This window comes from Sorghum bicolor, chromosome 10 (assembly GCF_000003195.3).
Source record: "Sorghum bicolor cultivar BTx623 chromosome 10, Sorghum_bicolor_NCBIv3, whole genome shotgun sequence".
Taxonomy (NCBI): domain Eukaryota; kingdom Viridiplantae; phylum Streptophyta; class Magnoliopsida; order Poales; family Poaceae; genus Sorghum; species Sorghum bicolor.
Window position 1 is genome coordinate 3363418 of NC_012879.2, and position 68453 is coordinate 3431870.

At 43.3% G+C, this 68453-nt stretch overlaps 11 protein-coding genes across 13 annotated transcripts in view; 8 read left to right on the forward strand and 3 right to left on the reverse strand.

Annotated features, from left to right (window-relative positions):
- On the forward strand, positions 10493-14652 carry LOC8071338. Of its 2 annotated transcripts, XM_021450115.1 has the most exons (9): positions 10493-11269; positions 11414-11465; positions 11558-11603; positions 11769-11850; positions 11947-12103; positions 12186-12279; positions 13321-13387; positions 13753-14319; positions 14404-14649. In XM_021450115.1, exons 1-8 carry the CDS (start codon positions 11069-11071, stop codon positions 14308-14310), a joined length of 1257 nt encoding a protein of 418 aa, XP_021305790.1. In that variant the 5' UTR covers positions 10493-11068; the 3' UTR covers positions 14311-14319; positions 14404-14649. The 2 variants fall into 2 exon arrangements, with proteins under 2 accessions (XP_021305790.1, XP_002436503.1); XM_002436458.2 differs by having other exon boundaries at positions 13753-14652.
- On the reverse strand, positions 18070-18746 carry LOC8071339 (RING-H2 finger protein ATL66). Its single transcript, XM_002437811.2, has one exon. It carries the CDS (start codon positions 18616-18618, stop codon positions 18082-18084), a length of 537 nt encoding a protein of 178 aa, XP_002437856.1. The 5' UTR covers positions 18619-18746; the 3' UTR covers positions 18070-18081.
- LOC110431032 (protein IQ-DOMAIN 1-like) lies at positions 29757-33669 on the forward strand. 2 transcript variants are annotated; one of them, XM_021449544.1, is made up of 7 exons: positions 29757-29959; positions 30045-30140; positions 30618-30747; positions 31876-32019; positions 32135-32362; positions 32505-32618; positions 32835-33669. In XM_021449544.1, the coding sequence occupies exons 3-7, from the start codon at positions 30673-30675 to the stop codon at positions 33273-33275; spliced, it is 1002 nt and encodes a 333-aa protein (XP_021305219.1). In that variant the 5' UTR covers positions 29757-29959; positions 30045-30140; positions 30618-30672; the 3' UTR covers positions 33276-33669. The 2 variants fall into 2 exon arrangements, with proteins under 2 accessions (XP_021305219.1, XP_021305218.1); XM_021449543.1 differs by lacking the exon at positions 30045-30140.
- Positions 33603-36244, reverse strand: LOC8069169 (3'-N-debenzoyl-2'-deoxytaxol N-benzoyltransferase). The gene is made up of 2 exons (XM_002437812.2): positions 34322-36244; positions 33603-34244 (listed from the first exon to the last, which is right to left on the reverse strand). Exons 1-2 carry the CDS (start codon positions 35146-35148, stop codon positions 33701-33703), a joined length of 1371 nt encoding a protein of 456 aa, XP_002437857.1. The 5' UTR covers positions 35149-36244; the 3' UTR covers positions 33603-33700.
- Positions 36724-41087, forward strand: LOC8069170 (uncharacterized protein ycf45). The gene is made up of 9 exons (XM_002436459.2): positions 36724-37173; positions 37245-37459; positions 37616-37766; positions 37990-38181; positions 38873-39035; positions 39166-39398; positions 40082-40258; positions 40351-40473; positions 40575-41087. The coding sequence occupies exons 1-9, from the start codon at positions 36754-36756 to the stop codon at positions 40872-40874; spliced, it is 1974 nt and encodes a 657-aa protein (XP_002436504.1). The 5' UTR covers positions 36724-36753; the 3' UTR covers positions 40875-41087.
- Positions 53142-54518, forward strand: LOC110430969. The gene is made up of 4 exons (XM_021449289.1): positions 53142-53386; positions 53465-53853; positions 53950-54023; positions 54129-54518. The coding sequence occupies exons 1-4, from the start codon at positions 53142-53144 to the stop codon at positions 54516-54518; spliced, it is 1098 nt and encodes a 365-aa protein (XP_021304964.1).
- LOC8071340 lies at positions 54619-55643 on the reverse strand. Its single transcript, XM_002437813.2, has 3 exons — positions 55452-55643; positions 55233-55274; positions 54619-55152 (listed from the first exon to the last, which is right to left on the reverse strand). Exons 1-3 carry the CDS (start codon positions 55641-55643, stop codon positions 54619-54621), a joined length of 768 nt encoding a protein of 255 aa, XP_002437858.2.
- LOC8069171 (glycolipid transfer protein 1) lies at positions 57774-60497 on the forward strand. Its single transcript, XM_002436460.2, has 7 exons — positions 57774-57966; positions 58168-58293; positions 58745-58800; positions 59060-59190; positions 59286-59421; positions 59928-60059; positions 60141-60497. Exons 2-7 carry the CDS (start codon positions 58176-58178, stop codon positions 60174-60176), a joined length of 609 nt encoding a protein of 202 aa, XP_002436505.1. The 5' UTR covers positions 57774-57966; positions 58168-58175; the 3' UTR covers positions 60177-60497.
- LOC110430798 overlaps positions 61217-68453 on the forward strand; it is a 10247-nt gene continuing 3010 nt past the window's right edge. The window contains exon 1 of the mRNA XM_021448789.1: positions 61217-61682. The gene's annotated coding sequence lies outside the window, so the exon portion shown is untranslated. The remainder of the gene's footprint in view (positions 61683-68453) is intronic.
- Positions 63605-64257, forward strand: LOC110430970. Its single transcript, XM_021449290.1, has 2 exons — positions 63605-64132; positions 64239-64257. Exons 1-2 carry the CDS (start codon positions 63666-63668, stop codon positions 64255-64257), a joined length of 486 nt encoding a protein of 161 aa, XP_021304965.1. The 5' UTR covers positions 63605-63665.
- On the forward strand, positions 64269-64940 carry LOC110430799. The gene is made up of 2 exons (XM_021448790.1): positions 64269-64542; positions 64650-64940. The coding sequence occupies exons 1-2, from the start codon at positions 64272-64274 to the stop codon at positions 64694-64696; spliced, it is 318 nt and encodes a 105-aa protein (XP_021304465.1). The 5' UTR covers positions 64269-64271; the 3' UTR covers positions 64697-64940.

A 68453-nucleotide genomic window follows, 5' to 3' on the forward strand; every position in this document is an offset into this window, starting at 1 on the left:
ACTATAACCACTTTTGAAATACTAAAATGATAGATTTTAGAATTCACGAGTCATCACATGCACCATGTTATCGACAAAGCAGTCACCTACCATAGATATAAATATTTTAAAAATACTAAGCCGGTAAATTTTAAATTCATTAATCATCATATGTGCTCCAATGTTGATAGACATAGTCATCTATCAAAGAAAAAATAGCGAACATATGAAGATCATCATATCTATACCTATCTATAAAGAGCCAAAATTTCAATCTGCCTCCAATATTTTCTTCCGTCTCCTGTCGCCGTTCGGGTTGCCGAATCGGTCGCCTCCTCCGTTGTAGAAGAGCAAAAAGAAAATAAACAACTTTCTAGGGTTTCCAATGCAAAATTTCCTATTACTTTTCTACCGCTCCCGTCGATCGCCTCTGCCGCCGTCGGTCGGCCCAATTAGCCCGGAATCAGTATGATGGAAGAAAAAAAAAGAATAAAATTTTTTCCTAAGGTTCCTAATGTAAAATCTCCAATTTACTTTTCTTTTATTCTTTAAATCGGCTAAAAATTGATAAATGCGTAGTAAATCATAGAAAATTCTAAAAATTCTAAAATAAATTTTATTCAGCTCCACATATGTAGATCCATACATTAAACAAAAAATATCACAAATTTTAGTATACTTTTTTTTGTTGGAAATGTTTGCCTATGCTTTTTAGTGTAAAATTAAAATTGTAGTTATCTTGCTCCAACTATTATAAAAATTTTATGGTAGCCTATTTAATGTGATGCTTAATTCATATTTCATAGCAATCCTAATCTAAATAAAAAAATTGGCTGAAAATTGATAAATGCGTAGTAATTCATAGAAAAATCTAAAAATTATAAAACAAATTTCGTTCAGCTCCACATATGTAGATCCATGCAGTAAACAAAAAATATCACAAATTTTAGTACACTTTTTTTTGTTGGAAATGTTTGCCTATGATTTTTAGTGTAAAATTAAAATTGTAGTTATCTTGCTCCAATTATTATAAAATTTTATGGTAGCCTATTTAATGTGATGCTTGATTCATATTTCATAGCAATCCTAATCTAAATGCTTGCCTATGTTTTTTAGTGTAAAATTAGAATTATAGTTATCTTGCTCCAATTATTATAAAAATTTTATGGTAGCCTATTTAATATGATGCTTGATTCATATTTCATAGCAATCCTAATCTAAATAAAAAAATCGGCTGAAAATTGATAAATGCGTAGTAATTCATAGAAAAATCTAAAAATTATAAAACAAATTTTGTTCAGCTCCACATATGTAGATCCATGCAGTAAACAAAAAATATCACAAATTTTAGTATACTTTTTTTTGTTGGAAATGTTTGCCTATGTTTTTTAGTGTAAAATTAAAATTGTAGTTATCTTGCTCCAATTATTATAAAAATTTTATGGTAGCCTATTTAATGTGATGCTTGATTCATATTTCATAGCAATCCTAATCTAAATAAAAAAAAAATAATGCTAGCATCAAACTTCTCATGTTTTATATAATACTGAGGTATATTAAGAGGTAATATTAGAGTGAGATAAAGATTTAACTAATTTCTATTTTTATTATTAAATAAATATGTCTTCAAGCTACATATTATTGTAAATATTAACTATCTAATACCATAGATGTTATTGTTATCAATAAAATAAATTATGGACTTTAAATTTTATAAAAAGGATAAATATAAATAGATATGTAACATTATGTCATCACTTTCTAGGGTCATTTGATGTTTTCTTCCGTTGCAACGCACGGGCATTTGCTAGTACTAGAATAAATTTAGAAAAATATAACTTAAATTTGTAAAAAAATCTAATCAATTAAGGTACACTAGATTATTATATGTTGGAACTCTTTGACCGACCTTCTTTATGTCTAATTCCTGGCTCCCCAGGCAGGCAGCGCGAGAAGTGGAGCTTCAGGGACGCCTAGCAGTTCAGGTGGAGCCCTGGAGGGAGGCGACGAGCAGCCGGAGCCTGACGCCCAGGCGCCACCGAGTGAGCCGCCCATGGTGGCTGCCGCGCGTCCGGCGCTTCCTGCGGCGGAGGCACACGAGTCAGAGTCAGACTACTTTTCAGCCACATGAGCAGTGATCGAGTGCTCGACTGGTGTTGGTTGTGCGTGTGTGGCGTTTTTTTTTGACTGTAACTGGAGGGGTCTGCACCCTACAGGAATTTTATTAAAAACTTTAAAAACCAGGCTCACTTACAGAGAGTGAATAAGGCTACAGAAAAAACAGAGAAAAAGAACAGAAAAAAGCAGAGAGACAGGTAAGAGGGACAGGGAACTGGGAGTACACTCTAAGGAACAAAGAATACAACAAAGAAAAGGAAGATCAAGACTGCTAAGAACCAAGCTAAGATAGATTTGCAATCCATTGTTCAATCTTCGGGAAGTAACTCCTTTTAGCCCTTAGCAGCAGCAATTGGCACTCTGCATTGAAATTCTGCTTTGCTATCGTCAGGTTGGGAACTATCTGTCTGAAGATTAGATCATTCCTGGACTTCCAGATTGTCCAGGCCATTAGGACTATAACTTCCATGAAAAAAAGGCTCACTGAGCTGATCTTTAAAGCTTTGAAGGTTCTGGAAGGGGTCCAAGTGTTGTTGCACCTGTAAATTAATGCTGCCCCAACACTGCATTGCAAATGGGCATTGAAGAAACAAATGTGTCTGGGACTCTTCAATTGCACCATTACACAGAACACAGGTGTAATCTTGCAGGACCATGTTCTTCCTTTTTAGTAGCTCTCTTGTGCTTACTCTATCGATCAGAACAAGCCAAAAGAACACTTTATGTTTATTTTGACAAGAGCACTTCCACAACCACCTGAAAGCTTGGTGTGTCACCTGGTGTCCCCTCAGATGTTTGTAAGTCTTTTTAACCGAGAATCTATCGGAGTCCCATATATATGACCATTTGTCATTGTCTTCGTTAACGACTACCTCATCCACCATGTTCTGAAGCATGGATAGCTGCGCATGGGCATGCTGCGATAGTAGTAGATGAAATAGGTTGTGTAAGTGATCCTGTGCAAAACAATCTGCTGAGACCAAAAGCTTGTCCTTCGCAAAAGAAAATAATTCCGGGAATTTTTGCCTCAAGATTTCCTGTTCCCACAAATCTTCCCATAGGAAACAAGATTTTCCATTTCCAATCTGCACTTTTGCCATACCTTTGAACTTATCCAATAGTTTCAGGATGTTCCTCCACCAGAAGAACCCTTTTGGAGCTTCCAGGTAGCTTTCCTGAGCTGTAGTACTTTTCCCACACCAGTGACACCCTAGTTTAGTTCATATTTATGTCCATTCATGTCATAAGTGAAGAGTATTGAAGAGTGGAAAACGCTGATGGTATATGGGGCAGGTTGTATTTCATGTTGATGTTCACGCATGTATTGAGTTTCCGGATTGTACATGTATTGAGTAGGCTCTTATCTAGTACTAGGGTAATACCTATATGCGGCTATATGCGTTCACCGGATTAATTAACGATTAACATTTAGATATAAAATAAGAGTATTTTTTTGGTACCGAAGAATCTAAAATACTACGAATGAACATGTATTTTTTTATACATGTTTTTCTGTTTATTTTCCTTCCTACCCAATAGCTCAATATAAGGCCGTTGAACCGACCTCTATCAAGGCATCACAATCGGAAACAGTTCCCGTCACTTTCGCCGAACACTCCCTGGCTAAGCGCGTGGTGGCGTCTGCGGAACGCCGGTCTCTAGTCTCCGGCGCAGTGGTCGGAGAGAGAATGAATATAATTGTATAAAAAATTATTGTATAGAAACTATTTATTGGATCATGGTTTCTATACATAGTGTATATAAAAATTAATATCTATAGAAACTACATGTGATTTCTAGCATTGGAGTGCTCCCAATGCAGAAACCATTGTGGTTTCTATAGATATTAATTGTAGTGTCACCTAATCATTTTGCTGACGTGACAAGAGAGTTATCGAAGAGAGAGAGCAAAAATCATAGAAACTGGTCATGAGACTATATATAAATGCATGGAATACGGGCCAATTCTGTATTATTACGTTACGTGTTATCCGTATCTTCCAATGCAGGTGCAATCTAGCCATTCCTATTTTATATGCAGGTGCACGTTGGCGATAAATATTCAATTCCTATTTTATATTGCAGGTGCACGTTGGCGATAAATATTCAATTCCTATTTTATATTGCAGGTGCACGTTGGGAAATATTCAATTCCTATTTTATACTATCTCAAAGTCGTGTGAACGCCATTGCTTATATGGTAATGAAGGCTGATTTTGTTGTGACTATCCATAAATACCATGAATATACCTAAATCGTGCAATCTAGCCATGACTATATAAATGCATGGAATAAGGGCCAATTCTGTATGCGTGTTGTGGCCCTAGTTAGTGCTTTGCAAAATCCAATTTAGAGAGTCAGTTACGCCAAGCAAGCGATCGAAGATGAGAGGGACGTGGGGCATATGCTAAACGTGGTGGCGATATTGCTGTTTCTTCTGGTACTATCACCTGCAAATTGTAAGTGTTGGTTTACATCGTCTTATCTTGTCATGAAATTTAAGATGTATATGCACATGTGGTGTTGATAAAACTCAACATTAATTTTTACAGGTCGTCCATATCAGCTACTACTTGAAGCTAAATCTAGGATTAGCAACACAAGTGCCAATAATGCTACAATGATCCCCTCCACCGCAGACGGGAATACTGCAGATTGTGACCTTGTATTTTGCGGCGAACATCGTGGATGTACAGATGGCCAAGGTAACTGGGTGGAGCCGGATCAGTGCTACTGTTGTGAGCCTAATCCAGATCGCTATAATTCATGCTATAGCACGAGGAGTGAATGTAGGGCCCACTGCCCATTCTGCAAGACGACCTAGGATGGGGCCGCCATCACCAAATACGGAGTAATATAAGCAATGGTACAATAATGCAAGAGTATTGCTCTGCATATGTAATAATTGATTATAGCTTATTGCATAAATAAAGGTTCTGGTTTATGTTTACAATCGCTACAATCATGATATAACAAATCAAAGATATGATTCCGTATGCATGCATAAGTCGTCATTTGAATTAATGTTATATCTATATAATTTCCACGAACAGCATCTGTGTTATATATCTTCGATTGCATAGGCTTTGGAATGTGTTAAACTTTCAGCTGTGTACCACTATTATCTCCGGATGAAAGAGGGCTGGAACCTAGCTAGTTCCATTATTTAAAAAAATTATCATGGCTTGTATCATTGTTTATTTTTAATTTGGACTTTGCTACGATACTCTCAAATATCTGTGGACTGTTGATCTGGATGTCAATTATCATATTACCTCCTAGAAAGCAATATAGGAGAAATATAGAAAAAAATATCTTCTATTAGATCTAATATGCATGCATTATCTTAACTTTCCTATATGATGCAACGCGATGAGATCTAAAGTTTTGATGTAACGTGTATAATGCTACACACCATGCAATAATTGGACACACTGCACACATGTAGAGACATGTTTCATATGACGTGTGATAGTTGTCTTTAGAACTAATAAACTAATACAAAGATATTTGTATTTATCTTTTCATATTTAGGACACAAACTTTTTGGAACACAATATACCTATTTATTTTGGGTGTATAATATAAGAGTTGCATTATAAATTTTATATGCATGTAACATCTTTAATGATACATGGTAGGTCCAATTTATTTCTTTAAGTAATTAATTAATGTAACATGTTTTCTATGAACATAACCTGTTCTTTTTATAAAAAAGGAGCCAACTGGATTGCGTGTGTTAACGTGTTATTGACACAAAACAATCATGTGATCTAAAAATAAATATACAACACACATTGATAAATAAAAACTTATAAAAAGGAAGGATATCATCATTAGCCATAATCCATGCTAAATACAGAAAAGGAAGGATGTAACCGTGTGCGCATGAACATGGAAGGACATGCATGCGTCCACTTATGCTTGCCGTGATGATGGGGATTTCAGAATAATTGATTTCTTTTCCTAGATTAATTAATTAAAAACTAAAAAAATCAATGTCTCAAATTTATCTAAGGTATTATTTCCTAGCAAGTAAAAGGAGTACCGTAGTATTGCCCTTTCAATTTTCCTGCAAACCGCCAAACCGTGTTTATGTGCTATATCTTCGCTTGCGTTACGGCTTTGCATTATTTTTAGTTTCAATTTGTATTTAGCACGTACCTAAATATCAGGCATCTTCTTTCCGTCGTCACTTTCTTTCCGTCGTCGAGGTGACGACTACTAGAATTACAGGCAATCTAGTTATCTTTTTTACGTGACCGTATCTAAATACTTTATCTGTCCATGAAAGCTTTAACTTCTAAAATCTATGTTAGTTTTAAATTTAATCAATTTTATAGAAAAAATATCAATATATATGATATAAAATAAGTATCTTATGAAAATACTACGATAAATCTAATTAATGATATTAATTTAGTATTATAAATCTTACTATTTTTTTAAAAAAATTTGATTAAATTTTTTTTAAAAATAATTTAAAATAACTCTAGAGGTTGAAGTTTTCAGGAGCATGGTCATCAATCCCGTGGTTACCCACCTCCTACGGCTTCCGAAGGCACCAACAGGCAACAGCAGTGGTGGAGCTTCAGCCTACATACAGGAGGGGCCAAAGAACGTGCAGTCAGGAAAATTAGCTGTGTAATTGATTAATTAAGCTATGTTGATTATTACTGTTATATTTAAAGGAAGCTTCCAAAGCAGGGTGGCGATGGCCCACTTGGCCCTCACTGTCCTCCGCCACTGGGCCACCAGCAGGGAGAAATGAGCTCGCTCGGAATTGTGGCTTGCTCAGAGCGGCCGCCCTGTACTAGATGGGGAAAGAGAACTCTGGGTACTTACGCCTTAGCCTTAGCTTGTCCATTGGGCTTAGCTATTCTGGTCCTAGGGGTAAAAGTGATGTGGATAATTCTCTGATTCAATTTGAATTCGAATTTTAAGAATATGAAGAATAATTTTTAATATCCGTGTGGATATGGATAATTCAAACCTGATTGTCTGTGGATACGGGGTAGAATAAAATAGGTAAAATCTGATGGATATGGATTATATGTGAATTCAATATGGATTATTTGATGTTCAAAATAGGTTATCCAAAAGTTTCTCTCGCTAGACTAAAGAATTCATGATTTTAAAAAGTTTGTTTGTTGAGAACACTTATTTTTGTGATGTCGCTGTTTGATGTTCTAATTTTTAAATTAAGAAGTTTGCTAGATTCTATTATTTATGGGCTAATAACTTATTATTTTTAGTCAAGATATCATGTTAAGTGATAGTTATAATTGTGAAAGCCGCAACATAGAATGCAATACAAGATTATTATCTATTGCCTATTCTTGTTCCCTACTAAATCAATTCTTGATAAGCATATAATTCTCTTTGTATGCACATGTTACTCGACTATTAAAATTTGTCTCCGATTCGGTTCCGCCCCATATCCATACCAATTTCGACTACTGAAAAATCTGTATCTACATCCTCATCCGTGTATTATACGCTCCACACCGAATCCAATAAAGAAAAATGGATTAGGATATGAAAAAGGCACTATTCACACCGATCCGATATGTTTTCATCCTTATCTGGTCTAGACGTTATGAACTCGTGCGAGGAGCGAAGGATACGGCCTTCGTGCTGCCGCGCACGTGTATATGTGTCATGTGTGTGCATGTGTGCGGATAGCCATGGCGGCTCCATTCACTTGTCTTAGGCTGTCTTTAATAGCATAACTATTTAGGAATCCAAATCCAAAATGGGTCTCAAAAATGTTGAGAGGGAGTAGTTGTTTCTCGGGCTGTGATGGGCTTCGGCATTCGTTCATTTTATACTAGGCTCTTGAAAATGTTAAGCCACTAAATGTAATTATTATTGGCAAGTCGTTGGTGGGCTGCGAGCTGGGCTACACTGTTTTTAATGTTGGAGTGGTGGCGTTGAAAGGAATAGACAGCGGAGCGAAGGAGACTAAAGTCACGGTGGGCCACGTTAGGTCCATGTATGAGAAGGACGTGGCCACATTAGGTCCAGGTAGGCTTAGGGATTAGATTAAGGTTTAATATTTTATTTAAATGAGTTTTGTAAATACTTTAGGTAAAATAATTTGAAATGAATTCGAATTTAGTTCCAACTACATGACACAATTAATAATTGAACAACCCCATAAATTAAAGTTTTGTACAACTTTATATTATTACTATTTGTAATAAATTTGTAAATAAATGTTTGAATTATAGAATTAGGACTAACAAATATGTATCCATTTTGCGAACAATGTGTATTCAATTTTCATAAAACATTTTGAGATTTTTATGTAAATATTACGCTGATTTAAAAACTTTTGAGCCAGGTATTATTTTTTTTCATTAAAGACATAAATTCAAGTTTGAATTGCCGCGAACAAATATTTGAACCTTTTGTCTATTTTTACATATGAGTTAAAACAGAACACATGTCTAATAAATATATTTTTTGTATTTTTCTAAACATTTTTTGAGATGCATGGTTTTTAAATGGAGTTACTTTCAATATACATGCATGCATTTTGAGATCATACATAGATTTGGAAAAGAAAAAAGAAATAACTTTTTTTTGCATACATTGGGATCTTGTATTCTTAGTTACTCAAAAAAAATATTTAAATTTTAACATGATACACAACCGGATATTTTGCAAAAAAAAAAAGAAATTGAACCAAGAACCTAGCATCCTGACATGATGTGGTCTGCATCTTCTTCGTGGAGGTTGGCAGGTTGCTGCAGATTTTGCACTAAGCATCTTCAGTTACATTCTTCTTCATTAGATTTGTACTGGCGTTTAATTTCTGCCGCAAGTGGGAATACATCATTGTTTTTCTGAATTTTCAAAATCCTACAATTTTTTTTTATCATCAGTGAAACATTTCCTATACTGGTGGTTGCGCTCCGCCCTTGCCCAATTAATTGATCAAATGGTGACATGAACCATAAATCAAAACTTACTAGCCCCTGAGACTGCGATCACGGATTGAAAAGACCAATCAGGCGATCACATCAGGAGAGGCAAAGGGCGAGAACATGGTGATTGCAGTCGTCGGCCAAAGCACCAAGCACAAAAGCACGACTGCTTGAGAGGCAACATAATTAATGAAAATAAAGATGGACCCAAAAGGAAAGGAAAGGAGATACCACAATCAGAGATTTAGATTGTAATTACTACGTAGCAATTTTGTGAATGAAATATCTTTCACAGGCGTGTAGGGTAATCAAATTTTAAATTTTACTTTGTCGTCTACGTTACCAGCGGTTTGCTGCCCCCCACCCCCCCACCCCCACCACACCTACACCTAATCAGCGTACGCTAACTTTATATAGTTCTGTATAAACACGTAATCGTACCGATGTAGATGGTCTCACTAGTCAACGATGACCATTTCCATGCTACTCGTATGTAGACTTGTTTCGTTCCGAAAAGTTTTTGGATTTTGATACTATAACACTTTTAATTTTATTTGATAAATATTGTCCAATCATAGAGTAACTAGGTTTAAAAAATTTGTCTTGATTTATAGGTAAACTATGCAATTAATTTTTGTTTTTATCTGTATTTAATGCTTCATGTATGTGTCACAAGATTTGATGTGACAGAAAATTTTGAAAAGTTTTTAGTTTTTGGAGTAAATTAAACAAGGCCATAGAATCCAGGAACGTATATTATACAAGAAATAGGAATAAAACAAAAGCAATTTAAGGAGAAAGGTACGTGTTGGAGACAATCAGGCAAAGCCTTCGGTGGCACGCAATCCGTTTCCCATCGTAGTAACCTCCTGCAGCGAAATTTGAGGTAAAAGACGTAAAGTAATCAACCATTCAACCGTGAAAAACAAAAAAAAATCAAGAGTTGAAACCACAAACAAACCACCGCTCTCAGGAACGAGTCCAACCCATTGCTTGTTAACCTCTTCCCCTCGTCGCTTGCACGCAGCCACAAAACGGAAACCAACAGTTGCTGGTACCTAGCGATAAAAACAGATCGAATACGAACGGATATTACTGATATATTTCTAGTCGGATTCAAATACGGATAATTTCAACCATATCGGATAACATACGTTTGGACATCGACATTATAAATATATAATTTAAGTCTTCGGATATGGATACGGTATCAGATGGTAAATATTCGAACTCGGACACCGACAGATTTAAACGATTTCGGTGTCAAATACGGTCCGTATCATTTTCATCCTTACCCCTGCTACACCGCGAACACCACCACCTTCCCGTTCCGTTCCGCTACATCAGCATCACACGCTCCCAGTCGGACACGCCGTCTCCGGCCGGCCCCACCTGGCGGAGGCACGGTCGCACGGACAAGAAGCGGGGCTTAGCAGACAAGCAGACAGCGAGGCGCAGGCACTGGGCGAGACAGTGAGAGAGATTACGGTTGGAGAAGTGAGCGGGCGTAATCCCGTGCTGCGGACGAGGAGGGACAGGAGGACCGTAGCGGCGGCGCACGGGGGGAGCGTGGAAGAATCTGCTTTTGGCCGCGTGCATATGCGTGCGCCGCTGCGGTCTGCTTCTGACACTTGCAGAGCAGAGGCGTTCGAGCCGTCGGGGGGCAACGCGAGAGAGAGAGAAGCACGAGGAGAGAAGTACCCTTTTTCCCTTTCCATTTCCCGGCTCGTTGTTGCCGGAGGAGGAAAGAGAGAGGGCCAGAGGGTGAGGGAGAGCCGGAGAGGAAATCTTCCACTGACTTCTCCCGTGTCGTGTTGCCTGCGTCCGCCGCTGCCTCGCTGCGACGCGTCGGCCTCTCCTCTCCTCTCCTCTCCTCACCCCGCGCGGGAGGGAGCGGGCGGGGTGGTTGCGGTTGCGGTTGCGGTTGCGGTGGTGGTTGAGGTTTAGTAGAGGGACCCGGGGCCGGCCTCGGCCAGCGGTTGGGGCCGAGTCGAGGCGAGGCGAGGCGAGGCGAGGGAGGGTGAGGCCGTGGGGAGGGGATGGGGAACCAGGTCGGGGGGCGGCGGCGGAGGCGGCCGGCGGTGGACGAGCGCTACACGCAGCCGCAGGGGCTGTACCCGCACCCGGACATCGACCTCAGGAAGCTCCGCCGCCTCATCCTCGAGGCCAAGCTCGCGCCCTGCCACCCGGGCGCCGACGACGCGCGCGCCGACCTCGACGAGTGCCCCATCTGCTTCCTGGTAAACCAAACCATCCCTCCTCCGCCCGTCTGTTTTTTTTTTTCGTCGTGGATGCGCGGAGCGACTATTTTTCTCGTTTGGTGCTGTGTCTGTGCGTGTTTTATCTGCTACTGATTGATGATGATAACTTGCTGCTGCTTGCAGTTCTACCCCAGCCTCAACCGCTCCAAGTGCTGCGCCAAGGGGATTTGCACGGGTGAGTACTTGAACAGTCTGTTTGTGCTCTTGCCGCCGTCGTCGGCTTTGATTTCTGTTTTTGACCCGTCAATTGTGCTCCTGCGCGCGCAGAGTGCTTCCTCCAGATGAAGTCGCCCACCTCGTGCAGGCCGACGCAGTATCCTGACCAAATTCACTTCAATTCTAATCCAGTCCAGTCTGATGCTCTTGTTGAGTGTGTGTGTTTCTTATTTGGGGTTCTCTGGTGTTACTAAATTGTGCCGGTTATTGCTCACTTCATCAGTTGCAACTGCAAAACCCCCTTAACTTACCTTGTAACAAGGTGTCCGTATTGCAAGACGCTGAATTATGCAGTGGAGTACCGTGGTGTGAAGACCAAGGAGGAGAAGGGCATAGAGCAGCTTGTGAGTGCCCATACAAACCGTGTTCTGTTTCTGAGTTGGCTGCTTTGGTTTATTTGATCGCCAACTGGTTGGAATTGGGAAAATTTTTTTGGATAGGAGGAGCAGAGGGTGATCGAGGCGCAGATCAGGATGCGGCAGAAGGAGCTACAGGACGATGCGGAGCGGATGAAGAACAAGCAGACTGCGACGTTGGGTGACATAGTAGCATCCGCACAAGTTGATTCTTGCAATACTGATGGTGCATCGACAGGAGGTGTGTACAACTGTAGATTTTACGTGTGTCATTCTGTTGTTTGATGTTGCTCAATTGCTGACCCTGTTTGCTCCGTTGATAGCCGCAAGCAGTCCGCAAGGCAGCGATGCTATCTCGTCTGAAGTGCAGCATTCGGAGTTGATATTGAGGAATTCTGAAGCCTTCAAACAGATGCGGTTTGTACTGATTAACTTACTTGTTCATTCTAGATGTACTAGTGCTTGTGGTGTGGTTACTGTTGCATTAATGCATTGAAGTATTGGGGATCATAAGTTCTGTGGGTAAAATAACTAATCCTATCTTGCCCCTACTGGGAAATACCCATTTGACAACTTATAATGTACTTTCTAGTAGTTCATAGTTGGTCGCGTATTGTCCCCTGCTGTCAGGCATGGGGTATGGCATTGGACAACCATGTCAAATGATTAGCTAGGCGTTGTCATGTTGATTCACATATCCCTGCTGTGGCTGTGTACCATGCTGTGATGCTGAATATATTAATTCAAGATTTTTGTTTGCCTTTTGTTTGTCTGTTAACCAACCATGTTGGAGATTCCCTTGAAACCTTGGTGTTGCTGCTCTAACTTAAAGATAAAATAGTTGTTGAATGATCAATTTGATACTTTCCTGTTAAGCTGCATTAAGATAGCGCAGGAGTTGCAGCCATTTACTATGTATTATTAACTCCATTATTATGCAATTAATAAATTGGCATTCCGAATAAGAATCTGATAATTGGCTAAGTTTATAAAGGGAAGTTTTATATTGGCGTGGAGACTTTTACAGTGAAGGTATTTCCAATATGAATGCAGTTGTTTAAGGGTTCTAGAATATAGATATAGCTTGAAAAGAAGAATTATTCATCTGTTCACCTATTTCATCAAACCTATTAGACAAAGGTGTTTGACTAGTAAACGTGTACAGTTAGAATTTCTGGCCCCAGCAAAGACTTATAATATTAAGTCAGTTGTTGGGTAGGAAAGATTGTATGTTTGACCATTTCTGCAGTCTACATCATATCTGTGACATTTGGAGTAGAGTAGGAGGCATAATCGCCTATTGCACCAGAACCACATCGTAAGAAAAGACGAATTAGTCTAAACAAACCTGTCATCATCCTCTTTTTCCTCACATAGTAACTGGGTTTTTTTTACTATGAAAATGGATACATCATGATGTTGGGATTAATTATTTGCTGGCATATTCCTTTAATGCAGGGGCAATAATTTTGATGTGGATCTTGAAGAAGTAATGCTTATGGAGGCAATTTGGCTCTCTATACAAGTACGTCAAAACAAAAAAAATGCTCATCAATTGTAATTTAGTGTGCTCTGAAAGGATGTTTACCATGTCACAGTAATGTGCTTTTCTGATGGTGATAGTTTTACAACCTTCATTTGAATGATATGCCTTTTTTATTTTTTTTATCTGTATGGACTCTTCATGCTATATTCATAATCAAATGATGCAACATCCTTTTGAGGCCTGTTCTGTGCGACTTCAGTTAGAATTTGGTTTCTCACTTAGACCTGCATTGGTACCTATTTTCATGTTGGATACACTTCCATTTATGTAATGGGTAAAAGCAGGATTAATCACCTTGTCAAAATTATGACTCCACTTGCCGTGATCTTTATTTCTTTCAACAGGATCAGGAAGCTTTGGGAAATTCAGGATGTGTTAGCACTACGCCGTCATCAATCCCTTCAAGGCCTTTTGATGGTGCTATGACAACGACACCTGAAGCAGCTTCTTCCGGTGGATTTGCTTTTGCAGTTGCAGCTTTAGCTGAGCAGCAGCATATGCATGGAGAGTCTTCTAGCGCATCAGCTTGCCAAACACCAAGGTTTGATATCCTTAGCAGATCAGACAGATCCTCTACAGAGGATCTGAGTGTAGTTGGGAGCAGCTCTTCAGATTCCAGAGTTGAGGAACCATCAAGCAGCAGTACACACCGAACAATAGAGGGTTCAGAGTATTCTAATTCTAATGGCCGGTGGTCCGAGGTTGCTGAGGCTGGAACCAGTATTGCTGAAGCTGATGTTATAGTGGAGGCTGGTGTTGGCAATTCGTCAACTTCAGTTGGGTCCAACATTGGTTCTAGCAGTGTTCCCGATAGCTTTGAGGAGCAGATGATGCTTGCCATGGCTCTTTCTTTGGTGGATGCCCGTTCTAGAGCAGGTTCTCCAGGGTTAGCTTGGCGATAGCATTTGGTGGTAGGCCCTTTCACTCCCTTTATTTATTCTTTTCGGGTTTTCTGCGTTTTGTTCTTAGAGTTCCTATTACCACATAAAACACAGGATTAGGTGGGGAACAGGCTCAAACTTGAAGAACTGGTCGTGCTAGTTGTGAATAGTGGGGGTAAATCTGTACATTTGAAGCCAGTGATTGGCTAATTTTACCTCTTTTCTTCTTCCGTTTCATAGAGGGAGAAATTTTATTGTTTCAGTCTCAGGCAGACTTCTGCCAACACAGTTCATAAACTGTGCCTGATGTTGCAAACATTTGTGTAAATACAGAATCTCACTCACGTTTTTCATGTTCCAGTTGTTTTTTCCTGCTATGTCGAACACCTTGCATATAGTGAAATGAGATGAGATATTATAGTTTCTAAATTTGGAACATAAATTGTACTTTTGTATAGGTACGCATTTTTCAGGATGCTCTCATGCCCCATATTCTTGTTCGTTTGTTCCCTCACCATTTACTGTAGACTCCCCATCTCCCGGCCAACCAACTCTGAAAGTGCTCCAGTCCTGACTCAGGTTCCACTGAGGCCTTGTTTAGTTCCCTCTAAAAACCAAAAAGTTTTCAAGATTTTCCGTCACATCGAATTTTGTGGCACATGCATGAAACATTAAATATAGACGAAAACAAAAACTAATGACACAGTTTAGCTATAAATCACGAGACGAATCTTTTGATCCTAGTTAGTCCATGATTGAATAATATTTGTCACAAACAAACGAAAGTGCTACAGTACCGAAATTTTTTCACTTTTGGAAACTAAACAATGCCTGATTTACTTCTGCAAAGTCACGCAGCATAGGTTACCCTCAACAGTCAACGTCCAGTTTCGACCAAGAAGGCTCCCAGCGAATTCAGTCCAATGACTAGTCTTTTTCTAGATGTTTCTGTTAAAATGTGTTGGGTTGTCCACAGTAAAAAAATGAATCAGAAGACTTATTAGTTTATAATTTCACAAGCTGCATGCACTCTTAGCATTTTTGCCATTTCTTTTGGCAAATTTAGTGCAGTGAATTGTCAAAAGTGTTCTTTTTTTGAAGGAACAGAAGGAGTTTGAGGCCCCAACTGAATATTAAAAGAGCAGAAAAACAGTACAAAGAAAACAAAGTATAAAACAGACCAACAGAGCAAGCTGAAGCACTGTGAGGGGTGCCAGGCAAAGAGCGAAGACAAAGTTTTGTCTAATTAAGAATATTTACTTATTTTACACATTTTTTCTACTCTTAAATTCAAACGGCTAACTTATATTAGTTTTTTGAGATCTTAAATCGAAGTGGTGAATTGATGGTGATTATTTTGTGTTACACAACCGTTTTATGACTTTGGTTAATGAATTATTTATCATCATAAAAAATAACACGTAAGCACATATTATCCAACTTTAAAAAGTCCGCTTCGCTCCGATACCGGTCCGAATCTGTACAAATGTGTGAAATAAGTAAATATTCCTAATTAGCGATTTTCACTTATTTTCCTTTTTAAATGCAACAGGTTAAAAATGAGTTGCATTTAAGTTGAGCTTTGCCCACAAAAGCTTTTGTTTTTTAAGATATTTTCATTTATATTATTTTTTGTAGAAACAAAATTTCTTCGGAAATCCTACCTGCCAAACAGTCTCATAAGTGATTTGATTCATTTAAGTTTCTAGAGAAAATCAGAGTACAAAAAGTTTCTACGAGTAATATGGGATTCCTCTTTCGCCCCCTTCTAGTCTAGAACACGATCGCTAGATGCGGTACATGTCCTTTGCCTATTGTTCCACAGCACGTCTTTGATTGGTCCAGAGGTCCCATGTTGGAGCAAATAAACCGCTATTCCAGAAGCACGCGCGGTATTTCATAAACGCCATACGAGCCGTTTGCAGTCTGCAATTGTTTTTTTTTTCCTTAAGGAAACAGTCTGCGCACCTTATTCGCTTAAGCTTATCAGCCGAATCTATCAATTATTCAGAGTACTTTCACTAAACCGTCAAAATTAATCCTCATCTAGTCAGTCATCTTGCACGGGCAAAATCCTAAGGTGCGTGTTGAAGATCCGGATGGCCGAGATGGGCGGCGATGGCATGGGAGCCGCCGTTGTCGCTGCGCTCGCCGCGGTGCTTGTCCCGCCGTGGCTGTGCAGTGCACGGCGGGTACGTCTGGCGTGGCGTGGCGACCATACGCGCTCTGGCGCGGGCGTTCACGCTGCAGGGTGTCCGAGGGCCGCAGTACCGGTTAAGGTTTCCACAAACTAAGGACAAAATCAGTTCCAGTATCCTATTCACACACACACATAGAGAAAAAGACCAGTGTCCTTCTTTGTTCAATACTAGCATGCTCGGAGATCCACCCATGGCCTTGTAGGTTGCGCACGAGGTCCTATTCCCTGTTGTCTCCGCTAACACATCATCCTCCAGAGTGCTCATGCAGGATGTGCTTGGGGCCCCGGCGCCGCCGCCGCCGCCACGGAAGTCCAGCAAGTGCTTGTCTTGTTTGGATGTTTGGCGCAGGAATGGGCGATTGAGCATACGGGATAGAGCGCGTAGAAGAGGCTACTGCCGCGAGATTAGCGAGCGAGGCCTGCTCGCTTTCCATGGCGAGCGAAAAAGGAGTAATAGCTCGTGTCTATTTTTAGAGAGCATGACGGAGAGTCTATTTGGAGGTTAATTTTACACATAACTCTCTTTAAATTAGAATACAAAACATAAAATAGAGAGTCTCTTGGAGATGCTTAATTGGATTTTATACCGTTGCTAGACATGCATTGTTCTAAAAACACTGTAGAAGTACAAATAAAAAAGGCATATATATTATACTAAAGAATCTTTCCTCTTTAGTATTATAAGTAGGTATAAAGATATAGAGATTGCACCACAAGATTTTCACAAACTAAGCACAATCATGTCCAATCGCTCCGTCCCTAAAATCGATTTCTGGAAATAGTTAATAACATGGCTTGTCTGTAAAAAACAACAAAAAATCCTTAGAAAAGCACCCTAGGGTTTGAACTCAAGAATGCACCTCGAGGTCATTGGTGATCAAACATTGGATTTTATCCTTTAGTATTAGCTTTCTTAGATCTTATTTGGATATTTCGACCACTAAACAAATTTAAATGACAGAAATTATAAATTGTAGAGTGTTAGATCACATTGAGCTCTACAACTTTGGTTTAGTGTCTCTCTCCATTTGATGTCGTTCAAAAAAATTGAATTTTAAAGTCGGTAAGTTTAAAACATATTTTTCGATCCCAAATGGTTTCAAATGTTTTTTTTTGTCTTTAAAGACTTCACATAAAAAATATAAACTTTTTACGGTGTAGCTATTTGTAACGGTGAGCCATATTTCCAATCGCTTCTATAAAGTAGACAGTATCTCACCGTCTTTAGAAAACAATTTTCGGCGCATGTGGAAATTGTTTATGTAGGAGTGAAACAGAGATACGCCTCTACGTGTCTCGCGGACCAATAATTAGCGGGCATTCAGGATTGCGCCGCCCCCAATTTACCATGCACACATTTCACACATCATAAGTTCAATCTCAGATCATTATCTAAAAAAAAAAAGCTCAGTCTCGGATTATAAAATATAAAATCGCTAGGCATGAAAATCGGTTCATGCCGTCATGCACGATCATGAGCTCATTATCACAAAAATCCTGATAAAAATAAACTCAGCCCTAACGAAGAGGATTGGTATAAAGAATTAGACTTTCTATGATCTGACTGAGTTAGTGCCATACCACCGCCGCCGCTAGACGGGCAACTCCGGCACGGCGGCGCCGACGGCAGCGCGGCACATCGGGCACGTGGCGTGCGCGCGCAGCCACTGGTCGATGCAGGCGGCGTGGAACAGGTGGCCGCACGTCGGCAGCCGCCGCACGGCGTCGCCGATCGCCACCAGGCCCAGGCATATCGCGCACTGCGCCCACCCCGTCGCGGCGGCGTCCTCCCGCTTGTACCGGAACGCCGCCGGGAGCGCCGAGGTCGCCACCGCGTCCATCCCTGGTTCGCCGTCGGGGAGCGAGCGGGTGGAGAGGTGCAGGAAGGGGAAGCTGCGGGAGATCCTGACGCGATGCGCGGCGAGAGCGAAGACGAGGAAGAGGACCACGACGGCGGTGGCCGCGGCGGGGCCGAAGAGCTGGTACGTCAAGAAGAACATCAGCGCGGAGGCGAGGAGCAGAGCGATGAGCACTCGGCTCTCGTAGGCGTAGCCATTGGTGCGGCGGCTCGCCGCCGGGCTGGGCGGGTTGCCGGGCAACGCGGCGGCGCCGCCGCCCGGGGTGAACATGGCGTGGCGCAGCAGTGGAAGTGGGCCTGGGAGCGCTGGCGTCTAGCGAGCCAGTGGAAACGATGGGGGTATGCTGGGTAGGCAGTACAAAGTGGGGGGAAACAAAATCGTCACCAAAGCTGTATTCAATTTCCATTTCCAGCAGAAAGAAAAACTGAAGTTTGAAGATTTTTTGTATTAGTGGTAGTGGAGGTAAGATTACCTAAGTACCCCTATAAATTGATTCTTTAGTTTGGTTTTGCCGCGTGATTAGAGGGACGCGTACAGCGCCACCGGCTGACGACAGTGGTGGGCAGGCATGCATGCATGCATGCAGTTGATTTATGTATGTGGGTCTTGTTGACTGATCTCTTGTTTAGTTCATCCTAAAATCTAAAAAAAATTCAAGATTCTTGGTCACAATTTTGTGACACATACTAAATATAGATAACAAAATTAACTAATTACACAGTTTGTCTGTAATTTGCGAGACGAATCTTTTGAGCATAGTTAGTCCATAATTGAATAATAATTGCCACATACAGAAGAAAGTGCTACAATACTAAAAACGTTTTTGCATGGGAACTAAAGAAGGTCCGACTAAATGTGAGATGATACTTTTTTTAGACTAAGATTTGACAAATTTGGGACTGAGGTAATATCAATGTTTCACTATCACAAAGAGGATGCTTTTCATGTGATCTTCCTTTTTTTCTTAATGGAATCTTTCACTCGAGCGGAAAAGATTTCATACTAATATCTCCAAATAACGATTTGTTCTGAGGTCATGCATATCATTTGGATGTAGTTGAAACTTGAAAGACAGAGGATTCATTTGCATTTAATGTATGTGCACCTCGTTGACTAAATGGTAAAAAAAAATAGAAAAATCGGCAAAACAGTTGTCGAGATATACATGAAGTTTTTATTTTGGGTAAAAAAAAATACATGAAGTTGTGCAACAGCTTTTAGGACTAACAACATCTCCCCAATAACTAGGGCTGAATATCAATCTAACTCGTTCATTATCAAGCTAGATTGGTTCCACTCGTTATACTAAGAAGACAAAATGTTAGCTTAGCTTAACTCGCTTTTGTATGTAGCTAGCTCGTTTGGCTTGCGAGCTCATTGGCACAGAAGAGGAAAGAAATAAAACAAGCGTGTTATAGCCTACAGTGACGGATAGAGATTCGTTGCGGTAGCTCAATGTTGTTTATTTGACAAAATTCAGTTATAGTTTTTATATACTAATTATTCAAGGTTTTTTTAATGAATACCAATTTATCAAAGTTCTCTTTGATTTTTTTCTATAACGACTCGTTGAGGGTTCAATTTCATCAAGAATCCCATGCTATCAAAGAGATATTTTTTCTACAGGTTATTAAAGATAGAATAGTTTTTTATCTTAAAAAGGAGATAGAATAGCTATCATTTATCAACAATTGTAGCTACTTCCGTGTAATCCGTGTTTGACTGCCTGATGCATTTGAATGTGAACAGTTATCGCTTGCATGTGGCTTAAAACGGTGTAGTCCTAACCGAACAGGATAGTTTAGGTACTGTTTGGATTCTTTGCACTATGAACTAATTTGTTAAACATTAGGCTTGGTGCTTGTACCATATATGATGATGTTATACTCAGTCCCTCATACTACTTGGTGCCCACTATGAGCCTATGAGGAGGAAGCGGATGGTTGAGGTACTAAGGTGAGGGCATAGGGTTTGACTGCATTGTATATGATTTTTATTGGCCTTGGGTTGTGTATGGTGATTTTGACCTATAATTCTACCTTATTGAATCGGGATTACTCATGAGTTAACGGGTATGGGCAATGCAGTCTCATACCCTTACCTACTTTACCCGCTGGGTAAAGCTTTTTTCCATTATCTTACCTATGGGTAAAAAAAAATAGCCATACCCTTACCTTATTACCCATCGAGTTTCAGGTTTCAGATAAAAATTGCCATCTTTAGTGGTAACTAGACTAGGACTTGTTTGGATACCATAGCTGGAGTAATTACTGGCTAGCTAAAATTAGCTCTGTATGTAAACAGGAGGAATAATAGATCGGACTAATTTTTAGTTAAGTCTCTAACTAGTTATGTTCCAATTAGCTAGCAAACCTCAGCTAATTTGAACTAATTTTTGGCCTAACTAATAACTAGCCTTAATTCATCCAAAAAAGCTCTAAGATGCATTTTAAGAGTATCTGGTATGGATAAAAAATTGGGATAAGTTTAAGGGCTGCCGATCAGTCAAATTTACTCCAGGGAAATTTATTCAAAAAAGGTATTCAGCGATTGACGCGCAGGCGCGCGATGCATGCGTATGCCGCGCATTGTTCATGGCTCTGTGATGCATGTTCGTGTTCGTTTATATTCGTTCTTGTGCCCTATTGGCCTAGCCCGTAAAATCGAGTGGCGAAAGAATTGGGCCACGCCGGCCCAACGGAAAATATGTCCAAAAAGAGGAGAAAAGGATGGGCAAAAAAAGAGAGAACTATCTCAGAAGGATAAATCGAATAAAAAAATGTAACCTATGTTTTTTTAGGAATTGTAAATAGCGTTATGTTGAACAGTGTGACGATTAAACTAAAGGGCGGTCAACACCGTCGACAACTAATCTAAAAGAAAATATGGCCGACAAAATCTGTAGTTCTGTACCCAGCCTAGTACGCGCTCAACTGTCGCATTATACCTAATATTATTTTCGCTGGAGAATTGAATCTTGAACTCAACAATCACCGACTTTCATTTGCATATGATTCATACGTCAATATCATTTATGTATATATATACTAACTAGAGTCACTGGCTTATTCCTTCTTCCAAAAGGTTTGCACATTTTTATATTAAAATATAAAAAGATTCGATACAACACTGATTATGTCAAAAGAGATTGTATATGGACACTAAGATTCATTTTAACGCACTGTAAGCTTTGCTATTATATTTGACACTTTTCTCTAAGAATAACTCAGGCAGCGTCTGCATGGGGAAGATATGTTGCCGTATGCATTCAAGGCCGATAGGCATATCCCTTGCTCTCTTGCAGTACACCGATCGCTTCCTAATAATTCCATGTGATTGCTCTCGTGCAAGAAATATCTTTGGATTCTTAATCCCGCCAACCCATTAATTTCCTGATTCGCTTGTTCTTCAGAGCGGCCGCGTCGTTGTCGCCATGATTGGAGGCAAGGCAACAGCTGCTGCGTCTACACGGACACACGGCCTACTAATTTCCAGCTGATCTCATCATCCAATGCATCCAGATATATATTCGCCGTGTACCAGCTACGCAAACCACAGTCGGTTATACCAGTCGAATGTAATCATGCTCCATCACGACCTCTGCTCCAGGTTCGTTTCTATTTTTTGCTGCTAATTAATTGTAGCAGTAGTTGGGTTCTTAAGCGTTCAGTTATTTTTTTCGAAAGGCGGCAGAAAGATTTTGCCGTATTTTTATTAGACGAGGAAAAATAAAAAGAAGTACAACATAATTACAACTCCCACTTAAAAGCTCTCAACCACTGGAGGCAGCCACTCAAAACAGAAAACAAAAGACAAAATAAAGATAAAGGATAAAAATCAGAGATGGTTAATGCTAAGCTTCCACGTTTGGACTAAAAGCCAACTGGAACTGATCTATGTCTTCCTTGCATAAACGTGCCACTTCTCTTGGTCGCAGACTTTTGTTCTGGAAAGTTCGTCTGTTTCTCTCTTTCCAAATATTCCACCAAAAATAGATCATAAGACCATCAAAATTTCTCCTATGGGGTTTGTCTATCCGTAGCCTGCATCTGCGCCAGTACCCATGGAGTGATCCATTTTCTCCCACCGTGTCAATATTTGATAATCCGAACCAATTTTTCATCACAGCCCATACTTGTTTTGTGAAAGGGCAATCCTTGCACAAGTGCGTTGGATTTTCCGGATCGACTCCACATAGTTTGCACACGGGGTCATTTGGCCAATTTCTTTTTATCAAGTTATTTGCTGTTAGAATCTTCTTGTGTAGCAGTGTCCACGCGAAAAAACGGCATTTTGGTTCGGCCTTGGCCTTCCATATCGGCATAATCCGTAGTTTAGTGTAAGACCCTTCGAATTGGATGCGATATGCGCTCTTGGACGTATACTCCCCATCTGCTGTCCATCTCCAAATTATGTTATCCTCTCTATTGGTATCTAGCTGAATTTGTTGTACAACTTCCCATAGTTGGACATATTCCTGAAGCTCGTCGAGTGATAGAATTGGTGTAATATGAGAGATCCACTTGCTGTCCTGTAAAGCTTTTTGCACTGTGATATGCTTTCTCTTGGCTTTCTTAAATAAATTTGGTGCGAAGCTTTTAGGCGCCATTCCTTGTACCCATGACGAGGTCCAAAATTTGGCCGTTTTGCCATCTCCAATCATGACTATTGTCGATGCCGCAAAAAGGTCCCGATCTTGGTTGTCACATGGTAGGTCGAGTTTGTTCCATGCCCTTTCCTTTTGGCGCCATTGGAACCATAACCATCGTAGTCTGAGCGCTCGTGCAAAACGTTCTAAGTCTAAAATTCCTAGTCCACCCTTGATCTTTGGGCGGCAGGAGGTAGGCCAGTTCACTAACGCATGTCCATCATGGACTTTGTCAGGTGTCTCTCCCCTCCAGAGAAAGCTTCTTCTCACTCGGTCAATCTCTTTATGAGCCACTTGAGTTCTGGGAAGACCGTCATATGGTAAATCGGCTGAGATGAAAGCACCGTTTTAACCAAAGTCTCTCTCCCTGCTGAAGATAAAAACCGCCCCTTCCATCCTGGTAACCTAGCACTGATTTTATCTAGGAGTGGTTGTACATCAATTTTCCTCAATCTTCGTATGTGGAGGGGGAGGCCAAGGTATTTTCCAGGGAAATTGCAAATTTTTCCGGGGAAGTTCTGGAGTATGTGTGCAACCGTGCCGTTGTCTATTCTGATCGGGTAGATTTCCGTTTTAGAGATGTTTATTTTTAGTCCTGAGCATTCTCCAAAAAAGGACAAGATTCGGTGTAAATGGTCAATTTCCCTAGTACTGGGAGAAGCAAAGATCGCCGCATCATCCGCATATAGCGAACATCGAAGGTTTGCTGCCCTTGGTAAGACTGGATTAAGGATGCCTTTCTGTGCCGCGACCTCGATGATGCGTTGTAAAGGATCGATGGCCAAAATGAAAAGCAATGGTGATAGGGGATCCCCCTGTCGAAGCCCCCTCTCATGCCTTATATCTTTCGTCGGCTGACCATTGATTAAAATTTTTGAACTTGCCGATCCTAGTAATGCCGCAATCCAGTCTCTCCATTTTGTGCTAAAACCTAGCTTTTCAAGTACCTCTAGTAGAAAGCTCCAACCGATGGAATCAAAGGCTTTGGATATATCTAGTTTTATGAAGAGGGCTGACTTCCTTTTCTTGTGTAGCAATTGGATCACCCGTTGTGCATAAATGAAATTATCATGGATACACCTCTTCTTTATAAATGCGTTCTGGGCATTTGATACAAGGTCGTTCATGTGTGGTGCTAACCGGTTCGCAAGCAATTTTGTAACAATTTTCACAAAGCTGTTTATTAAGCTTATTGGTCTGTAATCTGATAGAACAGATGGCTCTTGGGTTTTTGGCAACAGGACAATATTAGCAGTGTTGATCAGATGAAGCTTCACTGTTTGGTTATTGAAAAAATACATGATCGCCTGTCTCACATCCTCTTTAATGACTGGCCAGCATTTCTTGTAGAAGCACCCTATGAATCCATCTGGGCCAGGTGCCCTCTCAGATGGCATGTCTTTGATCACAGTCTCAATTTCTTGCATGGTGAAGGGGGCGTCCAGATCCTCTAGATCGTGCTCCTCGTAACCCAATTCTTCCCAGTTGATTGCCTTGGTTCTCACACTTGGACATCCTAACAGATTCGCAAAATGATTGAGGGCCAATGCCGATTTGCCCTCTTGTGAGATGACTGGCCCAGAGTCTCCGTTCAAGTTAGCAATGAACGATTTTTGTTTCCTCATATTTGCATGCAGTTGGAAAAAACGTGTATTAGTGTCTCCTTTCCGAATCCAAGTCAGTCTCGAGTGCTGGCGAGCCCTTGATTTTTGTATAGCTGCTAATCCCATGGATTTTGTTTTGAGGTATTTCTTGAACTCCCATTCTTCTTGTGTGAGAGTTCTCTCTTCTTGCGCTTTTTCTAGGTTTTGCAAAGTTAAGGTTAAGATAGCCCAGCTCAGTTTCCATCCTCCTAGAGATTTCCTTCGCCAGTTCTTAAGCGCCTTGACTGTTCTGAGCATTTTGACATGTAGCCTGAGGATGGCGTCTTGAGTGTTCACCGGCTTGTCCCAGGCTTCATTAACAGCCTCAAGGAAACCAGGTCTATGTATCCAGTGAGCCTCAAATCTGAATCCTTTGTAAAAATCTAGACTAACATCCCCTTGGAGGAATAAGGCACTATGATCCGACCCAAGCGATGCCAAAGCACAGAGATCAGTTCTTGGGAATAATTCTAGCCATTCTGTAGATGCAAAAAGGTGGTCAATCCTTGTCATGGTCGGGATTTGCTGATCATTGCACCAAGTATATTTTCTTCCCCTTAATTCAATCCTAGCAAGTTCTAAGTTGTCTAATGTTGATCGAAATCTATTGATCATTGGTAGGTTCAGTCGTGTATTGTTTTTCTCATGTGCATTCAGGATCAGGTTGAAGTCACCTAACATCAACCAAGCTGGTAGGCAATGTGCGCGTAGGTCCATGATTTCCTGGAGGAACAAAAGTTTATCTATGTCGCTTTGTGGTCCGTAGACCCCCGTTAAGGTCCATGTTTTGTTTTCAGCTCTCATAGTCACTGTGACAGATACCGTGTGTGCGGTGAGGTGCTGCTGGTTCAGTTTGAAAAAACGATTGGATGCAGCAATCAAAATTCCCCCACAGGTGCCCACGGAAGGCAGAAATGCAGCATTGCTGGCTAACTCTGTCCCGACTGTTTCAACTAGCAGGCTATGTGTCCAGGCACTAATTTTTGTCTCTTGTAGACAGACAATTGTTGCACCAGTAGATAGCACTTGATTTCGCACAGATGCTCGTTTAGCACCATCATTCAAACCTCTCACATTCCAACACAGCAGATTGCAATCCTTAGTCGACATGTTGGTTCAAACCCACTACTTCTTCCATACAACGTTCATAATTCAAATTACATGTCTCAGGAGCACCAAAGGAGAGGGCCGAAGGCAACACTGCCAGCAGGTCCCAAGTCAAGCACATACAAATTCTTCGCCGAAGGCTCCACGGCCAGTAGGCACGAAAACAAGCTTGCCGAAGGCTCCAAGGCCAGCAGGCAAGTAAACAACCAAAACAAACTCTTAATAGATTTAGGCCACACTTGGCGTAGACTAATACAAAATGAAAGCATGGGCACATCACCCAGGATCCCTTATCAATCTGGGCTATCATTGAACTTGGGCAACTGAAGTCTGGAAACTAGGCCCTCTGTCCCAGCTCCGTAGCATCGTCGGTCTGGTTGTTTTTCTTCACCAGGATAGCAGCACCATGTTCGATGAGGTCCTGGATGGCGTCCATCTTGATCTTTTCAATCGGCCTCGCAAAATGCTGCGCATACAAATCAAATTCGTCAGGGATAGAAGTATTGACCCCTGCGTTGTTATCACCCGCGAGGTCGCCCAGTTTCTTAACTAACAAATCTTGTGCTATCTCGATTGCCCCTTTTCCAGAATTTGTGATGGCCTTTTGGGCTAAGCGGTAATTCCGGCTAAAATACCACGCTTCTAGGTAGTATATTATTATAGGCATATCTTCTGCTCGTTTTGTGTCCTTTTCTTTTCACAAAAGAACAAGCAAGTTCGTGCCGGTACCATCAGAGACGACGTTGAATACATGATAACCGAGTCAGCGCTAGTTGTACTATTTGCTTTACAAAATTCAAAAATTTCCCAAAGTTGACAATTTCAAATTTTTTAACAATGGCCCCGTATAATTTCAGCTCAGCAGAATTTGGCTATTGACGTGAAACTTGCAGAGAGACACCCGTCCCTCATATCAAATGTCATTAGTCCCTCTTTTTCCCGGCGAGAACCCAAATTGTGCCGGCCGTCAGCCAGCAGTCGCCGTCGCCGTCGCCGATGAGAATTGACATCGTACACGGCTAGCTGGACCGGAGAGCCACGGTGACTCACCCGGCGCTCGAGGAGGGCGTCGGCCGCCGGTGCTGGGGAAATCCACGCAGCCGCGAGGCAAATTCCCGGCGACCTGCCAGGACGCGACCCGCTACTGGTAAGTCTCGACAAAAGCACACATGCTCGAGTTTTTTTTTTCCTTCTTCTTTTGTGATGTTTTGGAAGGGGAGATTCGGTGAAATGTGCATCGGCATGTTCAGTAAAACTTCAGTTTGGTGATTTCCTGGGGGCATCAGATCATGAGGTTCCTTAAAAACCAACAACTTCATGATGCTGCCTTCGGACTACGTAGTCGCTCGTCAATTATAAATCTAGCTAAAGCGGTAGATTTATCATTGCAGTACTGGTGCAATCATACAACGGGCTAATAGGTGTACTGAACTTCCCATGGAAGGACGGAGGAAAAAATGTGACCTCCGGATGATTTTGATGTTGATGTTGCTGCAAGTTTCTCCTCCTTGAACTTAATTGTCTATCAGTTCGTATACTATGCATTTGCACGAAGTAACTAATCAACAAGGAAAAACTGGGGAAAAAAACGAGAGAGAGCTAGTTCAGACGAAAATGCTCTTATATATGTTAACAACGTCAAAGTTTGTCATCCAATTTCATTGTTCGGCAAACTCTTTATACTGTGAATAAGGGGATAGCCTGAAATCAACAATCGCACCAACTTTTCACCTCAAAAACTGGAGGTGAAATTTGCCCGTTTTTCCAGGGGCCAATTTGAAATATACGCGTGCTGTCTGGCGGCCAATCACCATTCTGACAGCTGCACCTGCACTGCACGGTTCAATTTGGCATTGCCACTACGGCACTGTCGGTTCCAATCCAACGTGGCCATCACTTGAGCAGTTGAGATGACATGGCATACTCTGACGCAGGGCAAATATCATCACTAAACATACCTTAATAACCTTCAAAATGTAGCATTTCTTAAGTAGGACTGCGATCTGGGTGGTCCTGCACTACATGCCCAATCAATATAATACTTTGGCTGCACATATATTTTAGAACAATGACACTTATCTTCGAGTAAGGGTCTGTTTAGATACACTTAAAAACTCAAAAGTTTACAAAATTTCTCACCACGTTAAATCTTGCAGCACATGTATAGAATATTAAATATAAATAAAAAATAACTAACTACATAGTTTATATATAAATTGTGAGACGAATCTTTTAAGCCTAATTAGTCCATAGTTAGACAATGTTTGTCAAATACAAACGAAAGTGCTACAGTGTTAAAATTCAAAAAGATTTTGAATCTAAACACGTCCTAAGGCTTTGCTTAGATGTAATCAGATTCACATCGATTCACAGATCAAAATAAACTCGATAACATCCTAACAAAAACCTAAAGGAGAATATCATATCTTTAAAAGAAAATGCCGGAGTACTTCTCATACATTAATAGTTAACCAATGCACCATCTGCTTCTTTTATTTGTTGATGAACTGCAGTGCACGAGTTGCTCTCATCTGTACCGGCCTTTTTCGGCTGCTGAGGTATCATTTTTTCCCCCGAAGCTGCTGATGACACATCATGCGCGCATCAACCAGACGGTCACATTACCTTGCATTGCACTCATCGCCATGGCTCTCGTCACCACCATAATTGTACAAAGACATGCCGATCTCGACGTGCTGTCTCTCCACGACAGTACACACAAACAACCAACTAACCCCTGGCCTGCGGCATTGCATTTGCATGGCTTCAGTTTAGCATAACCTTGTCGTCTGGGGGGGCAAAAAATGGCCGTTTTCCTGCAGGAAACGTGTAAGAATGGATGGACGTCGTCCCGGTCCCGGGCGGGCGGGCGCGGCAGTGATTGGCTGCTCCGGCGTCGCTGTTGGCGTAGGCTGTGAGGCAGGGGAAGGGAACAACACCAGCGCACCAACCGTTGGAGACTAGCCTAGCACACCCCAACGTGCTCGTCGCGTCCCTCTTCCTCTTTTTTCGGCAGCTTCTCCAGGGGGTTTCAGAGCAGAACTACACTACACCCCGGGCGCGCCGTGTTGCGTGGGTTAAAGTTAACAAAGGGGTTGAGTTAGATTCGCAGCTGGAGGATGGAGCTGGTCAAGTCTCTGTTCGTCGCAGAAAGCAATGGTCATCAGGGAAAAGAGCGGTGTTGTTGTTTTTTGTTGTTGTGTACACTGTAGACTGATTCAGTCTTCAGATTCAGAACAGGAAGGGGAAAAAAATGATCCATTTCTACTTCTGGAGACCAGAACGATGACATGTGTGTTGCGGTCGGTTCCATTGTTGCAACCTCTGATGTCTGAAGGATGGCCCATCACAGTCTTGACTGCAAGTCTGATCTTCACGAAGTGATATACGCAAAATAAAATAAAATAAAATAAAATGCTCGACCTCTGATCTCGAACGCAAATGACATATGCTCTGCTGTAGTGGTGCCTCTGAAGATGGTCCAGCAGAGTCTTGAAATGCAAATGCAAATGCAAATGCCCATCCTAAACCTGGGAGAGCTTCAAGATTGCCCACTGGTGAACAGTCACCACTCACCACTGCCTTAGGGTTGCTGTTCACCATTCACCAACCAGGAGATGAGAAGTACTGCCAGGACCATTACCTGCCAATTAGTACCTCTATTATTGCTCACACTTCCCTTTTAACTCGACAGTTTCTCAGGTTTCCTCACATGAGTGAACAATTTACAGCAGTTACCCAAAAAAAAAAGCAGTCTGCAAGCCTGATGCTCTGCTCAGCTCTGCCCAAGTGGGTCATTAAGGAGAAGTCAAGGTGAAGCTGCCTGCTGTCCCCAATTTTTTACTGTCAACAAAGTTGCCACTAACACCGCAATCACGCAGTAATTGAATTGAAAGTCAGCAAGTCAGTGGGTCAGTGGCCGAGGAGAAGGGGAGGGAGCCACGAGTAAATAAAGAAAGTAACGTGGGAGCAATTGGACAAGGGACTTGATCTGGACCTATATCTAACTCCAGCCCTGCACCTTTCCACCTTCCCTCCCACCTCCGTCCCTCCTCTCCCCTCCCTCTCCGAAAGCTGGAGAGGAAGGAGATCCATTGCTTCCGATGGATGCCTGCCGTCTCTGACCTCCGACCTCTGCTGCCTTCTCCCCCCCTACCTGATAGCTACTCCTGATCGGATTCAGGCTAGGTCACAGCCCTCCTCTGAAACTCAGGTACTTAGTTTCTGCTCCCTGCCGCTTGCTCCTCTGTTCCCTGGTTCCTTACCTTCTTGGTCCCGTTCTGCTCTGGGTTTGCGAGGGGTGCCTGCTTTCTCTGTGCTCCGACGATGGATGAACAGAGGATTCGATGAGCAGCCATGGGCTTTCCCCCCTGGGGTTTGGTCTTCTTGGTCAGGTTAGAAGGAGAAAGCCCCAACCTTTCTTGCAGGAACCTTACCAGTTCTGAAAGGTTTCAGAGGGTTCTTCAGTTTCGTTTTGTTACTCATCTTGTTCGATTTAACTTGGGTATCCATTCTTGTTCAATTTGACCAAGTACTTGTCTGAATACGATTTTCTAGAGACTGTCACCAAAAGAAAGTTCATTCATTTTCTCATGGTTACTAGTAAATTTTTGCTGTAGATTTTCAGAATCAGAAATACTATGACTGCTTGTTTACTTCAAAAGAAGATTTTGCTTTTTTACTCTAGGCATAGTATCAGAGTTTCAGAGAGATTCAGGACGAGGCTCTAAACTTGCTTCATCTGTAATTATTTTTTCTACGCCGTGATCAACGCATGTTGCACCATCACGTGGACTCATTATTCTTTTGCAGTTTTATAAACAACACATACTAGCTAATCTATTCCCCCTTCGTTTTCCTTGTGATATAAGCAAGCGGACCTGAATACGAATTGATCTCTGCGGTGCAACCCCGTTAGTTGAAGCCATGGGGTCTGGGGACTGGTTCAAGACGATCATCAGCAAGAAAAAATCGAAACGGGCAAAGTCAAAGCACGCAAAGGTACACTCCATTCCTCCTTCCTTTCTTTGCCAGCTTCGAGAAAGAAAGAAAAAAAAAGGATAGCCTTTCTAAACCATTTTCCAAGCCCCTACTGTCCTGGATGTCCTGTACACCAGCTTGCCTTGCATGCCTTCCAAGCAACCTGAAAAGTGATGCCATTCATTCCATTCCATCATTTGGAATGGCCAGGACAAGTGGACATACTATCATCTGAGCCAACTAGGCGTGCTGTTGCTGTGCTTGTGCTAATCATAATTAGAAAGTTGGCTGTAAGGAAAGCTTGGTTTGTTGGTAGCAATAATGGAAGGTTACTGATGCTGACTTGTTAGAGTTAGGTGCTACCTTCAGGATAAGACCTTTCTGCATATATGGAAGTACTTGGTTGCTCCTAATTGGGCCCATCAAATCAATTGACAGCAGAAAATTATAAATCGTCTACTTGAATAATGACTAATTGTATATGATAATATCAAAGAATTCTTTTTCCTTGAGTAGTTGAGGCAATGTCATAGCCCATGGTTACTTCTTTTATCTTGTATTGCTTTAGGATGTGATGATCTGGCTTTTGACAACGTTTTTTTTGTTTTATTCAGTTGCTGAAATTCAGTAAGATGTGTTAGCTTAAAGTCTCACTTTGAATTTGAATCGGCCATTTGGAATAATTTGACTATTGAATCGATCTGTATGACATTTCGAATTGTCATTTCTTCCTGCATTAATATTTTTGAGATATGAAATTTTACTTGGGTAATGATTAAATTAATTGGATATGTAAATTTATTTTTTCTTTGAATAGTTGAGTTGTTTACTAGTTATGTCACGATTTCTTGTTTTCTTCTGCATAGCTTTGTGTGGTCTGTGTGGCACCCTATAAGAAATCGTGTTTATCTTTTATTAGGAATCTCTACAGTTTTTGTTTGGTTCAAATTTCAAATACCAAAGTTCACTATTTACTAGTCCTAGTTGACACGATGGTGCTTTTTTTTGGCTGGGGTTTTGAAGTACCTAAGAATTATATGCACCCATAGCTTAATTAACTGACAAATATTGTTCAGTGTTTTGAGAGAATATTGTACCAATGATTATTAACTTCCAGCCGTTTTCATATATTTCCTTTTGCCAATGAAGCTCTCTGGTCAAGTAACAAATGGAAGCAACCAGACAAATCAGAAGTTAAATGGCCCTTCTTCCAGTAGTGACGACCATGAAGACAATGCAGCACTAGAGGAATGGGCTGCTACTCGCATTCAGAATGCATTCCGGAAATACAGGGTAACATGAATCATGGCTGATATGGATTGCACTACCGCTACATTGGCTACTGAATTGAGATATTTTGCAAACAAATGGTTTACCTTTTCTAATACTGCTCATCGCTTACATGCAGGCAAGGAAGACCCTGCGTTGTCTCAGGGGAGTCAAAAGATTGCGTGTTGTCGGTCAGGCGAATCCGGTTAAGAAGCAGACTGCTGCCACACTGAGTTACATACAGTCTTGGAACAAGTTGCAGTCAGAGATAAGAAACCGGCGTGCTTTCATGGTCACCGAAGGGCGCAACAGGAAGAAGAAGCAGGAGAACCAAATGAAACTTGAGGCAAAACTCCATAATTTGCAGGTGAGTTTAAGTTTTAAGCCCAAGAGCCATTTTCCTTGTAAAATTTTTTTTGCTCACCCTTTCATCAAGTAACTATACTATAGAACTAATTATTTTTATCTGATGACATTGCATTATTTTGTTTGTTTCCATCTTTTATTAGGTTGAATGGAATGGAGGTTCGGATACTATGGATGAAATACTTGCTAGGATACAACAACGAGAAGAAGCAGCAGTGAAGCGTGAGCGAGCCATGGCGTACGCGTTCAACCATCAGGTTTAAATTTACTAATTCAGTAATTCTGATGTTGTAACTCATTCTATTATAGAAAACCACATTTAAGATTCAAATTACTATATAATAATCAAATTTCCATTCAAAATGTAGACACATGGCTTAACTCTGAACCCAATCATAATTTGTTAAGAGAATAGCAGCATTATGAGTGCACCTAACAGTGTGAAGACAATGATGTACATCACCCTTTGGCAGTGGAGAGCAAGGTCTGCCACAAGTCTAGGAAACTTCAGCTACGAAGTCGGCAAAGGTGGCTGGGGCTGGAGCTGGATGGACCGCTGGATCGCAGCACGACCATGGGAGCCGCGATCCTTGGTCCACCCTGAGAACCCAAAGAAAGCACAGGCAAAGAAAGAGAACAGCGCAAACCCATCAGCTCTCAAGCTGCAAGGCTCTATTACCCTAAGCAACAATATCAATGACCGGAAAACGCCTAAAAAGAAGCCATTGCCTTCACCTTCTCCTACTGATCAGAAGAAGCCATCACCATCGCCTTCTTCTGATCAGAAGAAACCGGTACCGAAGGAGCAGAGAGCAAAGGCAGCTGGCACTCCTCCAAAACCAAAGGCCAAGGATATGAAGGGTAGCCAAGAGAAAAAGCCGCAGCAGAAAGTGGCTCCTTCGGTCAGCGCATGAAGCTTGCTGCTGCGAAAATGGTTACTGATCATGTAAGATACATCTTGTGAAGTTCTCTCGTGTTTATCACTCATACTTGTATGTCTTCGCTTTTGTGTTTACGGTGATATGGGACCAGGAGTGTCCAATCTAGAATGTGCTTGGTTTGAGCGGTTGCGCACATACAACATATCTGATGAGAAATGTTTTGGTTAGGACTTTAGGATCTCTGTTATTCATTGTTGTGCTGTTGTAATAAGACTTGCCTGGCTATCTGCTTGAATGGAAGGTCTTGTTGGAACAAAATGTAAGCTCGTTCTCTGTCCATAACATTAGGATCAAATGGCAAATCAGTCATGTATGTTTCATAACTATTTATTCGATCCAAATTTGGATTAAATTCAAATTTCATGCAGATAACTCTGTTTCCCGTATCTCTAACAAGTTCAAAGTTTTCCCGCTGAACACTGCTTCGGTTGCAACAGCAGCTCCTGCATTTCCTCTCTGAAACCAGCCAGCGCCGTGCGCTGCAGCGCGATGAACACCTTGAACCCTCCCCGCCGCCGCTCATCCCCCGCGCCGTAGGGCAGCAGGAAGCAGGGCTCCGTGCTCCCGAGGATCCTCCACGAGAGCGGCAGCACGGAGTCGGGGCCGCCCCACCCGAAGTCCACCTCCCCATGGCCGAGCCGCCGCCAGTCCGTGAACGCACTCACGGCTCCCGCCGTGACCCCATCGTGGCGGTGCAGCTCCTGGAAGTCGACGTAGGATCGCACGTACTCGTCGTCCACGGCCTGCTTGCTCTTCTTTATCAGGGCGGCGGTTGCCGCCAGTGGCTGGGCGACGAGGTCGCAGGCGGCCAGGGTGACGTAGACAGGGACGCACACGTTGCCCCAGTACCCGTCGGGGAGCGGCGGGTCGACGAGCTTGCTGATGTTCATGGAGTACACCATCTTCACCACCTCGCCGGAGCTGGTCCCGTTTGCCTTGACCCTGGTCGCCGATCCACGAGCACGGTGAGCATCTTGCTTTGATCTGAATTCTCCGACAGGTAGGGGAGGAGTGCTTACCTGGCGCGCCAGATGAACGCTGCGACAACCTCGAAGGTCGTGAGCTTGACGCCAGCCTCGTCGGCGATCCGCGCTCTCAGCGCCTCCACGCGCGCGTTGCTCACGTGGAAGCATTCCCTCGTCAGCTGCCGCTGCTGTTCGCGCCATTCCCGCACGGCTCCGTACGGCCCACACCGGGCGACGCCGCCGTCGAGCGCGAGGACGCGGTCGAACACCAGCGTCGCGACGCGCGGCGGGCGCCTCGGGCCCAGCAGCTCCCGCCGGTCCCACACAGGCGCCACCTCCGGCATCCCCTGCCCCCGCGCGAACCGCGCCGCGGCGGCGAGGAACTTGGTGGCGCCCGCGCCGTCGCAGAGGGCGTGCGCGACCCGCATCCCGAGCGCGACGCCGCCGCACGCGAACCGCGTGGCCTGGAGCGCGAGCACCGGGGTATCCGCGTCGCCGTCCCCCGGCGGCGCGAGGTGGTCGAGCAGCGCCGAGCCGGGGCAGTCGGTGTCGACGTCGGCCGCGGACAGACCGGACTCCGCGAGGACGACGGGCACGGCGGCAGCGCCGACCACAACGTGGCCGTCGCGGACGCGGAGGCGGCCCGCGAGCGCCGGGAAGAGACCGAGCGCGGCCTCGAACGCGGGCGGGAGGACCGCGTGGGGGTCGATGGACGGCGGGGGAGGTGGGAAGAAGCGGAGCGTGCGGAAGGTGACGTGGAGCGCGTTGCGGTCGGCGTCGAGGCCGGAGAGCGGGAGGGCCGCCGCGTGCTGCGCCGGGGCGGGTGGCGGCGACAGGCGCACGGTGTCCAGAATTCGTAGTCGCAGCTGCTGTGGCTCCATGGGATTGGGAGGAGCGCGCGTGAGCCGCCGTTCGAGCTGGAGAGCAACTGCGTCAGTGGCTCAGTGCAGCGAGACACAGACTGACGAGTGCTGTATTGTTCGGCGGCCGTGTGAGAGTTGGATTGTGCGCCGCGGCGACGAAGACGACAACGAGCAGCAGGAGCTGTCGATGTTTAAAGCTGTCAAAACATGGAGGAAGTAGGTGCGGCATGGCGGATTGGCAAGAGCTCCGGCGAGGGGTTGGTGGAATGTTTTGCGGTTTCAAGGGAGAAGCGACGTGGGAGCACAAGCGCCAGTAGTCCAACAGCACTGGCGGCCCTCAAGCAATTCGACCATGCGTTCGCTGTCTCCTCGGTCTCGTTACAGCGTCGAAGGAAAAAAAAGAGTAAGGATGGAGACGGTGCTATGTATATGCTGTTTTTCTCTAGTGTAATTAAATGAGTTAAGTAAAAAAAAATAAAAAAAATGTCTAACAAAAAGGAAAAAATTAGCTATTTGGTTCATTAAATTACATTAGAGAAGAGCTCTTTTTGATGGAAGAAGGATGTTCTTAAGTGGTTTAATTCATTCAAGGGCATGGCCTCAGTCACAACTGATGATGGCTCATGCAGCCTGTCTCTTCTGATTAGATGTTTGGCATGGCATGGTACATATTGACCAGAATTGTTCTCATTTGTTAGGCACACGTTGGTACAGCAGTTCCTAGCTACCGAAGATAAGTCTGTTTTTTCCCCCGTGTCCCTCTTTCAGTTGAAGCCCATGATAAGTACCAGTTGTTGATCACTGAGTTAGAAGGAATCCATCCTAGTCACAGTAAAGACACATGGGGTTATATCTGGGGATTCAATGCTCACACTTGTTGGGTTCTATCACAGTGTCACCTGCTTACAATTGGCTCTAGCATTCGAGTTGTCTGCCAAAGAGAAAGGTCTTTTGGTTAGCAATCAAGGACCATGGGAGCTTTTGAAAAGGAAGAATATGAAATTACCCAGCTATAGTTGTGTGCTGTCATCAGGATATAGAGGAATCTCTACATCATCTATTCCTAGATTGTCCTTTTGCCGTGTCGTGTTGGAATATGCTTGGGTTAGCACATTTTATTCGAGGCAATTTGCTAAATACAATTCTTTAGTTCAAAAATCAAATTCACATGTCTTTCTTTATGGAGATAATTGTGGCAATGTTTTATCCTATTTGGTCTGCTCGTAATGAAGTCATCTTCAAGAATCAGCATCAATCTCTGTAATCTTGCAAAATAGTTTTTAAACAGGAGCTAGCTCAAGTTAAGCTTAGAGCTAAGAGAGATCTAAGTCTTCGTTACAATTATGGCAATTCTGTATAATTTTCTTTATTTTTTCTATGTTTTTTAGCTGTATCAAGCAGGCTTTGTTTTTTAAAAGTTTAATTAAGTTCAGCAGCGGGCAACCCCTCTCCCTAAAAGAAAAACTGTTTGCCGTGGCGTGATCTGAGCCGTCCAGTCACCCAATCGAGCGGTCGCGATCGAAGAGCGAGGTGTTAGCAAACGGAAACCGAAACAACGGCTCCCCATCGCAAACGCTCTCCCTCCACTCGTCCCGTCGTCCGCTCCGGCCGCGCCCCACGCCGATGCCGCCCCCGCCGCCGCTCCACCTCCGCCTCCGTCTCTCCCTCGTCCCGCCCCACCCTATCTCTCCTTCTCTCCGCCATGCCTCCCGCTCACCCTCCATCGCGTCCTGCCCTCTCGCGGTGCGCCCCTTCGCCCAACGCCGCGGTGGGCGCCCGCTCTGCGCCGTGCGGGGCGGGGCCGAGGCCGAGGCGGAGGGCTTCGCGTGGCCGGATGGGTCCGAGGAGGAGGAGCTGCGGCGGCTCCTGGAGCTGCTCCCTAGGGAACTGAGGCGGCGGGTGGAGACCCACCCGGAGCTCCCTGCGCTCGTGGAGGTGGTCATGGACCTCGGCCGGCCCCCGCTCGCGCGCTTCCCGTCAGGAGACTTCCTCCTCTCCCACCGCCCCATCTCCTTTGACGACCTCCGACATGCCACCTCCCAGGTCCAGCCCAAAGCCCCAAACCAAGCGTGGCGAGTTAATTTGCTTTAGAGTGACAATGAGCTTTGTGCTAGGTTGGGGACTTTGGAGCGGATAATCGTGCTGGAATCAGCCGGACGCTGCACCGGATCAGCGCGATTAGGAACCGGAAGGGCGTCATTGTAGGCCTCACTTGCCGTGTCGGGCGTGCAGTGCCCGGGAGCGCTAATTTGCTTCAGGACTTGGTTAAGGATGGTGGCTCGTTGCTGCTCATCGGCCCACCTGGGGTGGGGAAGACTACTGTCATAAGGTAGGATTGGGCTGACAAACTGGATTTCGATGCTGATTGAGTAGTTGCGCGATTGAGAAATGTACACCAGCAACGATCACAGATGTTTTATGTGACAGAGTACCAGACTACCAGTATCTGCCCATTTTAGCATCATGTTTTTGTCTTGTCATGCAGAGAAATTGCCCGTATGTTAGCTGATGACTATAAGAAGCGGGTGATGATTGTCGACACATCTAATGAGATTGGTGGGGATGGTGATATTCCTCACCCAGGAATAGGCAATGCACGTAGGTTGCAAGTGCCTAACCAAGACATGCAGCATAAGGTCTGTCTGCTTTGTCCATATGGAGTATAAATAATACAGTAGGCCTATAATTAGTATTGTTCTTAGCTGTGCTTCCAGTCAAGTAAGTTATATATTCCGTATTGTATGTGCCATAGTGTAACTCAAAAGTCACTGGACCAATTTATTTGTGCATTAGACACTGGCGTACTTTTTAGTTCAAAACTTGGTGTGTGTGCTGATTCGTTTATTCAATATCAATCAGGTACTGATAGAAGCTGTGGAAAACCATATGCCTCAGGCAATTGTTATTGATGAAATTGGAACGAAACTAGAGGCCATGGCTGCAAGCACCATTGCACAGAGGGGCATACAGCTTGTTGCAACTGCCCATGGTGTAACGATAGAGAATCTGATCATGAACCCCTCACTAGAGATGCTTGTGGGAGGAATACAGGTAAGGATATTCTGCATCATCCTATTTCCCAAAATATTGTCTTTGGGAAAATGACATAGTGTACCTCTATAACTTCATTACCTGACTCGATTATTGACTTGGAAATCTTTCAGAAATCCATTCAGAGATATAGTTTGCTGTTTCCTGGCTCTTGCAGCTTGAAATGTAGCACATCGAATTATTCAATCAACACATTGCCTGTAACAATTCCATGATCCAATATAAGAGATGAACACATGGCAAGATTGTTATTAATGGGTGTATCACTGCTTTCTTGATGACAAGAAAGTTTTCAGAAATAGTTGCTGACTAGAAATGGAATAGGTAAAAAATATTGAGAGAAAATTGACTTTATTCGTAAACTAAGTTGTGTGCCTTGTGTACTCATCATTGATCATGACATAGGCCATGTACGGATTTATCTGTACTGTGTCTGAGTACATGTGACTTTTCAGTTCTTAAAGTCTGCTTGCTGAAGTTTTTTTCTATGCTTCCCAAAGGAAGACTTCATATAGAGAAAAAAAACTGTCAAATGGTTGAGTGCAACCTAGCAACTAATTGTTATAGCCTAAGTGTAGCTTTCTTCTCAGAAAGCACAGAAGCACCTTATGTGCAGTTTTTGTGTTACTCTTTACTTTTTGGTCAAAAGGAAAAACGAAGATTTCTAATCATGCCCTTTCTTATCTAAAAGAGTGTCACACTTGGTGATGAAGAAGCTAACCGGAGAGGAGTTCAAAAAACTGTCCTAGAGCGCAAGGGCCCATCAACATTTACATGTGCTGCAGAGATCGTCTCGAAAAAAGAATTACGTGTCCATCGTAGTCTGGAAGCCACAGTAGATGCTCTACTCGCAGGTTCTCACCGATTTCTCTATTACTTAGCTGCATTGTCATGTTAAATTTAATGCTGTTTTTTATGATATTGAACATGGAAATGTGTAGATCTGATGTCACAATGATTCATCTTGCACTTTTGTTGGTGCAGGCAAGCTGCCTAATGTTGAAATTCGGAAGTTGGGTTCAAAGGGATTGATGCAGGAAGTTTCTGTGCAAAAGGAACGATCACATCTTGGTATCTCTGATGCAACTGAATTTGACCGTGACTCTCTAAGGAATGCCAGAAGAAGCTTGGACTCTGCATTTAATCTTGACTCTGCTGAAGGGCATATAGAGAGGACAGACGGAGATGGTTCAAGCTTGAATCTATATGCATATGGGGTACGGATGTCTTCATAGCTCATTCTTTTGATCCCTAGTTTTCTGAGCAGTGCGCCCCTTTACATCAGTATGTAGTTCTCTGCACAGCGATTTTGTATACTGAGTGTGGCAAAGTGCTACCCACTCCCCCCTTACTATAGTTGCATCATTTGATATGAACTATTAGGGTATGGTAGGTATGTTGGTTATATAAAACCGAACTATTAAGGTACGGTAGGTATCTACCACTCAAAAGTATGCTTATCTGGTCAGTTACTTCAAGGCCTGAATGATATTGATCTTTGCTGTTTGTTATGTGTAGTAGCACTATTAGGGTAAGGTAGGTATGTTCCACTGAAAAGGATGCTGAACTGGTGAGTTGCCCATAAGCCTCTATGAAATTTAATCATCCCTGAACCCTGATAATTTTTTTTTCTGGAGTGGTGCGGGAAGCCAAGTTGTCTTGTGACTTACTTAATCTGCACGCCTACATTTAAAATTTGTGATTCCTTTTATTTGGGTGCACAGATTGCAATACCTAATTCAGTAACTTACTATAATCTGTATGCCTATGTTTGTTTGGATAACTGCTCCTGTCACTGCAACAATAGTGGTTATACCATTTGGTCGCTGAGTTTTGTTCTAAAGTTCTTTTGTTAAATTTTCCGAACTTAGTTTGTAACTTATTGGATAGGCTGTTCTAGATCTCCGAGTCGACTGCCTTGCAAGCCATTCAACAGCTGGAGTTGGAGGACATTGTTACTTTAACTTATAATATCAGTGAAGCTGATGCAGTGATCGCGTTACATTCAAAGCTCAAGAAGAATTCTCAGATTCAGGCTTTGGTGAAATCTCAAGATATACCGGTTTTCTTCGTGAAGGTTTGCCTTGCACAGTTGCCATTTACAGGACACTTTTAATATTCATGTTCCAGGAATTCTTATTCAGTATATTGGTTCTCTGTTCTTCACAGACAAACTCCCTGTCTCAAATCACTCGGGCACTTCGTGCTCTTGTTGACGATCACATGGACGAGCTGATAGACTACGATGATAAGGAAGAAGCAAGATCTCCCGAGGAAACTGATGCTCTGGAGGTACGCTATCATCTCTGCACATCTAAACTCCTTTTTCGGCGGCCGTAACATCGTTACTCGTCCTGAACAAAAGTATCCAATGGTTGTTCCCCGATGTTTAGGAGGCAAGGCTGGCAATCGAGCAAGTAGTGATCCCGAAAGGCGAGAGCGTGCAGCTACTGCCGAGGCCATCAAGCATCATCTCATCCCAAGTGGATCTCGTCGAAAGCTTCAGCCTCCAGTGGGAGGTCATAGGCCAGGAGCCTCACGCGTACGTGACGATCCTTCCGCACTTCGCGCCAAAAGAAGCTGAAGCTATCCAGAAAGAAACCCCAGCGGCGGGGCTCGCCGATTCAGAGAGCTCCGATGACTTGGATCATGCCCAGAATGGCATCACCAGGCTACCTTTCCTACCCGATTAGGCGCCTGGCGTATCCTTTCAGTTCTTCGTGCCCCTGCCGTTGTACCTGCATGTATATATTCCATTTATTTACTATCTTGGTAGTAACTTTTACCAGGAAGCACCTGCGAGGTTGCGTCTACGAAAGTGGATATAGTGCTCTTCTATGCATACGGTATCTATGCTCTGTTGTGGACTACAGTCATATTCATGGATGTCTGTTTCACCTTTTTTACATGCTCTGCCAATTCCCAAAGTACATATCCGTTGTAATCTACCGAACAAGATAAGCAAGCATAATCCGATCTTTTTTTTTAAACGAACCCGCAGAAGAACTCACTGAAATATTAAAAAAAAAAGATGACAGACAATGTACAACCTCAGACAAAAGATTCTATACGTCACTAAGCTACAAAAGTAAAACGCCTCCCAAGGGAGACGGATCAAAACTTGGAAAATGGCCGCTCGATGAACGTAGAAAGGTGTTTTGCCTGCCATGATCCACAATGATGCCTCGTCTTTGATTTTCTAAAGTACCACAAAGTTTGTGGACTCGTGCTAAAAAACTCTTGCATTTTTTTCTTCCATATTTCCCAGCAAACTAGTATGATTAGTGAGCAAAGGTCTTTTCTACTCACACCCGGGCGCATTTGATATTGTCGTCCACCATTTCTCAAGTGTCTCACTAGGTGGCCATGCACTCAGGTGCAAGCCGTAGATTTGTGTCCAGGCGACGATTTTCTTCCATAAGCACTTCGCGAACCTGCAATCCATGAAAAGCAGGCATCATGTCTCTGCCTACCTAGTGTGCAGGTTCCTTGGTTCGGCCATTTTCGACCTTATAATCTGTCGGCAGTTCAAATTCGATTGTGAATCGCAAGCCAGCTGAAGAATTTACACCACCTCCGACCATTACATTTCTGCCGTTAACTACTAGTGGTTGAAAGGCTCCATTCTTGTACCAGGTCAGTAGGTGCACTCGTCGTGCGTGCATGCCCCGTCCTGGTTCTATATATAAAACATAGTACTCCGTACGTACAGCATTTTGTGGGTTCCACGTAACATGTTGGCTGCTAGCGACTTGAAAACAGCAGATGCGCGCGCTTTGCTTGCTTGACTCCTGGCTGCATCCAGACATCATCATCAGTTTGAAGCGCCGGCTGAAGCTTCCCGCATCACGTTCCGGAACGGCGCGGCGCGCGCAGCTCTCCTCGGTACGTCCTCGCTACCCGCCGCGTCCGGCCGGCTGCTCGGCGCCCTCGAGAGGCGATGAGATGCATGATGCCCGTACGAGCAGCCATGACCAAAAGCTGCCAATGGCGGGCGACGTTGGTGGCCGCCTGACCCGACGTGTGGTGACGCGCATTGGATCGGAGGATGATGCATGGTAGTTGAGCATAAGACGACGACGACCATGGAGTAGATCGAGGAGCCACGCATGCGTAGGGGCCATGGTGGGCCTTTGCCGGCCGCCATATATATTTGCTCCGTCGTCCGGCGAATAGGGATGTGATGATATGCAGATGCATCTGTGGAAACTGACACGGATTGCGGCCTAGTGAAGCCATCGTGCGTGCATGAACCAATGTACAATAATAAAATGGTGCAGGGAGAAGGTAGAAATGCATGTAGAGGAGGCGACGATGATCTAGCTACTAATAGCCCAATTTGTTAGTTTCTGTTGCTCGGCGAACGCCGGTAGAAACGTAAAAGTGCTTCTTTTCCAAAGGTGGGTTCGTTCTAGATCGAAAGGCAATGCCAAAATTAATGCTGACGTTTGTTAAGGGTTTCTTTGGTAGAGATTCGGTCTACTAGGAATCTTCTGATATATATGTTGTGCATGTACGGTAACGACACTGGTTTTCCTCCTTTCTCTCTCTCACTGCACAAGGCGGAGCTCCTTGGCGTTAGTGAGAGAGGGAGAGGAGAGAGAAAAGAGGATTCTAGCTACAGTATATGTACATGTTAAATTGAAGATCAATATCATTAGATGATCTAGCCTAGTCAATAGATCACATCAAGTATATACAATAAATTATAGACCTTGATGTTCCATCATCGGTGGTGGATCGAGTAGGGACGTCTAGATGAGGTTGATGTGGTTATTCGGAGTTCGGATAGCGTCGGCCTTTAGGACGCCAACAACACTGATCAATCACCTTGACCGATGCCGGAGTTGGGGAAGAAGGGCGGCGGCCTTCGGGTCGATCCAGCGCGCTCTTTAGATTAGAATGAGGAAGTGTTGGGGAACTGTTTCTCTGTTGTGTCATAACTCAAAAAGAAGTCGAGTCCCCCTTTTTATATAGCGTTGTTTGACTCGGGGCCACAACCATTGATTGGTTTGGACGCTACCGATTATCGTGCATACATGGGATTCCCTCACGAGCCTCTGACTAACTCGGTCAAGGGAAACGGTCTTTGATCCTGTACTCCTTCGTAACGGCTCGAACAAGAGATCACATATATCCCTTAGTTTCCAACAGTACAGTGTCAGATGTGGAGCCGGTGGAATCCTTATCAAAGGAACCTAAGGAGTTTAATGGTGGAGGTGTAGTACGTGGAGAGCTCTTGTGTTACTGGTTAGCAAATGATCGTAGAGCAGGGCCACAAATAAAGTTCTTATCTCCAGATTACGGCGCCGTTAATTCGCGCGAGGTGATCTCCGATCGCGCGACGAGGAACTTTCCAACCGATTGCTCGATCGTGCGTGCGCGTGTGTAAGAGCATCTCCAATTGTTTGGAAAAATTGACTTGGTAAAATTTGTCATTTGGCAACTTGCTAAACCTTTTGGCAAGTGAATTTTCTTTGTATCTCCAATAGTTTGCTAAATTGGGCTTGGTAAACACAGAAAAATAGGCCCACATATACATGTCCAACAAAAATTTTTACGATACCTGTCCTGCCGCGAGTCGCGGCGTCCCCGATCGAGACCTCATCGAACATCTGTGGAACCATCGTCCAGATTTATACTCGTACAATATATGATATAGTTATCCATATATTTAAATTTATATTTCATCCATACATACATCCAATCACCAGCAGCAGAACCAGTCGCCAGCAGTAGCAGCACAATCAATCGCCAGCGGCAGCAGAACCATGCAGCAGAACCATCAATTGCCAGCAGCAGCACAATCGATCGCCAGCAGCAGCAGAACCAATCACCAGCAGCGGAACCATGCAGCAGCATTTCAGCATCATCCGCGCCCGGGATTCCAAGCGACGCCGAGTGCGGATACATCCGCGCGCGACTCCGACGTTTTCCAAGTTGCAAAAATATAGCAAGTCCTATTCCAATCTATTGGAGAAGGATTTTTCTTCTTTTTCCAAATAAACAAGGATAACAAATCATTTTTCCAAACAATTGGAGATGCTCTAACGCTGGTTATTCTCCACGAATGAAATCTGGCAATCAGCAACGGTTTTTCTTCCTTTCCACACTTAGCAACTAAATGCATGGCTGACTGGCCTCTATCAGGAAGCTATAGCTGGCTGGACCAGTCATATATATATCGTCCACTTGGAGAGCATCATCAAAATCAAATCAAAATGTAAATACGCAAAAGAATCCGCTGAAAGTTCTGATACAGATTCCAGAGTGGTGTAAAAGGAAATGAGAACTTACATGCAACATGGCTTAAACTAGGTCATCACTGCGCTGTCCTCGATCTCAAAAAGGTTTCAATTTTTTCTCTCTGAGCTCACTATCTATCGTGACAGTGCGGCACAGAGGGGACCTCCACCTCCACCATTGTATTTTGCTATTGCATGCAGCAATAACTAACCACCAGGCACCAGCTCAAGGCGTGCAACGGCAATCTGCACCTGCGAAGACCTGCCTATAAATTCTCCATCGGTATCGTGTAACTACCACAACAAGCAATCGAATCGATCGAAGCTAGCTGCCACACAGCCCACAAAGCTAGCTATAGATAGCTACTCCCACATTCTAGGATTCCACGAGGACGACGACGTCGGCGACCGACCGACGACCCACCGAGCCGGCCGAAGCTCCCGATCGATCGAGCTGCAATGGCGTCCATCACCAACTTGAATACGCTGATGAAGGTGCTGCTCTGCGCCGTGCTCCTCCTGTCCACGACCGTCGTCGTCGCCCACAGCCACAGAGAGCCTGACTGTCGTCGCCTCGTCGCAGGCAGCCACAGCAAGCCTGACTGTAGTCGTCGCCTCGCGGTCGCGGTGGTGGTGACCACGGGCGGCCGGAGAATGCTGGGCGCCGCGGCTTACTTCGAGTCCAAGAGGGCGAGCCCCAGCGGGCCTGATCCTCAACACCATTAACGACGCCATTTTAACCCTAGCTCTTGCGCCTTGCAGCTACGTACGGATGACGAGGATCTGCAACAGAGTTTGATTTACGTTCGTAAACCCTGGTTTTGGCCTCATCTTTTTCGTTTCTTGAACTTGGATTATGTACCTTCTTTTTACTGTACTTTGCTGTGTTTTTATACTTTTCTTAATAAAATTCCTGTAGGGGCTGAGGCCCCCTCCGGTTTCTAAAAAAAAAATCATATATGTGTAGTCATAGAGTGTGGAGTGTTGTACTGTCAAGGAAGATCGATTACTGATGTCTAGTGGTGGCGACGGTCCGGTGGGGGGGGGGAAATAAAATGTAGGATCCTCAGTTTGCTAATTCTTTAAGTATTCCAATAATATTTGCACATCATTAGATTCTAAGTACTTCTTGTGCTCACGACCAATTGCATTTCATCCTTGATAATGGCACTTTGTTAGCTCTTCCGTAAAACTCCTTCATGAACTCATACACACCTAGGCTGGCTTCATCTCGACTTCTCTTATCTGACCAATTAACATCTTGTCTGCTTAAACACGCCGTCATGTTGGAACTTCAGGTTGTGCAACTTATTTGAACCAACAAGACAATGATTGTGATCAAGACAACCTTTTGCACTTTTCCAATCCCCTATTTGCTAACACTGAACTGCATATGAGCATCATACATGTCCAAGTAATGTCTTTTTATGATGACTTGTTTCATCGATGTCCTTCGTTACTGTATAGGTATTGTACATCTTGTAAGCATTATCCTCTGAATCGAAAGCCATACCAACTTTAGGAATGATCAAAGTTTCTCCAATTTTATCAACCTCCTTTTATAAAATAGAGTGACAATTAAAGTTACATAACCATAAATTCACAATACAAAATTTTCACATGCCTAACAAATGAATTGACATCACATACTTGATCTGCTTGTTGTGCCACACTGGTTCGGGTAACTCAGTGCGATTCTACGACAACGGACGTTAACACAGGCATGATAATTGTATTCATGTTCTCCTACACAAAAACACATATTTAACCGTTCTAACAACTACACCATTGAAAAAATATAGTATATGTATAATGATCTATTTGTACCTACAGTGCATCATTATAACTATTATTTGAGGAATTCACTTTTGATAAAGGATCATCACCATCTAGAACATCAAAACAATATCGAAGCATAGTTTGCCTCCAAGGCACCGGTTAATGCAATCGATGGCATGCTGCCTGGATGTCGATTGCGCTATTGCTTGCCGCCGCTCTCCTGTCTGATTTTCCTTTGGTCACGCTACGCGTGACGACGGCAGCCCTGTTGCATCACTGTGAATGCATCCCTTTTTCCCATCTACGACAATCAAAATTGCCAAGCTGTCATGAAGCTAGAAAATGCGAGCCGATGCCTGTTAAACTACGAGCCAAGGAATCCTATCGAGGCATGGCCTTGTATCATGATTCATGAGTGCGGGAGGCCGAGCTAGGCGAGCAATTTGGTTGCCCATCCACACATTGCCCAATAGGGAGTAGGGACCATCCTTACCCAAATTTTTCCTATTTTAGTACCTTGGCTTCACCAATGAACTAGTTTTTTTCCTTTAACTTCACGAAGAACTTTGTCGGTGAAACTTAAAGTTATTTTAGTGAATTATTTGACAAAACAATTTTACATGTTAAACTTTTTTAAAAAAAATGCTCTCACAAATCCATGTAGGGCACACCGCAGCGATTTAAGGGAAACAAATATTTTTCGCTTCACGCTACCACAGTCCCTTGCGAGAGTATGTTTCAATGAGCTTCACATGTGAAGCTGATGAAATCATGCCCAGGACATGAACACACTCACCGATAGTTCTAAGCACCGATGCAAGGTGAAAGCTATACTTAATATGATTATTTAGGTTTCCACCTATAAGGCTACTACTTGGTTTATATGATTATAGATTCACGCTACTTGGTTTGTATATTATAGATTCACGCATACTTAATATGATCATTTAGGTTTCCACCTATAAGCTGATGAAATCGTGCCAAGGACTTGTAGTGTTGTGATGGAAGAAAAAGATCAAGATGTTATCACAATACTACAAGTCGATAGCCTAGCACAATTCTTTGGATCAGAAGAGTCAGAGTCAAGGATAACTCCTATTCAAGAGGGGGAGGACGATAAGGACATCCCAACCGTGCATGCTAGCTCAAGTATCAATGATCCACCATCTAACATAAAAGATACAAATCGAGGGCCACTTACAAGAAGCTGCACCAAGAAAATACAAGTAGGTAAATTCATTCCTAACTAATTGTAATTTCAACACTTTTAAGAATGTTATACTGCTTATATGTTCTATCTTGATGTTGCTTAGGTTTACACATGAAGACATGGGAGAGACATGGCCTAAAGATCAAGACACAGTGCTACAAAACAGCTCTGTCCGAAAAGAAACAAGGACGGACGACCAGACCCAAGGAAAAGTAAGATGATCGGACCCTAGAAAGAGACAACCATACCTTTTGATTCCCAACAGTTATAAAGGTCCATGAGGATATTTTGGAAATTAAGGTTAAAGTCTAATTCCCAATGGAACTAGTTCCAAGTTTTTTGGACTCCCCAATGTTGAGATATGTTTAGATTAGACAAAATATTGATATAATTTTCCATACAAAATTATACCATTCTACAACGTTTCGTGATGCATGCTACACATGGCTAGAAAGCTTATCGAGTCTACTTTCACACCCCAAACAAACAACTCATTATTTCAACTTCTGAATAAAGAGTTATGGCCAGATTAGTGGAGACTGTTCGGGAGGGCAAGAGTCACGCGAGAGCACTTTGGAAATCCATCTCGTGGTGACCTTTCACATAGCCTATTTTTAGAAACTCTATTTTGTTTTTATACCTAACTAGGAGGGTTGCTCCTAGTATAAGTACGTCCTACCTTTAAGCTATTTGGAACCTTTGATGAATGAATAAACCCCTGATATTGTAGCCGAGCTGTCGAGTATCTTACTCATACCAAGGTTTTTTTTGTTCTTCTTGGACTTATCAAGAGATCCTTCTAGGTTTCCCTAGTTCGTGCTCTATATTATCATAACGACTGCATCATTTTGTATAGACTACTTCTGGATTGTGGTTTTGTGGCCGTTTGAAGATTGAGTCGAAGTCTTCGTAGTTTCGGTGTCTCTCTCTCCGTCGCTTTGTCGCATCTAACCTTTATCAGGTATAAAGCTAGTTATCCCCTTGTCCGCAACAAGTTATCTTTGATTCGTGACCTATTGTCGTGAAGATTGGGCCACCATCAAGAAGGTTCATTATCAGAAGCTGGTTTAAAAATACCCATTTGACACAAAACATCTTCAACCAACTCGTTAAACTGGTGGAGACGGTGAGATTTGGAGGAGCGAGAAAACTGAGAGTCCTTTTTTTCTAGTGTAATCAGTTGGTATACGATGTATAGGCATGTAGCTGTGTGGGCGGTGGGCTAATTAACACATTGTTCACAGTTGAGATCCAACAATGCGGGCACAAATTTTAGCTGATCGACTAATTTTCTTTTAAGCACGTATGGTGTGGCTAGATCGAGCACAAATGGATGAATCTCAATTCAACTATATAACTTTGCAAGCTCTAACACACTCTAAATGACTGGGTATAGGAGTATATATAGCCCCAACCAACTCAACTAAGCTAGCCGTTGGACGACCGTTGGGTAGCATTTGTAGTGGGCATGTGATGTGTGATAGCATTTGTAGTTGAGCATAAGACGACGACGTGCGATGGAGTAGAGGAGCCACGGATGCGTAGGGGTCATGCATGGCGCGGTCACGCACCAAGAGTCGAAGAGCGAGCGAGGCTCGCTTTGCCGGCCGCCATTGCTCCGTCCGGCGAATAGGATGTGATGCAGATGCAGCGCAGTGGAAACTGACACGGATCGCGGCCTAATGAAGCTATCATCGTGCGTGCATGAACGAATATTATACAATAATAATGGTGCAGGATCGAGAAGGTTCAAAGGCATGGAAGAATCTTTAAAAAAAGGTAGAAAGGCATGCAGAGCTCTCTGTTTGATATGGCTAGCTACCCCAACGAACGGTATGTATTGTACTCGATCGGCAAGGCTGTCACTGTAGCTAGCTAGCTAATAGCCTATAGGGTTGGTTAGTTTTGGTTGCATCGTCGTCGCCTTTGGCGTACTGTGCGCCGGTAGAAACGAACTATAGCATTACTAGAAAGTGCCTCTTTTCGTTCGACGACACTTCGACGTCGAAAGGGCAATGCCGAATTGGTCACGCGCGCGTTTTTAAGCAGCTGATGGTGCATCGGAATACGTGGAGAGCTTTTGTGTTACTCGTTGGCAAATGATCATAGAGCAGGACCACGCATAAAGTTGAGATATACTTAGGCCTCGTTTAGATGCGATTTTTTTTGGATTTCGCTACTGTAGCATTTTCGTTTGTTTGTAGTAAATATTGTCCAATCGTAGACTAATTAGAATCAAAAGATTCACCTTGTGATTTACAGACAAACTATGTAATTAGTTTTTGTTTTCGTCTATATTTAATGCTTCATGCATATGCCGCAAGATTCGATGCGATGTGGAATCTTGAAAACTTTTTGGTTTTTAGGGTGAACTAAGACCTTGTTTAGTTCCGAAATTTTTTGGAAAATTGACACTGTAGCATTTTCGTTTGTATTTGGCAAATATTGTTAAATTATAGACTAACTAAGCTCAAAAGATTCGTCTCGTCAATTTCGACCAAACTGTGCAATTAGTTTTTATTTTCGTTTATATTTAAAACTCCATGCATGCGTCTAAAGATTGTGACGGGAAATGTGAAAAATTTTGCAAAATTTTCTGGAAACTAAACAAAGCCTAATTCGTCCGAGGTGATCTTCCGATCTGGCTAGCTCGAATGCTCGATTGCTCGATCGCGCGTGCGTGTGTGACGTCAAGGCCGGTTATTCACGAATGATATATATCCGGCAATCAGTAACGGTTTTTCTTTCCACATACACTTATTTAGAAACTAAATGCATGGCTGACGTACTGGCATCTATCAGGAAGCTAGGTGGACCAGTGTCACCAGTCATCGTCCACTTGGAGCATCAAAATGTATACATATATAAAAATAATTCCTGATCAAAATTTATATGCAGAAGAATCCGCTTAAAAGTTTGATGATGATCCAGATTCCAGAGAGCCAGTCTCACGTAAAAGGAAATGGGAACCTACATGCAACATGGCTTTGTTAAACTAAGGTCATCAGTCATCACTGCGCTGTTCTCAATCTCCAAAAGTCGTTTCAATTTTTTTCTGAGCTCACCATCTAATCATCTATCGTGACAGTGCGGCACAGAGGGACACCATTGCATTGCTATTGCATGCAGCAATAACTAACCACCAGCTCCTCAATGCATGCAACGGACAAACTGCACCAGCCTATAAATTCTCCATCGGTATCATGTAACTGCCACAACAACAAGCAATCGAATCGATCGAAGCTAGTAGCTGCCACACACGTACACAGCGCCAAAACTAGACAGATACGTACTTCCTACATTCTAGGATTCCACGACGACGACGTCGACCGACCGACGACCACGTACGTACGTACACCAAGCCGATCGAACTCCCCGAGCTGCAATGGCGTCCATCACCAACTTGAATACGCTCAAGGTCGTGCTGCTCTGCGCCGTGCTCCTCCTGTCCACGGCCGTCGTCGCCGCCCGCAGCCACTTCGACGAGCCTGATGAGTGTCGCCGCGCGGCGGCGGTGGTGATCACTGGCCGGAGAATGCTAGGCGCCGCCGTGAGCTCGGCCTCGGCGGCGGAGGCGGTGACAGCGGCGGCTGCCGTGAGGGTGCCGCGGCTCACTCGCCCCGCGGCGGCGGCGGCGGCCTACTTCGAGTCGAAGAGGGCGAGCCCCAGCGGTCCCGATCCTCAGCACCATTAACCACCATTTTCGCTCTTGCGCCTTTTGTTGCTACACGGACGGATGACGTATGGATCGGAGCTACATACGGAGATGGAGGATCTGCAATCGAGTCAGAGTTACGTTTTGTAGCAATAATAATCATATACTAGTCACAGTGTTGTCTGTTGTGTTGTTCTTTCAAAAACAGAGTGTTATTGTACTGTCAACGAAGATTGACTACTACTATTGCTAGGAGTGGCGAAGCCGCGGGGAGAAAATAATTTTTTTGCCCTTGAGCTTGAGCACGTGCTCTCCTGTTGCACCGTTAGATGTGTACATACTTTTTTTTTTCACGAATGTGCGCCAATTTCATTAAGAGAGTGCAATACAAACACAAGGCAAGCCATGGATTGCCGCACTTAATGATGAAAAGAAAAGAACGAATAAAAGAGCAAATAGCTCAAGCTGAAATTACAAATTAAGGGTCTGTTTGGTACAGCTCACAACAGCTTCATGAGCTGTTATGAGCTGTTTTTTTTGCCAAACACTTATTTCCAAAACAGCTTCATGAGTGAAGCTGTTTTTTCCCTCCTCTCACAAAGATATAAGTTGGATGAAGCTGGAAAAAAGTAGCTTATTGCAGCTTCTCTCTGATTTCTCTCTCTTAACTATGCATGAAGTAGTTGGTGAAGCTATTTTGCCAAACACTTTCTCCAAAACAGCTCAGCTTCATGTAGAAAGTCACTCATGAAGCTATTTTCTAAAAAACAGCTTTACTAGTGAAGTTGAGCTGTGCCAAACAAGACCTAAGATTGAGCGACCAGCGCACTAGTTGCAATTTACACAATGTATATAAGAGAGACAATACTAAAGGTAAAAAAATATCTACTTTCAGCGGAGGTGATCAAGGTATAATACAAAAAGAACCTCAAATAATGAGATGCGGGTTCGAGTTCTTTTTGTTTGATGACACGGGTCATACCCACAATGACACATCACGAGTAGATGTGGTACTAGATTTGGGTAATCTAAAGTATAATTACATTCTAGTTGTTTTGGATAGACTTATATTGAATTTTATATTTGAATGTTCATAATCATGTGATCTGTATAAAAATATAAAATCCTTTGGACATTAACTCAGAGAATCTGCCAATAGAATTTTATTTAGATTCTAGTTGTTTTTGGATACACTTATATTGGAGTTTTATATTTAAATTTGGATGTTCATCATAATCATGAATACTATGTGAACATCACAAACAAGACAAATTAAAAACAGAAATAATAGAAAAAAAACATGTAATAGAGCAACATAAAAAGGAACATCTCATGGATATTACTTGAACAACCTAAAATATATCATAGAACATCTCATAAGTACCATTGAATACTCAGAGATAATCATGAAACACATCATTTATATTACGTGATCATCTGAAAACATACCGTAAACACATCACATTTATACTACATATAAACATCAAATGTATGAAAATATAGGAATTAAAAGCTTAAAAACTACGTAATAGGAAAACGGACAAGGAAAAGGGGCAAGAAACAAAGCCATGTAAGAGCATCTCCAAGAGATATGCTAAATGTACTAGCTAAATCTTATAATTTAGCAATTTTGTAAAATACAAGACTTCTCAAAAAACAAGAGTTCCACAAGAGGTTGGCTATTTCTCGTGTGCTAAATTAAAAAGATGTCACGTCAGCTAACTACCAGCCGATTCCCATCGGATCAAAGCCTCGGACCTGTTCCTCACGCGTGAATAGGAAGCAGGGACTCATCCTGCGGCTTGGCTTCACGTTCAGTAGGACCAGGAGAGTCCAATCCGGCGAACGGACCCGTTCCTCACACGCGTGTTGCCCAGGTTCCGGCTTCAATCCACCACCAGGAGACGTTCATCTTGCCGGCGACACGCTGCTGCTATCGTGTAAGTTTTTTGATACCTCATCATGTATGTTCATCTTTAGGTCACCTCTCAATGAGCAGATTCATCTGTAGGTGTTCGATCATCACCTCGTCCATCTGTACGTATTTGATCAAGCTAATCAAAGGTTCACAATGGAACTTGAAGATGTAGTTAATGAGCTGATGGATTCTTCATCGTCGTCGTCGTCATCGTCGGATGATGACGATGAGGTATATGCTGCAGCAGAGCATATAATACTATCAAACATTGTCAATCCAGCATGCCATCGTGGTTCTGTAGAGGGACATCGTGTTGTGAATCGTGACAGGCAGTCAGGACACTATGAAGATTATTTCTCAGATAATCCTACATATGGACCGAGCTATTTCAGGCGCAGGTTAATTTTCTCATATTTTATCGACTCATGTTAGTGTATACATGAGGCCTGAATAATTATTTTTATCTGATGGAATAGGTTTCGAATGCGACGTCACATGTTTGTCTGCATAATGAATGCCGTTGAGATGTATGATGACTATTTCGTGCAGAAGAGGAATGCGGCCGGAACCCTTGGACTATCTTGTTTGCAGAAGGTGGTGGCGGCTTTCCGAATGTTAGCTTATGGAGTAGCAGCTGATGCTATGGATGACTATATCCGTATTGGGGAGACTACTGCTCTAGAAAGTCTTAGAAAGTTTGTCAGAGCTATTGTTAAGGTATTTGGACATGAATACTTGAGGTTGCCCAATGAGGATGATACTGCCAGATTACTTGAGATTGGTGAGAGTAGAGGTTTTCCTGGCATACTTGGTTCCATTGATTGTATGCACTGGACCTGGAAGAATTGTCCTTATGCATGGCAAGGTATGTATAGGGGACATAAAAAGGAGCCAACAATTATTCTTGAAGCTGTTGCTTCTAAAGATCTTTGGATTTGACATGCTTTCTTTGGGATGCCAGGTTCGCATAATGATTTAAATGTTCTTCAAAGATCTCCTATATTTGCAAGGCTTGCTGAAGGTCAAGGGCCACAGGTAAATTATAGCATCAATGGGAATAGTTATACTATGGGTTACTATCTAGCAGATGGTATATATCCATCTTGGGCCACATTTGTGAAGACCATACCTGAGCCACAGGGTAATAAGAACAAATATTTTGCAAAAGCACAAGAAGCTTGTAGGAAGGATGTCGAACGAGCATTTGGTGTTCTACAAGCTCGTTTTGCCATTGTTCGAGCGCCGGCACGCGTGTGGGATGAGGATATAATTCAACTTGTCATGACGGTTTGTATCATTATGCACAATATGATTGTTGAAGATGAGGGAGTTGATGAAAAAGATTTCAAATATGATGATGTGGGAGAAAAGGTGACTGTATCACACGATGCTACACCTGAGTTCGATGCATTTATGCAGAATTACAAGAAGATCAAGGACAAGGAGACACACACACAGCTTCAAGCCGACCTTATCGAGCACTTGTGGCACAACTTTCCAGATTTATATACAAATAGTACTGTTGAATAATTTCATTATCACAACATCAAGGCATTATGTATTAATTTGCAGACCTATCTTCTTTGTTTGATTTATTAGACACTGTAATAGTTTCAGGCTTGCCTTTCATTTATATTGAAAACCTGAATGTTTTTCCTTTCATATCAATATTTATAATTCTTTCTTCTTCTCGATCCCGCTCAAAATCAAATTTTTCTTTGTCTAGTTTTATCCTTTCTTCCTGCAAGGTAAGGGCTTTTTGGCACATCTCTTGTTTCTTCAACTCCCTCTCCTCTTTCTTCAACTCCCTCTCTTTTTTCTTCAGCTCCTTCTCAGCATCCACCTCTTTCTTCTTTGCCAATAAATAATCTAAAGCTTCAATGCTCGAACGCTGCTTTAGTTTTAGCTTTTTCTTCTTAGTCCCTATAGGCCTCTCCACTGTGGTTATTGTGTTTTCAGTCTCAGCAACATAGTCTGCTACATCAGCAGCAGGAGTTGAATCAGCAGTGGTCTTTTGCTTTTTGCTGAAAGGTTTTTGAGGTCCAGTTGGCTGGCGCCTATTCGTCCACTTAGATTGGTCTTTGAGTATTTTCCAGCAATGTATGTATTGAAAAGTTCTGTTGAATGGGTCTTCATTCTTATACATAGTTAATGTGTTTGCTTGCTGCAATGGGAAACAAAGATGACACATGAGATTCAGCAAAAACATATAGGAGATTAGCATGTGAAGGTAGGTCATCTAACCTTGTCATCAACAGATGCACCACTCTGATTTCGGCCCTCTACCTTTGAAACACAACCAGCAAATATGTTGCAGTCATGTAGTATACTAGACCACCGACTCATTAGAGAACTTTGTGTGCGATCAGATTCAAATTCCTTTTTTGAATGAAAGTAATTATGTATTCTTTTCCAATAGGTATCTTTTGATTGATTGACTCCTCTCACAGGATCTAAACTCACATTTAGCCACGCTGACACCAACATCTCGTCCTCTTTAATAGTGAAATTTTTGGACCTTCTTTTATTTCCTTTGACGGCAGCAGGGACCTCATCGCGTGCTTGTATTTCATTATGAGGTGAGATATTGTCAGACACTCCACCTGGAGGGAAACCTTCTATAATCATATCGGTCAAAGGTCTCCCTGAATCCATTTCGGCTGTAAAAACATAACACAAGGAATATATTAGATGATGAACTGAACAAGGAACAAAACATAGTACAAATTAAAGCCTAATAATTTTCTGTAGACTGAGAAGGTGTGCTTGCTCATATGTACTATAAAATGTAGCCTAATAATTTTCTGCAGATTGAGAAGATGTGTTTGCACAGATGTAATACAAATTAAGTCTTATAATATTCTGCAGTCTGAGAAGGTGCGTGTATGAGAAAATTTCACACAGAGTTCTCTCAAAATTAATTTTTAGATGTACTACTGCAGCTTTGATTTTGAACACCACAAGTTCACATTGATCTGTGCTACTGCCTACGGCTGCCATTGTGCATCATTCAACCAGCAATGGTACAGCGCTAGTAGTACTAGTAGTCTGAACTTTCTTTGGATGGAAACCAAAGCTGCTTGAAGTATATAGAACTAAAAATAAGTCAAACTCATCCATGATACAAGCAACTAAAATCTTTGATCTTAGTTGGTTGGCTTCTTTGTGAACATCTTTTACAGTGAATTCCAGATCTCGGGACATGCCTAGGTTGCCTACTAGTTGGTTTATCATTCTTGTCTAAGGTTTATTATTCTTGACACTCAGACATGTTGTTTTGAAGCATTTTGTTGTCTGCTGATGAGCTCCCTGCTAACTATAAACTATTGAGACTGTAAACACTAAACCATCGAGCATGGACCCCCTACAGTTCCTAAACGACAGTGAGAGACTGAGAGATACGTACCGAATTAGACTCACCGGAGCACACATCGAGGAATGGGTTCGACGAAGCAGTAGCAGAACTGTTCGGTGCAAGGACTTGTCGTCGCTGGCCTCCTTGCGCCGCATTCTCCAACCAAGGGAGCACCACTGAGTCCTGCTGCTCCCATCCGACGGCTGCCGGGATCGACGAAGACGAGTTGTAATCTCCCCAGCGCAGTTGGGATCTCACATTTGCCTGCTGCTCCCATCCCAACTGCTGACGATCCGCCTGATGCTGCACCCATCCGCCTGCTGCTCCTATCTGCGTGATGTTGGGATAATAGAGTGGAGCAGTTGGGATCTCCCCGGCGCTCGACGGAGCTTGTCCATGACGAAGCTAATCCAGCGGTGCAGTGGGGTAGCGATTAGGAGGAAGCGACCTGTCCATGAGGAAGCGGCTCACAGTGAAGAGGAAAAAGGTAATTCGGAGCGAGTCGCGATTAGCTGCTCCAGCTGTCCAGCGGCGGCAGGAGCGGGTGAGAGGACAAGGCGATGGACGGGATGGGGAATTGCGGTATTCAGCGGGTCCGTCTGGATTCCCACGATGGGAAACTTCACAGCACGCGGGAAACTCTTCTCTGCGCGCGGGAAGGATTGTGGGCGCGCGCGGGCAAGCAGACGTTAGCAAACTATATAGCATATCTGTTGGAGCTCATTTTTTCCTGAAAAATTCCAAATATAGCATACACAACAAAGATAGCATATCTGTTGGAGGTGCTCTAATAGTAGAAATAAATGAAAATAAGAAAGAAATATTGAATTAAAAAGGAAAACAACAACCAAATCTAAAGAAGGAAAAATAAAATATAATACAGACCAACGCATAAAAAAAAATATAATAAAAAAATGTATAGAATATGCATACTACTAGAACAACATAAAATATAATATATCCTAGAACATCTCACGAGTGCTACCAGCCCTGAATGAACCCAACAGGGCACCAATGTACTCCCTATATATAGTCCGCAACAACTAATCATGAAAAACATAAAATTAAAAATTATATAAAAATAATTAATTAGAGTAAATAAATATAAATAAAATGAAAATAAGAATAAAAACTCACAAAGAAAAGAAAAAGGGGACGGTGAATTCAAAAAAGATGAAAAAGAGAAAAACTCACGGACGTACTAGAACTGGTGTAACCCACAAATATACAAAAGACATAGCACAAATTTACAAATTGAAAAAAAAAGAGAGAAGAAATAAAAGATCTATGATATGTGGGAAAAATAAAAAAGAAACGGGAAAGCAGGGATTACACGAGAGAAACGACCCACGTGAACCGCGGAGATACCGGCCCAATTCGTCTCGGCAGCCCACTACCAATCTGTGGAGAGATGGTCGGCCGTGTACTCGGGTCTGGTCCGACCCGAAGATTGCCGCTTTTCTTCTCCCGTCCACCCTGCGTCTCTCTGCTCGCGCTCTCGTCGAGCTACTAGGTGACAGCCGCTGCCGCCGCCCGCCGCTGCCTCCCTAAGCCACTTGCTCGGTCTAGCCTCGCCGGCTCCTTCGCAAGGTTGGCCCGTCGCCGGCGGCCAACACCCACCAGGTATTCGCACCCCTTCTCTTCCCTGTCCGAAATCGACCACCCGAACCCTATTCGGATCTGATCTAGTTACAAGTTGATACGATTTTATTATTATTATTATTATTATTTGCAAAATTTATTGGGTGTGTGTACACCATGTCCTTTACTGTGTCTGGCCCCTGGTTGCGATGATGGGTTTGATATATTTGTTGATACTTTCAGGTTCAGAGATGGCAGAGACGGTGTTCACCCCCTCTCTGGAAGGGATGAAGCATGTCAAGGCAGAGAACGGAGTCATTCTCACCAAGCCCTTCCTTGATGTCTGCAAGCAAATCCTGCCTGTCCTGGGTAACTCATTTGCTTCTCTGTCAGCTACATGAGGTTTTGAAATTTAAGTAGGAGTAGCTGCATTGCTTAATCTCTGATTTGGTACCATGCTTAGTTAAGTTGTGGGGCGGCAGCAGTGAACGGGCTTGAGTTATTCCTCACGCGACGCGACACATGGTAGATTGATCTTCTAAACAAGGTTTCTGATAGCTAGACAAATTATCGTCGACATGCCACCATGGAGACACACACAAGTTTATTTTGATGGTTGTAAATTTTGTACGCACATCTGTGTGGTACTTCTGTTGATCTTTGAATCAAGCTTAGTTGTTGTCTTAAACCATGGAAGAGCAAACCATTGGGTCTTAAAATCGCAGTTCTGTGTTCCTTTATGTTGAGCTGTACTTGTGTTGCTTAAACAATAAACTATTTGTCAATAATTTTCCCTTTATCCCCTGCTTTTGTGCACCAGATAAATTTGGAGCTGCTATGGCACTTGTAAAAACTGATATCGGTGGCAATATCACAGTAAGCAAATCTTTCTGCAAGATTTTCTATTATACTAGTAACATTCAAAGGTTATCTTCCATTCTTTTCTGTTGGTAATAGCTGGGCAGTTGACGGCAGTGTTTATGTTGTCTTTCAGTTATCTATGTTGAGATAATTGATATTGATAGCTACTTTAGACTATTCTGCCTCTTGCTTAGTTCATTTCTCACTTCTGGAGCCCTTGGGGTTCCATTTTTTTTTCTTTTTAATTTCAATTGACTCGATCCTCTTCTGTCAGAGACTGGAAACAAAGTATTCTTCAGATCCATCAAAGTATGAACACTTGTACAGCATGGTTCAGGAAGAAGTTCAAAACAAGACAGCAAAAGGTTCCTCAAGCTGCACAAATGGGCTTCTGTGGCTCACGAGGTGCTTCGATTTCTTATTCTTTTGTCACTTTTCATTGCAACTTGCTCAGCATGCCAAGTATGTGACTTTTATTTACTCAAAATTTTGCATGTCAGGGCCATGGATTTCCTTGTTGAGTTGTTTCGTAACCTTCTTGAGCATGCAGACTGGACCATGACTCAAGCTTGCACTGATTCATACACCAAGACTCTGAAGAAATTTCATGGCTGGCTTGCCAGTTCTAGTTTTACGGTATAATCTTTCACTCTATATAGTGATCCATACAAGTGATGGAATTCTATCCACATTAGCAATCTGTTTCTTCAACGTTCTTTATTGAGAGAATATTATCAACATGTGAATTCTGGAAATGTGTGTCTAGTTTTCACATGGACTGCCAACCTGAATAACAAAGCATCAGCGCATGATAGATCAAAGAACAGCTTTGATTTGTTTTAAATCAGAAAAGTTCTTTTCAAGAACATTTTCTTGTCACATCCAGTTTTGTATCTATGACTTCATCAATCCAAATTCTTCCATCCAGTCTTCTCTCTTTGAAGAACTAAAAAGTTAAAACAGGTGTTTTCGCAATTTCTAGCTACAGACGACAAACACCAGATAGTCATTTAGTTAATTTGAACTGTCTACTGAAACCCTGATCTTTTAAGATTGTTTGCGTACTTTTAGTTAGAGTATATCTCTTTTATTGGTGCTACCATTTGTTGATTTATTTTTTGTGACTTAAATGTTGATGGCAGGTGGCCATGCGGCTCGCTCCTAATAGAGATAAATTTATGGAGGTCATTAGTGGAACTGGTGACATCAATGCAGATATTGAGAAATTTTGCACAACCTTCTCTCCTTTCCTCAAAGAAAATCATGAATTTCTGGTACGGTCTCTCCCAATTCAAGATTCGGTTTTGCTACTTTGGTCTCTTGTGAAATAGCTCTTGAAGCTGCTATTCTTGCAGGCGAGCGTTGGTCTTGATGACATGAAGGCTTCATAGAGTAATCTCCGTGGCGATTACAACAAACAACAAAATAAACATGTCTTATCAATCTCAAGTGTTGCAGAGGATATACCTGTTTTCCGTAGCCATCTTCCCCTTGAAAATTATACAGGGTCGTAATAATTGTCCGCATGATTGACCATGGCTACTTACACAGCGAATTGACAGTACTCAACAAATTTACTTTCCAAACTCAGTCCCTTGTTACAGAAAATTTACATATGATTATGTGGAACTCTTGTGTTGTATAGTTCTCTATCCTCAAATCTTGCAACAGGTAAATTCCTGCGAAAATCAGAAACGTTACCACCTAGCAAATAATGTGTCTGCCACGCCAGATGTTCACCTTTCTAACAATAGCAGTTTTTCGATTCTGGATTCTTGCCAAGTGATCTGTTCCTCGAAGTAAATGTTCTTAAGTGAATTGTAGTTACTCGGCCTTAAACATAGCATCTTGTTAACAATGCCAATCGGCCAGGTTTGCTGTTTAGACATCAAGTTCTTGTGAAATTCGATAGCAGTTGTGCTGACTGAGTTGTTTTAAGTTGGTTGGTGGAATAATAAGGCCTTGTTTAGTTCACCCCGAAATCCAAAAAGTTTTCAAGATTCTCCGTCACATCGAATCTTGCGGCACATGCATGAAGCATTAAATATAGACAAAAATAAAAACTAATTACATAGTTTGTCTGTAAATCGTGAGACGAATCTTTTGATCCTAGTTAGTTCATGATTGGACAATATTTGTCAAATAAAAACAAAAATGCTACAGTAGCGAAATCCGAAATTTTTTCGGAACTAAACAAGGACTAAGCATTTGTTACGTGTGGATGTTTAGTAAGGGCATTGTTCATTTAACTGTGTATGCTTAACAGTTAACATTAGGGTGCTACACGCCTACACTAACCGTCGCAAAAAAAAAAGGTACTACACTAACGAGGGTAGTTGAGCAAAGACATAGTATAAAGATCTCTACCAGTGGAAAATGACACAGATCGCCGCCTAAACAAGCCATCGTAAACATGGACCATGAAAAGGGCCGAAAGGCAGATAGATGGAGGACAGGAGGAGCTATACATACGTATAATACCATTCAATACTAAAACACGCTGGTTGTAGAAAGTTACCAATACGTGATTTGAAGGCTTTAGGCCTTGAAGCAGATCGCTGAGCTAGCTAGGTAGCTCCCCCGTCCCACCGCCGGCGGCCACCCGGCCCCGGCGTCCACCAGCCCCGGCCGTCGGGCTCCCCGGCGCCCGCCACAAGTCGCAGGTTGCGGAGGCGCCGTCTCCCGACCGCCATGGACCGTTCCCGTCTCTCTTGGGCTTTGCAAGTTCAGGCCGAGGATCCCATATCGGGGGCAGCGGCCACCTTTCAACTGCCCCCTCTCGCCGCCGCCGCGCAGGCCTCCCTTGTGCTGCGCGCAAGCTCCTTGGACCCTGAGGCTGCACCTTTCGCCGGATCTCCGCTTCGTCCCGGGGGATGCTTTGCCTCACCGACTCTGAGGTGTTAGGTTGATCTCAGGCCCAGCCCAACGGCTGGGGCCTCTTACCCCCTGGATCGCGCCCTGATCGGGGGCGCCCAACCGATCCATGGTTGGTGGGCCCCCGACGCGCTGCGCTATATAAACAGGAGTGGGGGCCGCAGGCACGTTTGACGAAGTTCGCCGTGCACACAACCCCACTCGACAAATCCTAGGCCTTCCGATCGGCTTGCGCAGTGGCGTCGGGAAGCACCACCGCGCCGCCTCCGTTCTACTACTACCCCGTCGTCGGTCAGTGCCGGTGGAGGCCCGAAGGACGACGTGATCTACATCGGCGCAGCACCTACACTCACACCATGGACGTCTCCGGATCTGCTCCTTCCACCAACGACGGTCGAAACCCTAAACTATTGATCTATATGTTTCTACTAAATTGTAATAGATCTAGTGTATGCACATATATATAAATGTCACTGTATGCATTGTTTTATCCCGAAACCCCGTTCATCCTATTGCTAGTAGATCCTGTAGATCCATCAATGGTATCAGCCGATCTAGTAATAGATCGGGGTTTTCGGGTTTTACCCAGCAAGAACAGCAAGTAGAAGGAGAGGATTTTCGAATTCCTAACCCTAGCGCTCAGATCCAAAACCCCAACCCTAGCACAAGAACCAGATCAGGGAAGGGGATTTCAAAACCCTAACCCTAAACAGCAAGGGGAAGGAGTACCCTTACCTGGGACCCACCTATCCCGACCTCGTCTCCGGCCGTTTCTCCATGGCGGGCGGGACGCACGGGCAAGCTCAGGGCACCGCACACGAAACGCTCGACGGCGGCGCGCTCCGCAGTGAGCGAGCGCGCGCACCGGCGAGCGACCCGTTAGCGGCGCCATCTCCTTCTCCGGCCGGTAGCGTTCTGCTGTGGGGCGCGGTGTGGGCTGGGGAGAAAAGCACAGAGAAAGAGAAAGAAAGGCACCAGCGGCTCCTTCTCACCGGCGTCGGGCCACCTCGGCCGTGGCTGCTGTAGGCGTTGTGCGCCGTCAAGAAGCAAGAGAGAGAGGGCGACGGCGGTGGCCCTGCTGCCGGGCACGGTGCCGGCGGCGGCGGCTCCCTGCTGTCCATGCGCTGAGAGAGAGAGACAGAGAAGAGAGAGAGAGGGCGACGGCAAGAATGAGGGCTAGGGTTTCAAGGGTCGAGCCGGCCTGGGGGTTTTGTTTCCCCGAAATCGAAGGACGGCCGTTGGATCTTGATCAACGGCCACGGTCGATCTGGGCCGCTTTTGGCCCAGGCGGGGGCGTAGATTCCCGGCCCAGGCCCAGGTTGCGGCCTGGGCGCGGGGAGAGCAAGCGGCCGGCTGGCCAACTGGGCCAAATTCGGCCTAACTGGGCCGCGAGCCTCCAGTCAGCGAAGAAGAAAAAAAAAAACAGGCAGGCCTGGGCGCTGCGCGCTGCTCCGCGCGCCGAGCTGGGCCGCAAGCGACCGTGGGCCGAATCGTTGGCCGCGACATGTTTAAGCACAGAAATTTCTTTTTTCATATTCCATTTTATTTTCAGAAGCATTTAAATAATGTTTTGCTCAGTTTTAAATTCTATTTAATTTGCACCAACGTGTATATTATCTAGAAAAGCACAGTCAGCAAGTTATGCTTCTGAAAATAGCAAAAAAATTAATGTTTTCCGCTGCGCAAGTTATATTTTAATTCTCCTATTAAATTGAACCAACGGGACATTTAATTTGAGAAACGAGTTTTTAAAGCCCAGTATTTTTGTGATATTGTTATTTTTTGACCAACGTTAATAATAACAATATTGCAAATTTCGAGTTCTAATTTTATGCATATATTCTATTCTGCCCAACGGTGATTAGAATTTATGTAGAGAGTTAACTTTTTGTATATCTTGATTTTGACCAACGTTAAATTAAGATATGCAATTATTTTTTCCTAGATTTAATGTTAATGTTCTCACTATTTTCTCATATTTAATTTCAGACCAAGCACTCAATGCGATGCACTTCATCAGTGCAATCCCAAAGCTGACGGGGCAGAACTATGTTCTGTGGCGCGAGGAACTTGATGCTGCTCTAGCACTTGCTGAGATAGATTTGGCTCTTCAGGAGCCAAAGCCCACTGAGCCAAAGGAGCCCGAAAGGGCTCAGAATGAGACCGATGAAGCTTTTGCTAATCGGAAGCGAGACTTTGCTCCCATCAGAGCAAAGTATGATCTTGAGAAGTACAAGTGGGAAAAGTCAAACCGCAAGTGCAAGATTGTCATCAAGAAAACCATCACAGAGGGCCTAAGAGGTGCCATCCCAGAATGTGAGACAGCAAAAGAATACCTTGAGAAAGTAAAGAATCAGTTTACTGGTTCCACCAAAGCCCATGCTTCCACCCTGATCCAGAAACTCACTAACATGAGGTTCACAGGGGGGAGTGTGAGAGAGCACATTCTGAGCATGAGCACCATGGCAGCCAAGTTAGAGAAGCTAAAGATGCCCCTTGCTGATGGTTTCCTCATTCACCTAGCTCTAAACTCACTTCCTAAAGAGTATGAGACTTTTGTTGTTAACTACAACACACAGCCAGAGGAGTGGGATTTAGAGAAAGTGATTGCTATGTGTGTGCAAGAGGAAGAAAGGCTCAAGAATGCAAATGGTGGTTCTGTGAACTTTGTGAAAGGAAAGAACAAGAAGCCATTCTACAACAAGAAAGCTCCAGATGCCTCCACCTCCCAGAACAAGGGAGGAAGCTCTTCACAGCCTAAAGCACAGCCAAAGCAAGACAACCAGCACAGGCAGGAGGACCCGGATCGCTGTAGATGGTGTAATGAGACAGGGCATTGGAAGCATGACTGCCCTAAGTTCATGAAACATTGCCTAGTGAAAGGTGAGGACATTATAACTTTTGTTGATGAATCCTTATATCTAAGTTATGCTAGATCCACATGGTGGATTGACTCAGGTGCAACTGTTCATGTTGCAAACTCTTTGCAGGGATTCAGTGGAGGGAGAACCCTTCAAAGAGGAGAAAGACAGATTAAGGTGGCCACTGGTGTTGAAGCTGAAGTTCAAGCTATAGGAAATTTATCTCTAGATTTAGCTAGTGGCTTCACCCTTGAGTTGCATGATGTTCTTTATGTTCCCTCTTTAGCTAGAAATTTAATTTCAGTTTCATGTTTGTCAGACTATGGTTTTGATTGCCATTTCAGCAAGAATGATTGTAAGCTACAGTTAAATAATAAATGTGTGGGTCTTGCCTTCCGACAAGACAAACTTTATTTATTATCTTTGTCTGAGAATGTGAATGCTGAATGTAATAACGCTGAGAATGCAATACCCGCAGATGCTAGCAAGAAAAGAAAGAGAATTGATTCCTCATCGAAATTATGGCACTGTCGTTTAGGCCATATTTCGAGGGGGAGAATAGAACGCTTAGTCAAAGAATCAATCCTCCCACCATTAGAACTCTCAGAGTTAGAGCAATGCGTTGATTGCATTAAAGGCAAGTTAGTAAAGAACATAAAGAAAGGCGCTAAGCGAAGCATGGGAGTACTAGAATTGATCCACACAGACATCTGTGGACCTTTTCCAGTGACATTTGTGGATGGTTTTGATTCCTTCATCACATTCACAGATGACTACTCTCGTTTTGGATACATCTATCCAATCAAAGAACGCTCAGAAGCTTTAGACAAATTTAAGATATTCAAGGCTGAGGTTGAAAACCAACTAGACAGAAAAATCAAAGTAGTAAGATCTGACCGTGGGGGGGAGTACTACGGTCGACATACCCCTTATGGACAAGTTCCTGGACCTTTTGCAAGGTTCTTACAGGAAAATGGCATAGTAGCCCAGAATTCAATGCCAGGGGACCCACAGCAGAATGGAGTAGCAGAAAGGCGTAACCGTACTCTAATGGATATGGTGCGCAGCATGATGAGCTATTCCACTCTGCCACTGAGTTTGTGGATGGAGGCCTTAAAAACCGCCATTCATATTCTCAACAGAGTTCCAAGCAAGTCAGTACTTAAAACCCCGTATGAGTTGTGGACCGGCAGGAAACCCTCAGTCAACCATCTGCGTGTCTGGGGGAGCCCCGCTGAAGCAAAAGTGTTTAACCCAAACATAGGAAAGCTAGACCCCAAAACAGTAAGTTGTCATTTCATTGGCTATCCAGAAAAGTCGAAAGGTTATCGTTTCTACTGCCCTGGTAGACATACCAAGTTTGTGGAAACGAGACACGCTAGTTTTCTAGAAGATCAGATGATCAGGGGGAGCAAGGCAGCGCGAGAAATTAACCTTGAAGAGAAGCGGGTGTTCGTGCCCATTCCCATGGTGCAAGAACCCTACTTTACGCTGCCTGTTGTTGTTGGATCTACACCAGTAGTGACAACACCTGCTGCCTTTTCGCCTATGGCCAATTTGGAACCTGTCCCTCAGGAGCCGAATGAACCCATAGTCGAAGAACAACAGCCCCAACAAGAGCAACCTCAAGAAGAAATGCCAGTAGCAGAAACTTCTGGCAGACCTCAAAGAGCGAGAAAGTCTCCTATTCCAGATGACTATATAGTCTATGAATGCGAAGAAGTTCAGATGGAGGATGAACCCACTTCATTTGAAGAAGCCATGAGGAGCACCGAAGCATCTAAGTGGCAAGAAGCCATGGAAGATGAATTAAAGTCTATGAGTACCAATAAAGTTTGGGACCTAGAGAAAATTCCTGAAGGAGCCAAAACAGTAGGCTGCAAATGGGTCTACAAGGTGAAACGTGACTCCAAAGGGAACATAGAAAGGTACAAAGCAAGACTGGTAGCCAAGGGTTTTACTCAGCGAGAAGGGATAGATTATAATGAAACATTCTCTCCCGTCTCGAGCAAGGACTCTTTTAGAATCATAATGGCCCTAGTGGCACATTTTGATCTAGAATTGCATCAAATGGATGTGAAGACAGCTTTCCTCAATGGGGATCTAGAAGAAAGAGTATACATGGCACAACCGAAAGGTTTTGTTGTGACAGGCAAAGAAAGAATGGGCTGTCGCCTGAAGAAATCCATTTATGGATTAAAGCAAGCATCCAGGCAGTGGTATTTAAAGTTTGATAAGACAATCAGAAAGTTTGGGTTTACAGAGAACGTTGAGGACAATTGCGTATATGCAAAGTTTAAGAATGGGAAATACATTTTCCTAGTACTGTATGTAGATGACATTCTACTAGCCAGTAGTGATGTCACTCTACTGCAGGAAACCAAGAGATTTTTGTCCTCAAATTTCGATATGAAAGATTTAGGTGAAGCTTCTTTTGTCTTGGGCATAAAGATTCACCGAGATAGAAGTCGAGGGGTATTGGGATTGTCCCAAGAGGCATATATAGAGAAAATATTGAAGAAATTCAATATGCATAAGTGTAGACCTTCACCTGCTCCTATTGTAAAAGGTGACAAGTATGGGGAACATCAATGTCCCAAGAGCAAGTTCGAGCGCGATCGCATGCAAGCCGTTCCATACGCTTCAGCTGTCGGAAGCTTACAGTATGCTCAAGTGTGCACACGCCCAGACCTGGCTTTTGTGACCGGGTTACTTGGTAGATATCAAAGTAATCCAGGTATGGAACACTGGAATCTAGTAAAGAAAGTCTTAAGGTACTTGCAAGGCACGAAAGGGCTCATGTTAACCTATAGAAGATCTGATGACCTACAAATAGTAGGGTATTCAGATTCTGATTACGCGGGAGATGATAGAAAGTCTACCTCAGGGTATGTATTCACTCTCGCGCAAGGAGCCATATCATGGAAGAGCTCAAAACAAACAATAGTCACTGCATCGTCCACAATGTATGCTGAGTTTATTGCTTGTTATGAGGCATCAGGACAGGTGAATTGGCTTAAGAAATTTATACCCAGTTTAAAGGTGGTCGACAGCATTGATAAACCACTAAAGTTGTATTGTGACAACGAGCCAGCAGTGTTGTATGCTCACAACAAAAAGTCAAGCAATGCAGCCAAGCACATTGACATAAAATATTATGTTGTCAAGGATAAAATCCGGGATCACGTCATAAGTCTTGAACATATAAGCACAGAAAAGATGCTAGCGGATCCGCTTACCAAAGGCTTACCGCCCAACGTGTTCAGAGAACATGTAGCCGGCATGGGTTTAAGGGAAAGCCTGTGATTCCTGGATAGTAAGGGGCCCAAGGCGAGAATTCATCTCTAAATAGAAAAGTGTTTGTGGCTGTCTAATCTAGCAGTGATAACTGTCAAGATGAAGCATGCTCAATACACTGATTTGTGATGGGGTGAGTTGACAAAGCGAGATAGCACAGTTGAGATCAAGGGGGAGAATGTTAGGTTGATCTCAGGCCCAGCCCAACGGCTGGGGCCTCTTACCCCCTGGATCGCGCCCTGATCGGGGGCGCCCAACCGATCCATGGTTGGTGGGCCCCCGACGCGCTGCGCTATATAAACAGGAGTGGGGGCCGCAGGCACGTTTGACGAAGTTCGCCGTGCACACAACCCCACTCGACAAATCCTAGGCCTTCCGATCGGCTTGCGCAGTGGCGTCGGGAAGCACCACCGCGCCGCCTCCGTTCTACTACTACCCCGTCGTTGGTCAGTGCCGGTGGAGGCCCGAAGGACGACGTGATCTACATCGGCGCAGCACCTACACTCACGCCATGGACGTCTCCGGATCTGCTCCTTCCACCAACGACGGTCGAAACCCTAAACTATTGATCTATATGTTTCTACTAAATTGTAATAGATCTAGTGTATGCACATATATATAAATGTCACTGTATGC

Coding starts and splice junctions, on each gene's coding strand:
- LOC8071340 (XM_002437813.2), bottom strand. CDS start 55,643: ATGGATTCAGGGAGACCTTTGACCGATATGATTATAGAAGGTTTCCCT. Junction 55,275..55,451: donor TGGTGTCAGCGTGGCTAAAT/GTGAGTTTAGAT, acceptor TGTGTTTCAAAG/GTAGAGGGCCGAAATCAGAG. Junction 55,153..55,232: donor GTGCATCTGTTGATGACAAG/GTTAGATGACCT, acceptor TTCCCATTGCAG/CAAGCAAACACATTAACTAT.
- LOC8071339 (XM_002437811.2), bottom strand. CDS start 18,618: ATGTTCACCCCGGGCGGCGGCGCCGCCGCGTTGCCCGGCAACCCGCCC.
- LOC110430970 (XM_021449290.1), top strand. CDS start 63,666: ATGCACTTCATCAGTGCAATCCCAAAGCTGACGGGGCAGAACTATGTT.
- LOC110430799 (XM_021448790.1), top strand. CDS start 64,272: ATGTGTGTGCAAGAGGAAGAAAGGCTCAAGAATGCAAATGGTGGTTCT. Junction 64,543..64,649: donor GAAACATTGCCTAGTGAAAG/GTGAGGACATTA, acceptor AACTCTTTGCAG/GGATTCAGTGGAGGGAGAAC.
- LOC8069170 (XM_002436459.2), top strand. CDS start 36,754: ATGCCGCCCCCGCCGCCGCTCCACCTCCGCCTCCGTCTCTCCCTCGTC. Junction 37,767..37,989: donor ACCAAGACATGCAGCATAAG/GTCTGTCTGCTT, acceptor AATATCAATCAG/GTACTGATAGAAGCTGTGGA. Junction 38,182..38,872: donor TGCTTGTGGGAGGAATACAG/GTAAGGATATTC, acceptor CTTATCTAAAAG/AGTGTCACACTTGGTGATGA.
- LOC8069171 (XM_002436460.2), top strand. CDS start 58,176: ATGGCAGAGACGGTGTTCACCCCCTCTCTGGAAGGGATGAAGCATGTC. Junction 58,801..59,059: donor ATATCGGTGGCAATATCACA/GTAAGCAAATCT, acceptor CTCTTCTGTCAG/AGACTGGAAACAAAGTATTC. Junction 60,060..60,140: donor AAGAAAATCATGAATTTCTG/GTACGGTCTCTC, acceptor CTATTCTTGCAG/GCGAGCGTTGGTCTTGATGA.
- LOC8071338 (XM_002436458.2), top strand. CDS start 11,069: ATGGGGAACCAGGTCGGGGGGCGGCGGCGGAGGCGGCCGGCGGTGGAC. Junction 11,270..11,413: donor AGTGCCCCATCTGCTTCCTG/GTAAACCAAACC, acceptor TGCTGCTTGCAG/TTCTACCCCAGCCTCAACCG. Junction 12,280..13,320: donor GAAGCCTTCAAACAGATGCG/GTTTGTACTGAT, acceptor CCTTTAATGCAG/GGGCAATAATTTTGATGTGG.
- LOC110431032 (XM_021449544.1), top strand. CDS start 30,673: ATGGGGTCTGGGGACTGGTTCAAGACGATCATCAGCAAGAAAAAATCG. Junction 30,748..31,875: donor CAAAGTCAAAGCACGCAAAG/GTACACTCCATT, acceptor TTGCCAATGAAG/CTCTCTGGTCAAGTAACAAA. Junction 32,020..32,134: donor ATGCATTCCGGAAATACAGG/GTAACATGAATC, acceptor GCTTACATGCAG/GCAAGGAAGACCCTGCGTTG.
- LOC8069169 (XM_002437812.2), bottom strand. CDS start 35,148: ATGGAGCCACAGCAGCTGCGACTACGAATTCTGGACACCGTGCGCCTG. Junction 34,245..34,321: donor GCGTTCATCTGGCGCGCCAG/GTAAGCACTCCT, acceptor ATCGGCGACCAG/GGTCAAGGCAAACGGGACCA.
- LOC110430969 (XM_021449289.1), top strand. CDS start 53,142: ATGGAACTTGAAGATGTAGTTAATGAGCTGATGGATTCTTCATCGTCG. Junction 53,854..53,949: donor TTGTCCTTATGCATGGCAAG/GTATGTATAGGG, acceptor TTGGGATGCCAG/GTTCGCATAATGATTTAAAT. Junction 54,024..54,128: donor CTGAAGGTCAAGGGCCACAG/GTAAATTATAGC, acceptor CCTGAGCCACAG/GGTAATAAGAACAAATATTT.